The sequence below is a fragment of the Megalops cyprinoides genome, chromosome 1 (assembly GCF_013368585.1).
Source record: "Megalops cyprinoides isolate fMegCyp1 chromosome 1, fMegCyp1.pri, whole genome shotgun sequence".
NCBI lineage: Eukaryota > Metazoa > Chordata > Actinopteri > Elopiformes > Megalopidae > Megalops > Megalops cyprinoides.
In genome coordinates this window covers 21,786,231-21,853,836 of record NC_050583.1, presented here as the reverse complement: position 1 = coordinate 21,853,836, position 67,606 = coordinate 21,786,231, and the positions used below count along the sequence as shown (strand labels likewise).

The 67,606-nt window shown below is 41.4% G+C and overlaps 2 protein-coding genes across 3 annotated transcripts; one reads left to right on the top strand and one right to left on the bottom strand.

The window, feature by feature from the left end:
• Positions 1 to 19,262: 19,262 nt before the first annotated feature.
• c1qtnf1 (C1q and TNF related 1) lies at positions 19,263 to 29,468 on the bottom strand. The gene is made up of 4 exons (XM_036534537.1): positions 29,291 to 29,468; positions 21,979 to 22,175; positions 21,632 to 21,750; positions 19,263 to 20,542 (listed from the first exon to the last, which is right to left on the bottom strand). The coding sequence occupies exons 2-4, from the start codon at positions 22,170 to 22,172 to the stop codon at positions 19,992 to 19,994; spliced, it is 864 nt and encodes a 287-aa protein (XP_036390430.1). The 5' UTR covers positions 22,173 to 22,175; positions 29,291 to 29,468; the 3' UTR covers positions 19,263 to 19,991.
• A 9,078-nt stretch (positions 29,469 to 38,546) lies between these two features.
• On the top strand, positions 38,547 to 67,338 carry csnk1db (casein kinase 1, delta b). 2 transcript variants are annotated; one of them, XM_036522748.1, is made up of 10 exons: positions 38,547 to 39,033; positions 53,294 to 53,404; positions 56,220 to 56,368; positions 56,631 to 56,859; positions 57,085 to 57,255; positions 57,341 to 57,489; positions 57,571 to 57,739; positions 60,870 to 60,982; positions 62,551 to 62,618; positions 65,106 to 67,338. In XM_036522748.1, exons 1-9 carry the CDS (start codon positions 38,958 to 38,960, stop codon positions 62,581 to 62,583), a joined length of 1,200 nt encoding a protein of 399 aa, XP_036378641.1. In that variant the 5' UTR covers positions 38,547 to 38,957; the 3' UTR covers positions 62,584 to 62,618; positions 65,106 to 67,338. The 2 variants fall into 2 exon arrangements, with proteins under 2 accessions (XP_036378641.1, XP_036378632.1); XM_036522739.1 differs by lacking the exon at positions 62,551 to 62,618.
• The last annotated feature ends 268 nt before the right edge of the window (positions 67,339 to 67,606 follow it).

The following is a 67,606-nucleotide window of genomic DNA, read 5'->3' as shown; positions in this document are numbered from 1 at the left end:
CTGTCCCTTCTATGGGAGGTGGACTGGGGGGGGGGATGTGTTGAGCTGCATTACAGCTCTGGGAAAAAGTTACTAATTAATAATATAATTACTAAATAAACAGTGATTAAATGCATTAAAATGTCATAATTATCTAAAAAAATGTCATCCTGCATTGAGTTTCTTCTGTATGGGGGTTAAGAGAGCTGTTTAAATAAACATAGATAATGTTTACAATATGTATAGAATCTTCCAGCATATGCGTTACCAATTGGTATAACCAGTTATACTTAGAAGAATTTCGTTTTGAGCCTTCATTGTAATGGTTGAAGTCAGAGAACTCTCAGAAAAAGTCAAGCTAATTTCAGGGTCATTGACCTCCACAAGTTGTTTGATGACTATAAAAAATTCACAAGAAGGGGAAGTTGCCAATATCCACTGTAGTGTCCATTACCTTGAGGTTCAAGGCCACCCCAACGTTCACCACCCTGCCAGTAAGATAATGCTAGAAATTTCTACCACAACATCTTATGAGAAACATGGTTCAAGAGGCGAATTTAAACCAGCAGCTGGAGATTCTTCCTTTCTTCAAGATAGTTAGCATCATTGGGATACAATGTTCTAGAACATTCTTCTGAACATAAATCACAAAACAAAGTGGTACAAACATGCCAGGCAGTGTATCAAGAACGCTTGGAACTGTGTGGTCAGGTGAAAGTAAACTGAATGTAACAGACATGCATATGAGCAGTAGGTTTGACAGGGAAAAGGTGAGTCTCACACTGCGAGGAATGGCATTCCCTCTGTGAAATATTGAGGCAGATCTGTTCTGCTTTCAGGCTGATTTGAATCTTCTAGTGCTTTGCGCCCTTGTTAAAAATCTAGGGAGAGATGGAGTCAAATGTGTACCAGGGCAGCTTTTCTAAAAAAGCACAGTGATCCAAAGCACACATCCAAGTCTACAAAGGTATGGTAAAGTGAATGCCAAATCAATGTTTTGGACTGGTGGTTGCGAAATCTCCAGACCTCAGGACGATAGAACATTTGTAGTTTGAATTCATGAAAGTAGCTGTTATGTGAAAACAAAAAAGAGGGAGGGGGTGGATAGGCACTGCCCGGAGGAGAGGTTATGAAACGAATATGAACTAGATTAAAAGACATCAGGCAGCATAAAAAAGAAGCACCAATTGCAAGGGTGTGAATAAATCTGATCACCATGTTACCAACATTTAATTAGCTGTAAAATAATATATATGTATTTTTTTTATTTTATGTATACATGCCTGTTTGTGCCAATAGTATTAAGAGAAATTAGTGTCATGTATTGTAGAATATCATTATAGGAGAAATAGTTTATTAATTAAGGCACCGGATTAACACTGGGGCGTATTTATAATTTTACTCCCGTGACACACTTTTTTTTCCTTCAACACTCCGGGTGTCCTTTTCTAGTGTTATTAATAACTTAAGTAAAGTCTTTTGCTTTACATTTCTTCTTTCACATCGCTTATTTAAGATCTCTGGAGAGTCTCTATGTGACTGTATGACTGTATTCTCTTCACTGAATTCCATGTGCTGTAATGACGTTCAGCCATTAACTGTTCCAACAGTGCACATGGGGCCTCTGGGAATGGAAATCGGGCCCGTATTTATGATTTCCATGAAGGGTGCAGGCTTATGAATTTTTCAGATAACTCATCCCTTTCAAAGAGAAGTAGATAAAACTGGGTATATTTTACAAGACTACATGGAGAGAAAGAACGTGTGTGTGTGTGCATGCGTGTGGTGTAAGTGACTGCACACGAGATCAAATACGTTTCCTCTCACGTAATAAACATAGGTATTTCCTTACAGTATGTATGATTCCACCTGCTGCCTGGGTGTGGTTGGTATGATACCAGACACTCTGTGAGGCAATTGATCAGTTTTACCTGGTCTAATTCACTGATTCTCAATCCTGCTCCTGGGGGCCCTCTGCTCCGCACGTTTTCCATCTTTCCCTGCTCTACCTACCTGACTGAACTCATCAGTGGCACTTTTGATTAGCTGAGCACACCTGATTTAATCAAGAGCATGCACACTAATTTCAATCAGGTGGATAGATACAGGCAAAGATAGATACAAGATATGCAGGACAGTGGGCCTCCAGGAGTAGGATTGAGAAACACTGGTCTAATTAATCCCAGCCTTTCAGGCCAACACATAAACCCAAGCATTTCAGTCTCATTTCACACAGAATGCACGCAAACCCAGCTCTTAAATGACGGTCAAACAACACGCCTAAAACACTGTAAGAGTGTTGTGATTCCCCATCTGGGGCTGAATCAGTTTAAGGCACACAACTGAGAGCTGCAGGCAAGTCTGCCATCATGTGGATGTTCTTGTGCATTACAGTGAAGAGACAAATATCCAGCCAGGGTTAGTGAGCATGGCTCCTGTGCACAATGTTAATAATAATAATAATTTTTAAAAGCCGTAAAATGGTTGTATTATTTTTAGTAATGGCAAGACTTTAAACTGTGGGACAGGGGACAGTGCACTCAAACCCCAGAGCTGACCCCTCTGGCTGACTGAGGCCATCCCAGTTACAGCACACAGGGGCTATGGGGCAGTTTCCACTTGACAGCACACATTATAGAAGGTTCTCAAACGCACCTGGAGCCAGGTTAAGTAAACCTGTCAGGATCGGAGGAGGTCTACACTATACTACAACCTTAAAAAAAGCTTTGGTTATAAAGGTGTCAGCCAGGAGTAATTTAACCAACTTATAACATCAAAAGAGATCTGATCTTCTTGCAAGTCACCCTCTAGGCTGGGCGAACACTTAACCACAATCAGTCAGATTGCATGACCTGGGTGAGGTTGAGAGACTGGGCCTTGAGACCTTACTAGAGCTGTGTCTCTGTGCTTCAGTAGGGTAAGGCTGTGAACAGTGGATAAGTGAGTGTGGCAGGCTGAGGTTACCAGGAGAGGCCCAAGGATCCCGCTGATGAGCATGCATTGGATTGATGAGTGTATGTAAGATGCTCTATTGAAGGGGGATGGATGACACTTGACACGCTCTCGAAAACAGACGTGAACAAACAGGGGGAACTTCAAGGACTGCCGTGCAGCGGGTAAGATACTTGACTGAGCACAAATTGTCTTCATTCCCCTGAAAAATGCCTGTCTTGCCATTCTGAATAACTGAGTATAACACAGGCTTTGGGGAGTAGGGGGTGGGGCGGGGTGGCATTAAAGGTAAAATGTCCTTTGTTTCCACACCTATGCTCATTGAACATTTTTCAGCCATTGTTGAGAAGCATTTGAGAAGGAGCAGCTCTTTTGTGGTGTGATTGTGGTGTTGTGGATCTGCGGGCTGAGACAGGACTCTGAAACACAAGTCTGAAAACAGACATGGGGTTTGAGCAGGTTGTGAAGCCAGGTGTCTGGGGGCAGGAGTAGGGGGAGGAGGTTAGAAGTGGTAGGAGTCCTGTGTGAGAACTCCTTCCTGCTGGGCCGGGCGACAGAACGTGTTTAAAAGAGCAGAAGCCCTCATGCTGTTGTGGGGCGGAAGCGCTCCGACACCACTGCACTGATCAGCGGGAGCCAGCATCTCCGACCTGACATCTGGGGGGGGGGCGGGGGGCAAGTCACAAACAGCAAAACACAATAACAAACACGAACAAACCCAGCACACACCCTTCCCATGCCGGTCTCCCCTCAGCTCAGCCAGGCAAACCTCTCGCAGACTTCCAGAGCGCTTTCACGGTCTGAATTATTTAAAGTGTGTGACAGCTGTGCGCAGTCCCACGGGGTCACAGAATGGAGTCAGTCCCAGTGAAAGGGCTGAGGCTTTACAGAAAAAAAGGGGGCTGGTCAGCCGAGACTCTTCAGCTCAGCATCACGTGCCTATATTCTCTACAGTCCATCCATATTATTTTCTGCGTGCACGGCCACTGCACAGACTTGCAATGTCTCTACACTCCTGTCACATCCCTAGCCTCCCTGGTCTTACCTCACATTCCTGCCACTCCACCACTCTCAGGGAAAGCTAAACACACACGCACAAACACAACACTTTCATGCCTCTGTTCCAGAGCATCAGTACTGGGTGGAGCTGTGGACAGGGACGATGTACAATGACATCACCACATGACCTCACGGGCAGCACTCACGTAATTAGTGTTCATTTAAGCAGAGAGTCTTTCCAGCAGGCTACATCTTCCCAGAAGCATTTATATTATATGTATGCATGTTATATATATAAATTAAGATATTTCAGGCCACAGGCACATAAGGAGGAAATCCCATGACAGAGAAAAACAGATATCAAATTTAACAGTGGTAACTGTCTAAACCTTTACCTGTCTAAACAGGGTAATACAGTATATGGTCGACATATTGTAAGGTAAAATTGTAGGGTAAATGCGGCCAACGTTATAATCTATTAAATCATCTGTGAAATGATTCAGATGATTTTATTATTAAATTATCAAACATCTTAATTCTTTTGCAGAATATGACTTCTCCTTACAAATATTTGGTTATTGAACCAAGAAACTTAAGAATAAATTCTGCCTAGTAAGAATCTTTTGTTCTTGCTCCACTGTGCAAATGTGCAGTTCTATTGAGGAAAAAGCCTTATTGAACTGCTTCAGACTGGATATACTGTTATACTGTTCACCTGTGCAGCGCTGGCCTAACCTAGAGCCAACTGGAGTAATTAACTGAACTATACAATTGCATAAATTCAAAGTAATCATTTTGTCATTCCTTTAATATCATATTTATATTAAATTAAACAGTAATTGGATATGAAATGTGGTTTCCTTACATTACTATTTTATTCGATAAATTACTTTTATTGAATATATCACTTGCTATGATATCCATCTTTTATCAGAATATTATTTGTTTTTGGTTGTTTTGCATGTTAAAATGCATTTAAGATATTTCTGCTGTTAAGGGCTCTGTGTTAATAGGTAAATAAAACTGACCCCTGCTTTTGAAATTATATTTTGGTCTATATGGATTCTGCTAATACAAAGAGATATTTTAATGTTGTATGTTGCAGCAAAGCATTGTGTTGTTCAATAAATGACAAAGTACATATGTCTGACCTGCCCTATAATGGGGTTTATTTTAACATGAAGTTCTTGGGTATACCTTGAAAAGCAGACTTTTTCAATTTGCTTTTCCAATTGGACATGCTGGAGATAAATGGAGGCAATTTTAATTAAATAGCATTAGTGGTTGGCCTACAAGGTCAGCTTGTATCTTCAAATACATGTTGACCCGGCAATTCTTGAACAGCCTTGTTCAATGGTACATAGTAATGAACTAGGCCTGATCCTGCCAAGACCAGTCATTTTAACCTGTGCAATTCTGACTTTCCATGAATGTTCATCCTGTAGATGTTTACATTGAATGGCCTTGTGTGGTTGTGTGCGTGTGTGTGCATATGTGTGTGTGTGTGTGTAATCAACAGCCATTAGATGGTCTTTGCACTTACTTTCCCTCTCCAGGAGAAAGACAGCTGGTTAATGTACAGGAGATCTGGGAGCAGCCTCCATATCCTGATGATGGGGCAAGATGTTCATTAGCGGTGCTCTCGCCTTGATTTTTCACATATGATAGCAACGACCCCATATATCTTACTTAATTTTTGAAAAAGCTGCTTGCATGTATGTGCTTCTCTATTGTGAAACATTCATATTAGCAGCAACTCAATTGCCCATGAAGTGGGTATGCATTATGTCAACATAGTGAGGATGCAATTAAAATATCAAGAACTGATGTGGATCCTTTGGGTGGAGGTCATTGACAAACTTTTTATTGGAGGAATTTAGGCCAATTTAGCAACAATCTTGCATGAATGAGAATGTGCACTGGCATCTGCAAGTACTACAGAACTCTAGGGGACAGGTTCAGTTGTGAATATCGGGGGATCCTACAGGCTTTATCCTTTGTGGTTGTGCTTCTATGAGAAAATATGCTGATGGCTTTGTGGCGAGGGTCAATTTATTCAATATTCAATAACAGTGATGTTATTCAAACTGAAAAAAAAGGAATTTTAAAAAGTACTTCAGGTAATAAAGCAAAGTAAACATAGTGGAAAAGGGGGGAGAGCATCTGAAACAATGATATCTGGCTGAGTGATTCAGTCAATATGAAGTCAATTCGCTGGAGCTGCTGATGCTGTTTCCAGCCATTTTACTCAACTTTTTATTCTGCTTTGCTTTGGGGTTTCGGCGCAACTTCTGTTGATTACTTTGAGATGCTAATCCATTTTTATGTCTTATTTATAACTATGTTCAGACTTCGCATGCTGGTAAAAGCTTTTTAAATCATATTACATATCTTTATCAACAAAAAAGAAAAAAACTACTTGTGTCATTTCTTTATTTTTATATGTGATATTTGCAACTCATTCTTTCTAGTGGCTAAGTGGCAGAAGTCCAGGGCCTGTGCCGAAAATAAGATTTGAAACGCTGAGTGCGTGCCAAGGCCTGCTGCACTTACATCAGCTCTCTACAGCCACTGCTGTTGGTTCCACTCAGCGTCCGATTTCACCCACTGCAAGTCCCAGTCTGGGTGTGTTGTTCTTGATATGCCGTGTTAAGGTTGGCTTCGGCTCAGAGAAAATAAATCCAAAAACACTGGACGTAAACAGAAAAAAAGCACTGGGTGGTCTCTCTCCTTAAAGAAAGGGGGAGAAAGGCTCTGTCAGGGCTTTGACACAAGCAGCTGTCACAGAGGTCATCGGTGGGATTGCCACGCCAAGGGTGGACCCGCCTGTCATCGGTCAAAGGGGTCCCTCTTGTCAAAGAGTAAACACCCCAATATATGGCCATGGACAAGATCTGTTTTGTTTGAGCTGGCCCTGTGAGAGCGCTTGCAGTCGTGTTACTGTGGGAGAGCTAACAAAGGTCCTTCCACGCACGGAGGAAACATGAAACGCTGTGAAAAATTGATTTTCACACACACACACAGAAATCAGAGTATTGATGGATTTCAAGTGAAGTATTCATCTAGCTGCATGCTAGTCCTGTGAGAGAGCAATTTAAATTGTTACAAACTGGAGTTTCTATTAATTCATACCGCAAAAAAATATAGATATAATGCCTTGTTGCTGTGCGGTAAACTGCCTCAATCGAAAAGAGTATAATAAAGGACTTGGCTTTTACACTGTACCTGGTGGATCATATGTCTTCCAAAGAAATAAAAGAAGATTGTGGCTGTGTGCAATCACTTGAGCTAACTGAAATATAATTCCCTCTCTGCACTGTAAGCTGTGAAATCATGGTGAAAATAACAAAGGATTTATCTTCCATAATTTGCAGCTTAGATACATCACTTACAACAAAATAAAACATGCTTTTGACCAGCTAGATAGCAACACCGGATGAATCTAGCTGACTTGACATGATCACGCCATACCACATACTGCCACACTAATATACCACAGCACCACACTGTGGTGCAACATACTGCCACAATGCTGTACCACAGCATTGTCATGCTATACCACAACATCAATATCCTATACCACAGTAACACACTGCTACATAACAGCACAACCCAGCAATACCACAGCACTACATTGCCCTGCACAAGTCTGAGCATTTGTTCTGTCAAATAATTCAAGCACATGTTCATTCTAGCCCCTAGGTGAACACATTGCCTCCTACTAGATAGGACTGATCTACCAATCCGGTAGATAAGACCAATCTACTGTTTATCCCGGCCAAGCTCTCTCCTCTTCAAGAGCTCAAAGTTACTGTTGACGGCACCACAGTAACTTTCTCTACATCTGTGAAGTGCCTGGGTGTCACCCTCGACAACAGCCTGGACTTCAATGACTACAACTATCAACTATCAACGACTTCAATGACTGTCTCACAGACAACACGCTCCTTTTGATTCCTTCTCTTCAACATCAGGAGGATTCGACCCTTTTCTGACCACCTTCTCCACCCAGCTGCTTGTCCAGGCCACCGTGCTCTCCCGACTGGACTATTGCAATGCCCTCTTTGCAGGCCTCCCAGCCTGCACCATTCAGCCACCGCAGCTCATCCAAAACGCAGCTGCTTGGCCGATCTACAACTATCTCCGAAAGTTCTCCCGCATCACCCCTTTACTGAGAACCCTCCACTGGTTCCCGGTCATAGTCAGGATCCACTTCAAAACCCTGACCCTCACCTTTTCTGCTGCAAAAAAGACCACCCCAACCTACCTCCAGGACCTCATCCAACCCTATACACCCACTCGACAGCTAGAATGAACTCCCCACCCCCCTGAGAACAACTCCTTCACTCCAACCTTTCAGACATGGGCTGAAGACACACTTCTTCAGACTCTAGCTGTACTGACACCCTTGCCATTTGACTTTGTAAATCTAAGACTCTTGGCTCATACTTGTAGCACTATCTCTTACGTTGTATTTTCAGCACATTTTTGCCTAAGCAGAATAGCAGCACTTTATTGTCCCAGTGACTGTATTTGCTATATGTAACCTTAGATCAGATTAGTTGTGTCTCGCTACGCTGACCTTGTGCTCAGCTTCAGCACCATCTGCATTGTATGACCTGTACACATTTTGCCCTTGTGCCTGTTGTTTGCCTACTATATGCACTTTGGTACGTCGCTTTGGATAAAAGTGTCTACTAAATGAATAAATGTAAATGTACTCACATGGGACACATTCAGCTAAAGAAGCCATCACAGTGATATATATTCTTGGTAATCTCACACCCTGTGTGTGTTCAGCAGTTGCACAGTCATGGTATCTGGTCACACATGGCCTCACACACAGGCTATTCACAACATTCCAGATCACTCCCAATGTCTACGCCAAAGCAAAGCGTGACCAACCCGACAGGTAAGACTCCTTCTCACACCAGGATCACTCTACACAACTCTCATCCACATCTGTTAGCTCTGTCCACCAATCACAGTCTTCCATCAGTTGCTGCAGTCAGCTCAGGCCTGAGACAATGGCCCAGCTTCCAGGGAGTGGTAACCATATTGTGAAAGTAAATGAAGATGTCGATGCACTCCCTCCAAGTAATAGAAGACACTTGAAGATAGTTGGTAATTGTCAATATACACCCAGTAAGTGAAGATGGGCATTCATATTTGCTTTTTTTTGTAGGTCAAGCTGAAGGCATATTTAGAGTGACACTGTGTGCCAGCTGCAGTGGGTGAAAGATGTGAAGCATGTCCCGTGAAGCATGGCAACATGCTGACTCTGCGTGGCCTCCAGCACACAGAAAGCCCTCTCCTCTGTGTGTGTCCGCTCATCATGTCATCATGTCATGACTCACCACTGTCCTGGCGCAGACCAATCAGTTGAAACAGGGTGCCAAGAGGCAAGGGATATAGCGGCCACATTGAAAAGGTAGGTTTTGCTCTGTTGCCATGACAACAGCCTACCCAGGGTCTTCAGGCTGAAGCTAATTGCTGCACTGGTGTCCAGGTCATACAGTTTGACTGTATGACAAAGAAAAGACAAACTGACATTATTTTTTTATTTGTTTGTTTTTCAAGAAACAAGAGTTGGATACATAGCATCTCCAGCATGAACTTGGAGATGACTGTGACTGTACAGCTTCTGGTATTTCACTGTGAGGTGAAGGGGCAGTGTAGGGTGTGGTTGGAGCACTGTGCTATTCACCTTAGCGTTGTGTGCTTCAGTTTCAGGTGAGCAAGGCAACAGAGCCAGATAACTTAGAGTACAGAGTGCTGAATGTGTAAAATTTTCTGAGTCATTGAAAATTGTTGAGTAGGGAAATAATATATGCCATGTAGTACAGAAGAAATGCATGTTTGTGCAAAAAAAAAAAAAAAATCTTTTTGAACTGTATAATAAACATTGCACATGACAAAGATAAGTGTTCATAAATCATTCATTTGTTCTTTCATCTGGTTAAACCTAATTGTTACCTATCACTAAACTCACCTCTCACCCTTGACCTAACACCAAAACCAACCCTAGTGCTTTTAGACAAGTATGCACATGCACAGAAGTTAAAAAGTGTTTCCTTGCAGTTATACAGTACTTGTATTTAATATACTATGTATTTAGAGTACCTCTTTCCCATTGATTGTAACGTGGGACATAGTATTTATGCATATTTGATGTGTTGATGACGGTAATGTAATGCAGGGCCATATTGTTCCTGATAAAATTACGTAGCCTACAAAAACAGTGCAACAATTACATAACCATTATATATATAATATAATATAATATAATATAATATAATATAATATAATATAATATTTTACAAATAAAATTGGGAAATACTTCACATTCACATTCACACACAAAAAAAATATTTGTCGGCGTCATATCCCATGAAAGCACGGGGGGGCGACAAAGGATCTCTGTCGTTGAGCCTTACTATTTGTGAAAATACCACTGTAGGACGAAAACGAACGCCAAATTTGTTGAACCGGTAATAAATGTGCGTGTAATAGAATTAAATGCATTCGAGTGTGTACTAAACCAGCCAGGTGTTGTCAGGATGAATAACGTTTTGGGCCAGTAACTTGCCATTATGTTAACAATCTACTATGTACTAAAAGGAGATTGTTTTGAAATCTTGATTTGCTATCTCCAAGATGCTTGTGGTCTCAGTGATTTTATAGACAGAAATTTGCTTCCCTCTCAGTAGCTATTTAACTATTTAAAAGTTATAAAGCCGTTGCTTTACGCATTCATTTCTGTGCGTCTTAAATCCGTGTTCTGATCTTTCCTGTCCGCGTGTCTTACATTTAAATAGAAAAAGGCTTTGAAAGTGATAGTGAAACGTTAAAGTGAGTGTGCCCCGTTTGGTTGTGCGTATGGTGTTATTATTACTGGATTTTTTTCCACTTGTTGCAGAGTTCATTTGATCGCCACAAGGAATGGCTGACAGTATTGCAGTTTCAGATATACATACCGCGAAGAGGCCTTGGGGGATCCTAAATGTCAGCAGCTGAACTCTCTTCACTTCGTGCTTCTTAAAGTTCTTTGGCGTTTTCTTTTAGGCTCCTTAACATGTTGGCGTATATGAGCTTTTAAACGAAAACAGTAACCTATTACACAAGTTGGCGTGAAATGTAACTGTAAAGTCTGAAATCTGTAATCCAAAATTAAATCATACGTCAACAGTTTCCTAAATTATGATACAATAAATGCGACAATGCGGGTAATCGCAGGTTAAGGAATCTTAACAGCCATGCGTAAAATGCCTTTTTTGTAAAATAATTAAATAAAAAAAAGTTATTACAAAGCTAAAAATCAATTAAACTTGAATTGAGGAGACAGGAATGTTGACATGAGAGAAAAATGCAGACCAATTGAATTAAAAACTTCAGTAAACTTGAAGACAGGCACCAACATGGAAAGAGAAGTGTCAGCCACGAAGAATACCAGTTTTCCAATCCAACAAGAGTAGAAAAATTGAGTAATCTTAAGTAGCATTGAGGTCAGGAAGACTAAGGGGGAAATTTGTCCTCAATGTTTAGTTTGCCTGTGAAAGTATGTCATGTTGCATCCTAACACTGACAGCATAATTGCCTTATATAACTGAACATTGTCATAAAAGAATTTCCATGCAATATCAAAGTATAAAAGAAACACTAGTAACTGAGTAGTGGTAGTCATTTATTCAAAGGTTTCATAATTACCTGTCAATTGTGACAGACATGCTCCTGAGTTTATGCGCCTGCAGACCACAAAAGTAAAATGGTCATTACAGTGAACAAAACTAACTGTGGAGAGGCCTGTAGAACACTTATTTTGTGTGTTGTTACAGCCTGCTTTCCACCCGACCCCCTAATTCTCCTACATGTGTGTTAGTTGCTAAGATTGTGTTAAGCACTTGTGTATTTAAACATAATTTTCATGAATACACTGTAATAAGATACCCAGACTACCTGTACTTATCACTGAGATGATAATTAGTAGCTAGTTTGCTGTTAAATTGTATATTGTATCTAGCTTTTAAAGAACAATTGAACGAAATAGCTTTCATCAACTTTGCCAAATGTACAGCTAAATAGATGAGACAGTAGCTTGCTAACACATACCCAGATGTCAAGCCAAGTGGCTGAAAACATAAGGCAAATTGAGCCATAATGTTATATAATACTGCACCTACAAAGATATGAAGCTAGCTACTTTAGTTCTTGTCTAATTAGCATTTTTTATTCTGACGGTGCTAAAGCTGGTTTGCTATCTGAAATTGCATGAACAAGCATGTTTTTTTTTTGTTGAATTTAACTGAAGTGACCTTTTATTCAGTATTTTCTAGAAACTATTAGAGTGGTGAATGAAATACCTTCATAGTACCATACAAATACAAGCCCTGGGGATGCAGTGGGCTTGCAGGAGGCACACGTTTGAAAATTAATGCTTGTGTGGTTGTCTAGGGTTAGGTCATCATTTATTACCTGTTCAGAATTCCACTAATATTAAGGGACGGGGAGAGTTTTATGAGTACATAAAAAAGAGATTGAAAACAGGTCCATCACACACAAATTTGAGAATTGCATAGTGGTGTCAAGTTACAGAAACACAGCTTCAGATTTATAGGGGGACATAGGATTTAATGCCTGGGTAGAAAATCTTAACTTTAAGTAAGCCTGACAGGTAACAAAAGTGTTGTCAGATTTTGCATGTCGATTGACCCTTTATTCACAGCAATGAGGAAAAGCCCGCTGTGCCCACCTAGGACAGTTCTGTGGTGTACAGGTTTTGCCAGGGCAGTGGCAGAAGATCATGGGTGGGCTTTGTCCAGTTGCCAGACAACCAAAATGTTTGTTTCTTTAACCATTGTGCTATCAGATGAACCATACCACCGCATGCAAGGGCAAAAGTTGGAGTAAATTTGGCTTTGGCACAAATTCCACACTGCTGTCACCATCCAGCTTTTTCTCTATCTGCCACCATCCTCTCATTAAAAACAATGACTCATGTATGTTCACTCCGTCTTCCTCACAGATAGGAGCGCAGCTTTAGCAGAGGAGAGAGCACACTCTGGATTCAGTTCCAGTTCCTCTTGACTAAGAAGAATGAAATTCAAAACTGAGAGTAGAGAATGCTGCAGATAAAATGTCCTTTCAAGCATGCCTGTCACATAGACAAAAAGCCCCATTTAGAGGTCCAGGCCTTGCAATGTCACTGGACTGTGGCATAGGAGACCACAATGTGTTTCCCAGCTTCAGTAGGTTAGCACTCAACTTCTCCACCCTAGCTCACTTATATACAGAATCGAAGAGGAGACAACTTCTTCAAGGAGAAAAAAACCAAGTGAAAAGGCTGCCAAATTTGGAGCTTTTAAGAGTAAAGCCAATGGTTTTTGGAAAGGGGTGCAGTGAAAGCCAATTTGAAAGGGAAAAGGAAATAAGCTGTGTTAATGAGAGAGGACATAAAAGCCATTAGGCCAGGGGAAATTGCGTGGAAAAGGTGAGTAGGTATTGGCTCCTGAAGGTAGGGGATTGGTTTATGACCCTGAAGTACATGGTAGAGATCACAATCTGTAAACGATGCAGTAAATGTAGGAAGGGTCAAACATGAGTCACTTGAATTATCAGGTGAAGTTGTAGGAGAAGGAAAATGAATGTTCAGAAATATGTTCGATGTTTAATGAAGTAAAAATGCACTGAATTGTGATATGTTTTTTAACAGAGGGTTCTGCTCTTTTTTTGACTACTTAAATGTAGAGAAGTCTGCAAGGTTACTAGTGATGTACAATGTCTGTCATATGTCTATGAGCTCCTGACGTATGCTTGTAAAGGTGTGAACGACTCTATGTATTGGTGATTGTATTTGCAATCAGCAAATCACTGATTGGTCCTCTGCTTCGAACAGGCATGGTTTATTTAAATGAATACTATGGTTTGGATTAATAAATGAACCTGATCTGTAGCTGAGTAAGAGGAGTGAGGTGTCAGACCTAAAAGATATACACCCCCACAATACCACTAATCATTTTGACCCTAACAATGACAATCAAATAAAATTTCAAGATGGCACAAAAGGTTCTCACTTCTGTTCCAGTCTCCATTCCAGTCTGGAGTAAGGAATGTCTCAACATGCTTGCCAAGCATTACAGCCAATGGGGGAATGCAGAAGCCTTGTTAATTCAGTAATCATTTGTCATCGTCAAAGAAATGGAAAATATATTTGAAAAACAATGAGACCCCTGCCAAACTCCAATTCAGAATTTAACCAAAATCTTGTAATTGTATCTGTTTTACTATAGTAGAAATCCATACTGAAGAGCCATTATTTTTTACCTATCAATAACACAAGATAACTTGAAAATTTTTGCTTCTATAACCAGCTCTATGGCAATCGAACTCTCTTTAAATCCCAGAATTCATTTTACTTTTGAACAGAGGGAAGTAATAAAGACTACCTCATTGTGCAGGGTGGAGACTAGAAGCAGAGAGGATCCATTTACCTGTCATGTCTAGATAGATAGATAGATAGATAGATAGAGTACTTTATTTATCCCTAAGGGGAAATTCCACTGTTACAGTAGCAATTCACAAAATGACAAAAGACACACATAACTTACAGAAACACACACAATGAGGTAGATAATTAAAATTAAAAAGACAGAACACAGAATTACTATATATATATATATATATATATATATACAAAAAACTACTAAACTAAATAAAAATAAATAGGATAAAAACAGAATGTGCAAAATTAGAAGTAAATGTAAAATGTGCATTGTGCAATTGCCACTCAGTGGAAGAGTCTCCTCTCCTGGCACAGAGGGGAGTCATTGTAGATGGCTATTGCGGTGGGCAGGAATGACCTCCTGTAACGGTCCTTATTGCAGTGGAGCTGAAGGAGCCTCCGACTGAAGACACTCTGTTGTCTGGCCAGTAGGCTGTGTAGGGGGTGTGTATTGTTGTCTATTATGTTGAGTAACTTGTGCAACAACCTTTCTCTCCTCAACCAACTCCAGGGGCTCCAGAGCAGTCCCCAGCACAGAGCCCGCCTTCTTTATCAGTTTGTTAAGTTTCTTAGAGTCACCGGCTCTGATGCTGCTGCCCCAACAGATGGCTGCAAAGAAAATTGCACTTGCCACAACGGACTGGTAGAAGATATGCAACATCTTGCTGCACACATTGAAGGACCTGAGCTTCCTCAAGAAGTAGAGTCTGCTCTGTCCCTTCCTGTAGACAGCCTCATGTTACATTTCCAGTCCAATCTGTTGTCCAGGTGAACACCCAGGTATCTGCAGCCCTCCACCACTTCCACCTCTTCTCCCAGGATGGAAATAGTGTTCAGCCTAGACCTGGTCCTCCTGGTCTAACAGGAAAGTGGAAACTGTAACGTACCTATGTGAGAGTGAGCAACACTCAAGATAAAAGAAAGATAAAAAGAAAAAGTCTTCTGTCTAGAGATAGCTTTGGGAACTTTATTTGGATACCCATCAAGTTGTAAGGTAAGGACCAACTTTTCTAACAGTGCAGTCTAACAGTGCAGTGCATTGCTTTAAGTATAAATGGGAATACATTTTAATTTTAGAAGGTAAAAATCAGGGTCAGACAAACTATGAACTTGACAAACAGGTTAGTTTGTTAACATAAGTATGTAGGCCTAGATTGCTAGTTAGGTTCTAATTCCTGTTGAAATTTGTGCAAAATAAAATCAGATCAGATTAACACCTTAGGTTATGTACTGTTCCATGTGCCAATGATGGATGGCAATGACAATTGCTCTTGTGAGCAGTTACGCAGTAGGCAAGGATTTTGTGTTTTTTGCTGATTCTTGTTTCTGTGCAGAGTTTCATGAGCCATAAGACTTGCAGCCACTAATAAACAGCATACATTTGGTAATGTAACTTCCAACAAGATAACTGCTGTTTCTTATAAAATGTTTCCTGTAAACTTCATTAAAGCAGCAGATACAACAGGAAGAGCAGTCTAAAAGTAAAGGTGCCAAGCCAAAAATACATGCTGGACAGAAGTGGAAGATGGGCAGTTTATGTAGCTTTACTTTTTACATTTGCAGATGCTTACCACTATATACATAAAAAGCAAGACACATATAAGGAAACAGTCAGGTAGTTTTATAGAAACAGTTGATTATGTTATGTTCAGTGCTTTATAATCTTATAGGGTAGAATTGCTGACAAGTAGGCAGCCCCAGGCAGCTCTGAAATCATTGCCAAGTACTGAGGTCATGACATGATGTAATTCCCCAATTTCAAAAATAACATGGTGTGTCAACTCCGATTCAACCAATTCTGAATTAGTCCACTTATAACATGTGCACCAGGCTTTTGCCTGCATGGTCAAGTACTCTGTACCATTATGAAAAATATTTCTGGTAGGTTTACCAGAACTTTGTCTTTAGTACTTTCTTCTGAGTAGCAAATTTCAGCAAGTATTATGTTCATACTGAGGATGCACTGAATCCAGAATTAACTTTTTAACTGAACACCACAGTATTTTATGGGGATTCAAATTCAACCACTGACATTTGGGCAGTTGGGTTGCAAAGGTTAATGTGAGCCCCATTGGTGGTTATATTGTTTGTTGTTTGCACAAAAGAATTATTTTTCTCAGAAAAAAAAAAGGAAAATAAAAAATGTGGCAATAGTTCAAGGTAAATTAACACATGCAATGCAGTCTTATCTCACAGTGAAAAGGATGTAAAACAGCGCACAACTTTGCCATTGGTATATAGGTTTTAATGTCGTGGAATACAATTATTCTTCTGCCTGGAAAAGGCCGACTACAGTTATTGGAAGCTGTTGTGGTGATTTCATTAACCCCATGACGTAAACTCCACAGACCTCCCAGAAATAGAAAGGAAATGCAGTTCAAACTTCAAAAACTGGGCTTCATACAGCCTTAGCACTAAAGTGCCTCATTCAGCTGTTGACAGAACGAATATGCAACCCGTCATATGTGACGTATGGACAAGTATGTTTTATATTAGGGAAACTTGACATTGGATTGATGATTAATACAATTACAGACAGACAGTTTTATTTGTGACTCTAAGCCTGATAACTGAGTCATTTTAGGACAGTCATTTTGCCCAGAATGTCATTGAATTCCATTTTATTTGACAGTAATGAAATCAGTTTCCATAGGATTAGTATTAATGATAAAAAGATATTAAATGCAATAATATATATGAATATGAATAAAGTAATGGAATGATACTGCCACACAATGAAGTGTAAAGATGAGCGAATTTAGTCATAATTCAGGTTTTATGTAACATTAATTTTGTGCCATGAGGAAATACCCCAGCTGTCTGTGACTTCTCATTTTTTAAGAGCTGAAATGTGTGTGGATTTGAATAGCTAATCTTCTCTTTAATCAACCCTTAAGCATTATGTTGCCAGTTAAACATGCAAAGTGATATTGCATGATATTTATTCTCTGACTTGATACCTGCTGAAAAAACGGGAAGGTCTTTGTAAGCTTAATGTCTTAGACTGCTAACACAGTGGTTTTTCTCGCTTGCATCAGCCATGAGCTCACATACGTGGCCATCCAGTCAAGTTTCCATTAGGGAAACCTGGCCTGGTTTTTTGGAAGTTCTGTGAGTGTAGGGAGGCATAATATTTGCTGTCTCTGAGAGCCCAGGCCACAGGGCTGGGATGAAACCTTGCCTTGGAGCCCCTCCAGTCCAGTTCATTCCTCTGTGTCCTTTGTGCTTGGCAGGTACACAGCTGCATAATAAGCCAATGGAAACAGACACACCCAACATGAAGATTTGACAATTTATTGTTGTTTTCTAATATGCACTTACACAATATGCTCTGGTAACATATGAAATGATTTCAAACAGTTTTTAAAAAATCTTCTCAAAGTGACTGACCAGCAGAAAATAATGATGTCAGATGTAGTATAAGATTTTTTTTTTTTTAAATTACAGCTGTTGACAATAAAAATGTTTCTGAACATGCCGCTCCGGCATTCCACAAAGGCAGATCTGTAGCCTATTTGGTCAGCAGTTAGTTTTGGAAAGGAATAACCTGATTGGCTTTGATAAACTCACATAAACATCTTCACTGGGAAGGAGGGACCCAGAGCTGACTTTTACAATGCCACGTAGTAGAACGGAAGGAGCACAGTCCCTCCAGGCTGACCTTTCTGAGGCTTTTCTTTGACTCTGATTTTTCTTTCATTCTTTGCTCATGTGCAAATCGTTATCTTCATTCCTTCCCATAAGACTTTTACATCTCACTATTGCTTGTGCACCTTTTTCTGTTATTTCACTGGTGATATGGTAAACTCTTCATTAATGTAAAGTGAAGCAATTTCTTAAACTCTATGAGGATACTCTGTTATAGTCTGTTGTTTTCTACTTGAAGAAACATTTAAATTCAATTATTGATCTAATACTGCATAACTAAATATTGAATATCTAAGGTCATATTGTTTTGTAGCACCACATGTATCAATAATCATGATTTATACAAGTTTATATACCCTTGCAATATCCTTTGATTTTTTTATTTGTATTGTAAGCACCAAACAGTTTCAGAAATGGCAAGTTTTGGATTCAAATAATATTTAAACAAAGTCTCTTGAGGCCATTGGACTTATTTCTGAAACTTGGCTCCAGTTACACTATATAATGAAAATTATTCCAGTCATAATGAACCTCTGAGCCAGCATGGATGGAGCTTCACGCTGCTGTCCTTTCAACCATTAAAGCTCTACTGCTTGTGAAACATGAACCCTAATCTCAGTGGAGTTCTGAATAGAAATGGATTAACTAATTCAACTTGATAAACATCACAGACCACAGACCAAGTTTGGAATGAAGGGAACTTCCTGAGCATTATCGTCATCAAAAGATGCTGAAATACTGATAAAGCTGTTGTACGCATGGTGTCATGCTGAACAATTTGGCCTTTAACTGCACAAAGTATGGGTCATATATAAACATGCTGGTTATTTGATAGTTTTGTTTTTGTAGTGTATGAGACTACTGTATTATACTGTAATCTGCCCTGCAGCATTCCTATTATGCAAAATAAAATCATTTTGTTATGATTATTAGTTTTAACGTCTTTTGCATTGTTTGTTTTTCCATGTTCTATTTTGGATTTTCAAATGTCCTTAAGTGCAATGCAGTTATGGAAATGTTCTCAAATTTGAAAACACTCTCACAATCTCTCAAAGTGGTTTTCCTCTCAGTTCTTTTGACTTCAGAACATGAAGGTCAATTTGGTCTGCAAGATTCATATTTACATAAATAAAAATATAAATAGTTTTATAAAGAGTTGTTCAATGGTATGAAAATAGAATATATAATTTTATTGCTCACAGTGGGTGTTTACTACAAATATTATCATATACTGCCAGAATCAATCTTCAGGTGTGCATCGTGGGTCAAGGGTTACTTCAGTATTGTAAGAATGTGTTATTGGCAAGAAACTTATCTGTTCACCTCCCTCATTTTCAGGAAATCGCTTTTAAACATTATCATTAATTTAAGGTGAATATTTTGAAGACATTGCTCTTTGACACAAAAAGCCCATGTCTTATTCAAAGGCCTAGAACATGCTAGCTTAATGTTACTCTTCCTTTTATGAAGCTACCTGAATCTGTTTTTTCCACCAAATAAATTGCAGTTATTAAACAAATGCACCTCAAAATGCATTGCGAAAAATGTAGGAACAAAGTGGACATTCACAGAAATATTTTAGTATCACTTTTTCTTATGTTGCGCCCTCTGGGAATAGTGCACTGTAAAGGATTCAGTGGCACTGACTTTAAAGAGCCTTATGGCATGTAGAAGCTGACAGACTGATTGATTGAAGTTGGTACTGTAACACATTGCACTTTTATGTTCATTCTTCACCCACTTTTGTTGTGTTTGTCTCAAAACGCTTTGAAAACCACCTGCCGCAATATACTTTATACAGATTACGCAATATGCAGTTGTTATAAAACCACACTCAAGGATAAGGAAAAATAAGAAAGAGCTGAAATAAAAAGAGTGGAGTGACCGGCCTCACTCGTGCCCCCCAGTGCAGGTGCTACCCCTCACTCTTGGCTTTGATCAGGTAGCCGCTGAAGGTGATGTAGGTGTCAAAGTCATCGCTGAAGACAGCGTTCTCCCTCTCGCCCTTGAAGAGGCGCACCCACACCTCGTCGTTCTGCTCCAGGTCCAGCATGAAGCTCTGGCTCTGCATGATGCTGCGGTCGCTGGGTTGCGCGTACAGGATGGCCATCTCCTGCTCGTTCCGCATGATGTGCAGGTATGTCTCCTTCTGGTTCCACGTGTGCACGTTTAGGCTGAAGAAGTAGATCCCTGGCACGTAGCAGTAGAACTTGCCGCTGAACATGTTGAAGTGGTTGTAGAGGTTGACGAACACGGTATCGAAGATGAGCGTCTGGTAGTAGTCGTTGCTGTGCAGGGCCTTCTTGCGGCCCACCGAGAAGGCAGAGTAGTAGGTCTTGCAGGGGTCACCTGGGACCCCTATGTTGCCCTTGCTGCCCTTGAGTCCGTGTGGGCCTCGCGGCCCTGTCTGTCCTGTCTTCCCTGATTTGCCATAGGGTCCTCGTTGTCCGTGGTCCCCCTTCTCACCTGTAGAAATACACAGACATCAGTCCAGGGGCTATAGTGCCATTATTTCAAAATGAATAACTGCGGTATGGCGATATTTTGTCAGCATACCTTGAAGGAAGTATTTGTTAAGAAAAGTGATGTGGACTTAATGACAGACCACAAACTGATCACAAACAGCACATAAGCTGTTGTTTTTGTTCCATTTTCCATATGATTTAACTATCATTACCATGTAATGAATTCACTCCACCTGGGCCTCTCCCAGATGGAATGGGATTGTGTCATTTATGGTTGTGTCAGTGCTTCCTCCCCACCCAGAAGCACTTTGATTAGTTAGTTTTTTTATTATTATTATTTATAAAATTTACATATTAAATCAAGCAAATAGCCTTAGACGCCCAGTTCAAAATTACTTTAGATGGACCTCCAGCAAAATTTAGTCACATAACCCATTGTCCAATTGTAATTATAGTCATTAAAAGTGTCCTTGATATAAAAAAAAAACTTTGGGCAAGCCAGTGACAGTGAGGCTTTGACATTCACTCAGCTATGAGAAGTATGCTCAGTGTTTGGTTAATGGTAGGGTGTGGTCTCAGGCCACTTACCAAATGCAGTTGTCCCCCTTTCTTTGTGGAGAGTCATCCGCTAACCTCAGAAGCCGCTAATGGCCTGTCCAGTTCCTGCCAAGTTAATTTCCTCTGCTTTCACATTGGGTGCTATATATAATACTGGGATGGCTAAAGTGAGGGCTTTATAAGCCATTCTTATATATTCATCCTGTCAGGAGTGTCAGTAGTCTTCAGAAATCTGCTGCTCCTCTGGAAAGGCCCTTTCGGTTTTTTTGCTTAGCAGATGCCCTTTTCTGGGGTGACCTACATATCTCACATATTCCATAGTATTTATACAGCTGTATATTTTCTGGAGCAACTTAGGTTAAATTTTTTTTTTACCTAAAGGTACAATGGCTGTGCCCCATTTTGAATGCAACATTCTGTCAACAGTTTCATTCCACTTAACCACTGCGCCTGTGTTGAAATATATTGCCTGTATCCTTGCTGTGTTCGATTTCACATCAGTGCCGTTGATTCAAAGTACATGGCTGCCTACCTTTCAGGATGGTGATGTTTATGTGGGGTACCACCTGGTATTGTGGGGAGGGATAGGGATACCTGGGAGGTTCTTCCTCTGGATCACAGCAACGATGACATTCTGATCTTTTCGCCCCACTACACACAGAGAACACAGTGAATTTCATTCAGTTACAGTAATGTGAATTATGCAGGACCTTTCTCATTTGTCACATCTCTCATAAAGACAATATTGGTCGATAGCCACAAAATGTATAAATAAAATTCTTGTACAAATTAAAACCAGTGAATAGTGCTTGGTGTTTCAGAAAATGATAGAAACTGCTTTGGTAAGTGAATAGTTATAGCCTGCGGGGAATATATCACCTGGTCTCTCTGTGGTACTCTTGAGAGTAGTCTCCGGTGTAATCACTGGGGTGGTGATCTGCTCTGGGGTCAGACCTCTCCGGGTCTCTGTCTGAGAAGGGGGTCCTGTAGGGCTCACACACAGTGCCCATGCAGAGGAGCACCAACACAGCCAAGCAGAGAGCAGGACCAGGGAGCTTGTGTGTCTGCATCATGTGCTGGAAGGGGAAACACCCACTGGTCAGACAAGAGCCGCACATTATGGAGGACTTCACCAGAAAAGCTCAAAGTGTTGTGCAGAAAAGCAGGGTAAGTGTGGGTTTTATGCAGTGGTGATCACAGAATATATAAAGAATGAAAATAAGATATCTTCTCTGTGTCTCTCTGCAAATGTCTGCCACATTGTTTTGTGCAAATACATGTTGTGATCTGTTGTGTACAACCTCATTATAACACGGTGTTGTTTCCTTGTCCAAAAGCATCCAACTTTGCGGAGGAAAACTAATTTTTACCAGGGTTTTTTTACTGGTGTATAGATGCATATGTGGCTTGGATGGACTTAAAAAAGTGCATTGTATGTTTTTTGTTCTTTTTCAGACTGTTTACTGCTCCCCATTTGAACAACAGCATACTTAAACTCCAGCGCTGCTCCAGCCAAATCCCAGCGGGCACTGCGGCACAGGCCTCCAAACACACAGCTCTTTTTAGACATTATGCTTCAGGAAAGGGGCGGGAATTGGCAAGGAAGACTGTCATCAGTCCGTTATCCTTAACAAGCATGCAAAGAATTTCTCTGCAGCTCCAGCTTGTGTAGCTTTGACTGAAACACACGTGAGGAGGACTGACCCAGGATCAGCTGTTACGGGGCGAGTAAGTTGATAAGGTCAGGTGGGTCGTGTTGTCTGTCTGAGCACACACTTGTTCCAGTTGTTTGGCGCTGGAAAGATGAGATCAGTGTTTTGTTTGAGACATCGTGGTGCCTGAGCGCAACTAGTGCCCTCTCACTGTGCTATTATAATACTAAACTGATCATGGGCTCGTCTTCTCTGCCTACTGCACAAGTATTGCTCAATCATAATGTGAGAGCAAATGTGGACTGAACAAATATGTGCGTAGTTGATTACTTCTCTTTGGTCTTAGTTCACTGCTCTGGTCTTTGAGGTCACTGCTACTTAATTGGTAGTAAGCAGAGTAACAATTAATCACATGTCACCTTTCCATTTTGATGTCGGCATGGTGGAAGCTACTTCAAAGTGGAGCTAAGCAGTTGCAGAATTGTTTTTGGAAAGCCATAAAGCCTGTGTTTGTCATGGTATTGAAGTTGACTGCAATTAGAATGAATTGCTATAAGGACTGGAATTCTGATTGCCCAAACAAAGGCACCAGGCATTGCAACAGTTCTGTGAAGCAGTGGCTATAATTTATTGTCAGTGGCTCAGGCCCTCTAAAGAGGCAGAGTAATTATTTGTACTGGCTCAAGTGGTTGATGGATTGGCAGTCAAATATGGCAAAAGATGAGAAACAAGAATTCAGAACATGGACAAACAACATTTTTACTGTCTGTGCAAACATGCAAACATGCAAACATACTGGGTCATGGATATGTTCCACTTGGAAACATGAGATTTAGATGCACTTTATATCTGTGTGTGGGTATGGGTGTTTGAATAAGAATCTAACAACAGCAAAATCAAATAAATATTTCCGGATAGAAGATGATTAAACATTATTTGAGATTTATTAATAAAATTATGCTTTAGAATGTGTGTAAGGGTTTTGTTGATGGATTTAGTTGAAGGTGATACTTCATTAAAAAGATTTATAAAAGTATGAAGTGAAACTCTGGAGGAATGTATTTTTGGAATATCAGCATAAATATCACATACTTAAACTATATATCACTTGCTTTCGCATACTTCGTTGTTTTTGGAAAAAGAATATGCCTTGTACACTGCAGAATATAAAAATTAAATTATGTGCATTTAACAGGAAACAATAAAAAATCATGATATATATAATAACATACATATTTAGCATATATTCTGACATGCATTTCTAGTTCATTTCTTGCTTTTAAATGTTAAACTAGTGATCTTTTATGGGTTTTCATTTTTCATTCTGTGACTAATTTCTTTTTGTTGTTGCTGACCCGATGCCCTTATCTGCCTTATCTTATGTCTTATATGTATTTTATATATTCCCTTTTTATAAAGCTGGATATTTTCAGAAACCACTGTAGTTAACAGTAGTGGCCTACCCTGGCTGTTTTGCTTTGTTTTGATGGATGTGACTGATTGTTGTGCAATCAGAGAGCGATATTTTCTCACATGAGATGATGAACCTGACGTTCGTTCTGCGCTCATTCATTTCCTCGGCTCACAGGTGAAATGAGGACACTGACTTCACAATCACGGTGATCTCAGCCTCTGCCTTTCCGAAGAGTAGACCCTATATACCACAAATCTAATTCCCTCCTATGAAATTGTGGAGGTTTCATATATCAGATAAAAACGAGAAGAATCCTCTGATGATCGGTGGGAGCTAAGCATTGTGCGGAAGGTGCCTTCATCTAAGCTGTTTAGCTGCAGCCAAGTTTCACTGATTGTCTAATCTCTACCTGTGCTGATTTCATAGGTACCCTTAAAGTCCTATCCTCCATCTTCACGTTACTTCATCATCATTTTATATTCCCTAGTTGTATGAGGAACATGACACTTCTAATGCAGGGCAGGAGGTTCAATCTCTTGCTGATTTGTGTTGAATTTATGGGTATAGTTTTGGTTGTGAATGGGGGAAGCTGTCCCATTTGCTCATATATAGACTCCTTGGCTGAGGGGCTCTCTGGGCCTAAAAGGGCAGCAAAGTAGCTGCAGCCTGAGAACAATGTCTGTTCAGTTCTTGTTTTTTTTTCATTATTTAATAGAATTTGCTGTTTCATATAAATAGCCTAAATACTTTGTAGCTATCAGATCTGTAATTAAGAGGGAAAAAAGAATGAATTTTGTAACTTTGTGTTGTTGCTGTGCAGTGAGGGGCTACTGACATCACATACATATTGAAACCATTTGTGATTATTAGATAAATAAGATTTCTGCACTGAATGTTCTCTGTTTATCAAAATAAGTTGACACTCATCATTATAAACACAAGACTGGAAAACAGTTATTAAGCCTGTTCCTTATTTCTCAACATTTCAAACAATGCAGTTTCATCAGAAATATGAAAACACTGAAACATTGGTCATTGGGTTGTCAACGTTAGTTATAAAACATTGCAGAAAGCAAGCATTTCCATGGAAATTTACAGTGGGAGACTTTACTCGGTGAACTCCTTCACACTGGAGGATTGTGCAGAACATTTGGATTAAAGTGTCGGTCAGTCCAGATGCAGTGTGTGGTTGAGGTAAACCATATCTGATATTTCTGCCAGAGAATGCCAACCTGACACAGGCTGGGGTTCTGTTCACCCATTGGTTATTGCCCTGCTGAGCAGAGGGATGTCGTCTTGTTCACCTATCTGGCATCATCATTTAGTCTGAGCCTGTGAGTGAAAGCGTGGCATAAAATAAAGCTGCAGTCAGAAGAACAGTTGCTGGGTTGATGGTCACAGAATGGACCTGGTCTCTGCTCACACACTGCCTTCCTTATATGGAGTGCGTCATTCTTATTTGATAATAGAATTACCCTAGGTTGTATCTTACATTTGGAAAGATGATATGCCCTGGCAAGTTCAAAGCTTTTCAAGGGCAGCTTTGGGACCACAATAATCCTTGACTAATCTTTTTGATGTGCTGTCTGAAGTGTCATCTGACCTCCCCCCACCAACTCTTTATTTCACAGATGAACTATCCACTGTTGCATTCACTAATCCTCTGTGCAAAGGAAGTCAGTGGAAACAGTTTGAATTAAAACATAAACGCTCAGATCTTACATGGTCCACCGGATAAGTTTAGTCTGTGACTCCAATAGATCTAGCTGAGATGGTATCTGTGAAACAGCAGGTTCCTCTGCGAGCATGTTTAGTTTTTTCTTTTCTTCTCCCAAACTGAGGGTCGTAAAGTTTGAATGGTTGTAACATGTGTGTCACTGTAATGATTCAGATCCATTTAAGGTGAAGTGAAGTGTGTTCCGCAGCATATTCGCATGTGACACCATTGCTTTTCCTCATCCTGCTCCGGCTCAGGCCTGCAGGTTTGTTTACAGTGCTCTCATCTTTGGGTCACGGCGGTGGACAGAAGGCTGCTGCTCTGCCTTTAAAGTAAACGTCTTATATAACCGTAGTATGTTATTACTCCTTCATTCTCCAGAGATCCCTGCACTGGGAATCATCAACATCAAACTGTTATTCAGAGAACATCTGAAACCTCCCACACCATAGAGCGTGTCCTGAGATCTGAAACCAAGGACAAAAAGTTCAGCGTTTGCTATCTGTGTGTTTCGCTGCAAAGAGCGTTAGGAACCAAACTGTTCTTGGAAAAATGCCAGATCATATTGTTAACCTGGATTTTCTTATGCGTTCTTTAAATATTTTCCTTCCACAGTTTTCTTACAAATCAGACCAAATGCCACACATTGACAAAACCGCAGAACCACAGTTTGCTGAAACTTCATTATCAATCAACGTTTTGTTGTTAATGCACCATTTGTACTCAGCGTGTGTGTTTTGACTTGTCCAAGGTCTGGTCTGTGCATATGTATGACGGGGAGTGAGGAGGGAATGAAATCCTCAGGCTTTCAGTTAGAGGGGGATGTTTTGAGGTCATGAAAAGGCAATGAGTGGGCTCTGAGTGAATACAAGTCCACCATATCTTTGTGGATGTGTTTTGGGGGGAAATCCTGGGTTAAGCCTCTCTCTAAAGCTCTGCCAGGTGCAGTTCAAGTGGAGGAGTCATAAATCTCTGCGGGCTCACTGCTGAGTTCACAGCCACATTATCCAGCTCAGGCTCTAGCTGTGGCCCTTTTGTTTAGCTCTGGATGGCCCTATCCACAAGAAACACTTACATGATATAACATTCTGTAGAGTTTGCTGTTATTGTAATCTTCTTTAGTCCTTCAAATCTGTTTCCCCGTACTTCAGACTATAGTTTTGATTCAAAGCAGTCTTTGAAACATCCATACATTATATCTACTCCCTTTAAAAAAGCTCGCCAACCCCTCACAACAGGATGTTGTGTGATATAATAGGTCCAGAAGCTCCTGCCAGAGTGGCGTGTGAGGGGCGGAGCGCGAATCCTCGGGTGGCTAAGCACCAGCATGGAGACGGCTCCACTGGCCTCCTCCCAGGCCACTGTGTAAGACAAAAACTGTCCCCACCTGGCGCCCATCCTGACCCCATTGCAGCAGGAGAGGAAGAGAGCACAACACATACAAACAACCAGTGGCACTTGTGGTTGGAGGAGTAAATAAGAGAGAGTCTGTTTAGAGCGAGGTGGCCAAAATGTCAGTTTCTAGAGCTTCAGCAAGTGACATGCAGAGACTCCAGTCAATGCCCTACTCTAAAAGAGGACTTGCACACGCAAGCACAGTGACATAACAACCTGAAGGAGCTGCGCTATAATGTGTTGTGTGTGCACAACAGTTGCAGTTGTTTACAGTGGTTTATCAGACTTAACTTTCAACAGACTGAGCTTGTACCGGCCTGCTCTTCTTTTGTCCCCATGTTACTTTCACTCGGAAGGTCCTGTGATACTCTGTTACCACTTCAAGCTGCGGCTGCTCTTACATTATTGGAATTTTTAAAGTATTAAGCCGCACACATGCTCATTATTCGGCAGAAAATTTGAGGCATTCTGGGGCATAACCCTCAGCATGATTTCTTTTTTTAGATATACTACATTTCACACATTGTTACTGAAAGCAGTCAATCATTAGACAGAGGTATGCCGTTGGGGAATCATTGAAAATGTGATTTCATCTGGGAACAGAAGCTGTTTTCAGTGCAGTTCTGAGACAATAACATGGCAGGAGAGCCACATCGGAGCCCTGGGAGATGTAACCGAGCAAGCTGGAACAAAGCACTAGTTCGGGCACTACTTCAAAAACACAGTGTACTGTGGAGGCATGATCAAGCCGTAAGTGCACAGAGGCTAATGCGATGATTTGTTTTTGCAAAGACAGCCATTTTTCCTCTTATTCCAGGCACATGAAACTGAATGGTGGAAATGAAGTAATTTCAGTTGGGCTTTGTGATGGCATGCCTAAAGAATTCTTGTCCTAGATTTTTCTGCTCTGGTTTGTATGAAGGGTGAAGCATTTACTCTTGTCAAAGTAGGATTATTTTTTTCTGAACTTTTTTCTTTCATTTTTTTTTAAATTTTTTGATGTCACTGTTGTTTTTATTTTAAGATGTAGACTGCTTTCTTGTCCAGTTTCTGACAGACTGAACTCTATTGCAGGTGGCATTTGGATACTGACTCCACTCTGTTGCAACTGTAAAACTGTCCCAGTTCCCAGAAAAAAAAAAAACATTAGCAAAGCGTAACTGAGTGAGCGTGCACTACTAAGTGCTATTCAGCATAACAGGTGAAATGCTTCACTCTCTTACTGCACTGTCAGGGTCAATGACCACATGGATGGAACCGGTTTCCAGGATGTTATTTTGCTTATTGAGGAAAAGGAAATGGAATTGTTTCATTTTGAGAGGACTGATGTGTACTCAGATCAGCTGGAAGTAAACTGGCAGAGCCAAAAAAAAAAATAGAAAAGTGACCCAAATGTTACCGTGATTTCATAACATAACATTTTACATTTACATTTATTTATTTAGCAGACGCTTTTATCCAAAGCAACGTACAAAAGTGTATGTCTCTCCATAACATAATGGAGCTATCAGGTCGACACAGTTTTTATGTTGTCTTTTGTGGATTTGGTTGACCTGAAATAAATGTAAGGTATTATGTGTTTACTTCACTTGTATGTGCAAGTACTGGCACAACTTAAAAAGAACAAAAGTGTGCCTATGCATGATATAATTCTGCAATTAGTTTCAGACTCTATAACTTGTGAAAGGTGTATAGCATATGCCAAACATTGAATCCAGACCAAGCTGTCATCAGAAGATTTGTAAAAGTGATAACTCTCCACAGAGGGATGTACAGTATTAATAGTATGCAAGCTGCGAACCATTTGTCACACTAGAGAACAATCTCTGTTAGCAGCCTTTGTTAAGATGTAATCTGCATGACAGCCCTCAGTTGACGATGATAATTGCTATCACTCTAGTGCATACCAATAGCTGGCATACACTTTTATGCTAGATATTTTGATTTCCACACATAATATCCTACAACCAATATGAAGATGCAGAGTGTGTCACAGCAAGTATAGAGTCCTACCTGTTTGTGTTAGGAATCCCACCCTACAGGTCTGGAAACAGTCCCGCCTGGTGCTGGTTAGCGTTGAGGATGCTGGTGTCAGTCAGCCCAGACTGAATTCCCTTTGCAGTGTGTGTCTGTCAGCCTCGCTGGAGCATCTCCCTGCGACTTTCCCAAACACGGCACGCAGCCGGCAGCCCAGGACCTCAGGACAAATGAAGAGAGGAGGAAGGGAGGGAGGGAGGGAGAGGGAGAGAGGGAGGAGCACAGGCACAGCTGAAAGGGAGGGATGAACGATAAATAAAACAAGGGCAAGAGCAAAAGGACGGGAAAGGAGCAGGAGCTAAAGAAAGAGGGAATGGACAGGGGAGGGGAAGAGAGCAACACAAGGAGAGAGAGCAAAATGAAGAACAGTGGCACTCCTCTCCCTGATCTTACATACACCCAAGCCCAGCTGTTCACAGGATGAGGGAAGCCAAGACCCAATTTTACTATTTTGTCACAAGAGTACATTAGCCATTCCAATATATCAATCCGAAACAGTGCATTTTTAGGGGGCTTAAAGTAGGGAGCCTAAACAGTATATAGAAATATTTCCAGGACTGGCATTTGAGAAAGATCTGTTTTGGTCTGATCTGGAGCACACCTTTGCATAGTCTTATACAACCATTGTTGGACAATCTTTATGGACAACCTCCTACTGAGTACACAGATTGGTTAGACAGAATTGTGAGGGTCAGTTTTATGCTCATAAACAAACATATCTCGTGCAGATAACATGCAATTATCAAAGAACACTGACATCTTTTAATATCCAAAAATGTTTTTATCATTAATGAATCTGTTGTATTTTTCCCTCAAATTGTTTATTAATCTTTTTAATATCACATAAACTGACACATTTGTTAATGTTAAACTTTTGGTGAAAGCCATAGCCAAAAGTTGTAATATTGTCATAAATATTGTTATAGATACTGTTATATTGCCGATGCCAAATAACGTCTGCTCAGAGAACCTTGAATTCCTTAGACTGAGTCATCTGTGGAATTGCATTACAAAATGTTTTTTCAATTGAAACCAGCAGCTCATAAAATGATTTGAGGTTTTCGTCAGAGGAGGAAAAAAAAACAAACAGAATTAAATTAAAAAAAAAACTTCCTGAAACATCTGGTCACTACAGTAATCTACTCCAGATTGTCCATTTGTTTGTCTAATTTAGAATGGTATTTTGAAGACCTGTTTAACCTTGTAATTTAGGATTACATGCAGAAGGTTAACAAGTAGATTTGGGTAGGAAGAGGATATTGATGTTGTTGTTGCCATTGAATTACCATTGAATGTTTTTTTAATTGTAATGATACGGAGAGGCGGAAACCTCCTGCCCTTATCTTAGCCTCACTTCCTTCATGATCAGCAGTCTCTGTTAAGGAGACACTACCAGGTCTACATGCTCACTTGTTTGAGGATAGAAGTAATTGTTTAAAGTTCGCAAGGAACAAAGCATACCGGGAACATTTCTTGGTTGCTTTGGAGATTGTGGAACACATTTTACTCTGGATTGTCCCTGCTGGGCAGTAATAGTCTTTTTTTTATCTCCTTTCAGTAGACAAATTGAGCGTTCTTTCACACGTCTATCAGAGAATGAGCACGCCTTATTAGGTCAGTATCATCCTTGTTATCAATGATCGTTGTGTTACAGTGAGATTCTCGAGGGGCTAATCTTTCTAACAGCTGGCAGCTTCCTAGGAAAGGGATTGTGTGAGAACGTTTCCCACGTGCATACGCACATAGTGGAGTGTGAAAAACGTTCTGATCCTGAGCTTCGGCGTGTTCATCCCTCTTTCATTTCTATTCCCTGTTGTTCCAATGAGTGTTTGTTTTCCCCTCTCTGGAGAGGCAAATCCAGTAGATCCTGTGGCTTGCTGGGGCCTGGGAGCCTAATAGGGGTTAGTCAGGCTTACTGCAAGTGTTTGGGCTCAGGGGCCGTAAGGAAAGGATGTTGCCAAGGAAATATCTTCGAGAGATTGAGAGTATTCAGGGTCACGGCTTCCGTTTGAAGGCATTTCCCAGCTGCTTCAGCATAGTTCTAATGCTCTTGTGTAAACAAACATTACTTCACCATTTAAAAAAAGAAGCTCATGATAAATAAGCAGGACATGCAGAATATTAAGTAGCGGAATATTAGGTACTAGGGTTTCATTATTTGAGTGCTGAAATTAATTGCTAATCTGCTGTTCATTTTCATGCATTTGTAAAAACATATAATTGACTATTTAATCAGTGGCACTGTACCAAAGTGAATATCTCCAAGACAATTCTACAGTATTCTACTCTACCAGCCAAACAGTTAGCTCTGCAAGACCACCCAACAATTTTTGAGTGGTTATACTGTGTGCTTCTACAAGACCATAAAGGACCATGGTGATACCCTCCCTCACAGAGAACATTTTTTTGGTAACCCAATGTTGCATGTTCTTTCTCATCAACATACAGAGAATCTGTCTATTTCTCACCACCTACTCTACCAAGTTCCTGTCTAATGCTACGTCACTGGGACTGTTGGATCTCACTGTTCGCAGGCCTTCCAGCCTTAACAATCAGATGACTTCAACTCTTTAAAAATGCTGCTTCTCAAGTCATCAACTTCCCAAAATATGCCCATGTATCATCTTTTCTTGACACCCTCTACTGACTTCCAGCTGCAGCTTACTAAAAATTTAAAAATTTAAGCCAGCCAAGCCAAGAGTACAGCTCTCTCTCACCTTCAATCCATCATCAGATCTTAGACCCTTCGACAAACTCTTTGCTTGGCACTTCCTCCTCTCTTATGTATGCACACTCCACACTTCCTTTTTGTCTCTCCAGCCCCCTGATGGTGGAACAATCTCCCTGCAACCATCAGTATTACAGTATCACAGTCCTCTGATGCTGACTAAACACACCTATAGACTTCAGGTTGGTTCCCAGGGAAATGTTACAGATTCAGCACCCAGCATCTGATCACTCCATACCTTCAGAGAAATCTGATACAGTGTAAATTTGGTCTTACAAATTCACTGTTAGGCACTAGGAGTACAACAGTGTCCAAGATAATGTTTCTCTAACTGTCGTTTAGCACTAAGTTAAAACTGTGATATAAGGTTGTTACACCCTTAGATCATTATTAGACTCAATATACATTTACATATGTATGATGTCAGCATATGGTTCTTACCGACAACTGTTCAAGCACTACAGTATAAGTAAGCAACTGACTATATGAAAAGCCTGTTGTATGCTTGCTATTTAGTAGTGTCAAAGTTCATTTGCTGTGTCACTAGCTGCTCTATACTGGCCCTTTTGTTGTTATTTTTGTTTTGCAAAACAAATTGAGATATGTATTTAATATGTCTTGCATTATGGCCCTCTAGTAATGATAATAATTTAATCATAATTTTTTTTATTTCTGGTGGCACTGCAGAAATCATGACATTAATTTGTAAATCTGTGTTTTTGCTGAGTACAAAGAACTCTTTTCAAACACTTAAACTGGATATGTTTTATGAAATATATCAAGCATGTATATGCATGGTATAGATTCAAAACCTTGTCTTACAAGCCTACTACTTTATCCACCTCCTCTAGGTGAATGCAAGCCTGATTTACTACTACCATGTTTTTTTTAAGAGTTTTTCTGCAGACAGCTCTCTGATCCCCTAAAGACTCAAAGAACCATGTGAAAATGAAATGTATTGGAAGCTTTCAATGATCAGTATATGCATGGTGGTGATATTGTTATTCACTGTTTCATTGTATTTGATTTTGATGCCGTTCCATTCCCTGCTCAAATTCACAACAGTACTATTACAAGTCAGCCACTAGATGTCCTCCTGTACTTAGTTTTCTCGAAAGTGACATCAGGAGGAAATTATTTTGTTCATTGTTTTCTTTGTCTCTCTCTCTCTCTCTCTCTCTCTCACACACACACACACACACACTCTTTCTCTCTCACAGTCTTTCTCTCTATCTCTTTCTCCCTATCTTTCTGTCTTTCTCTGAGAATGATTGTCTGACTTAGCATTTATATTTGTAAAACTCTATATCAGTCATTACCACAACATTTCTTGTATCAGAGCAGGGGATCTGTTATTTAAGTGCTGAGCATGACTAAATGAATCTCAGAGAACATGGCTTGATACATGAAAGGATAGTCCAAGCCCTTGAAGCATGTATAAATGAACTATTTTGAATTCGTATCATGGGACCCTTGGAGAGACCAAGCGAGTGAGCATTGGCCAAATTAAATGTGGTCTTCAAAAGAAGCTCCCTGTGGATTCAATTTTAAACTCAGTTAGCCATCTGCACAAGGCACCGTGTGCATTCTTCTAGTTACATTGCTTGGCTACAGCCAACGTCAAGCCTTTTTGTGCTTTACATTTATTGACCTGATGCAGCACATATAAGTACAAAACATGCACATGCTGTCTTGTAAGGTTCTCTAAAACAGGCATGACTCTTAACCAACATAACATGAATATGTTAGATGAGACAAGGGTCCATGTTAACCCGCTGTGTGCAGTCTTAAACAGTCTGCACCTGGTTTAAATTCATAAATGGCTGTGTTTCTTTAGTTAAGAAACAATCTGTTGGTGGTGTATAAATGGTTAAATAGTTTTGGCAGGTTGCACAGGCAGAAAAGCCAGGGGGATTAGATCAGGTCACTTGATGCTGTGGGAGCTGTGTTATGTGGGAACCCTGTTGGCATAAAGCTTTCATCCTTTAGATATACTGCAAATTTGGCAGACATTGCTCACCCCTACGCTCTTTCAGTTCCTATAGCCAACACAGCTGGATGTTTGATGTTGTTTACCACACACTGCCACATTCTGAGAATTCCCTCCCTCCATCCTGTTTCCATACAGCCTGAACCCTTTCACGGCTCAAGATACAAGTTCTTTCTTCCTCTGTGATCACCTTTTTGGGTTGCACTTGTTGATTCCATCCTTATTGTCTTTCTAGCACTGTGACATGCCAACTACCATTTTTTTCTATAACTGAAATGCTGATTTTTAGCTATAATATTAAACAACATAAGGAATGTTTGTTGAATTTTGGGATTACAGTCATGGGAATTAATAGTAATCCACCCTCATAGAAAAATGTCATTGTTTAGACAGCATGATTAAAAAGATGCTTGTGAATATGTTCATGTGTGCTATTAATGCCTTAGCTTTGGTATTTATAGTTTTACAGAACCTGTTATCATCCCTGTCCCAAGCCATATATCATTCTGACTTGTCTTGGTCTTAAGCTCATAAAGACAGACACCTTATAACCTGCTGTTGTTAATTCCTCCATCTGCATGAAACTGAGGCAGCACATTTCGGTCTTCATTTCCTGTTGCGTAATGTAATTATGCAACACAATACGTCTGCGTTTGCAATGATAAACAGGAAACCTAAACACACTATTGGGAATAGTAATGGAAATATTACCCCTATGTTTGGTGATCGTTTTTGTTTTGATTCTGTATTTACAAGTGTAGAATTCTGATAAACATTCATTTAAATTTCAGATGTAAACTAAATTTATGTTAGACAGACATGTGTGTCTAGGTTTCTGAGTTAATTCAGAGGAGAACCAAAACACGAGCACAGCTGTCTTGTGAATAAATGTTTCAGGAAAATTTTTATCAAACTCTGCATGGAAGCTGTGAACAAGTAAAAGGGTAGCCACCTGATTAAAAATTAGACAAGTGTTGACAGATGTTGGACAATTCCATTATTCAGAAATGTACTGTTAAGATGCTCAAAACTTTTCAACACGTTACGCAAGGCTCTGTAGTCAGAGGGCGCAGACATTTCCTGTCCAGCGCATTGCCTTACACGTGAGCCTCGCATTATGCAATCTATACAACAGTGCTGCCATGTGACCGGCTTTTGTACAGCCACAGCCATTGGTTTCTTTCTGCCCAATCACAACTGCCCCTAGATCGCATCACGCTGAGGATGCATGCCTCAGCCAACCTACAGTCATATGGTCCTGATGCTTAAGTTGTTTTGATTGAAATTCTCTCAATGAAATAATAGTCTTAAGTAACGCCTTTACAAGAATTAATATTACTTTCAGGCAGCAAATTACGTGGCTCCCCTAAGCCTAGGCAATGAGGTGATATGAAATGAAAGATGGTTATCCAATGGGCATAACATTATTAAAAGCGTATATTTAAAAAAAGTGTTTGTTTTGCATATCACATGACTCGTAATTTAACACCTTTACTTCCGTTAATGTTTCTTTTACATTTAAAAAGGTATTACATGTTTTAATTTAATATAGCAAACTGTTTTACAGTTGTGTCAATCATTAATGTACACTTACTGTGAATCAGATCCATAAAATGTAGGTGGGATTATACATTAATTTAAATTGTATTTTAATATTCCCATCTCTTCAAAATAAACGTGCACAATCTCATTATTAAAATGCTATGAAATATCCAGATCATGTTTTGAATGAACCCAAACCATTTATAGTGCACATTCAGCACATATCAGTATCACTGTTTCTAACTTTTTACTTTACATCTCTCATAACCTTTCAACCTTGTATGTTCTATCATTAATCAGATCCAAAACATGGACAAATAAAACTTGAAGGACATTTTTTATTAACTAAAATTGGTGACCAAAACAGCATCTGTTCTGAAAATGGTAACATATATTTAGGATAAATGAACAAATAGTTCTGTTTTTCATCATCTCCTTTGCTGATTGCTCCTGTCAACCCTTCCAAAACCAGAAATCAGTAGCGTAGTTTCATTGAAGTAAAAACAAAAAAAAAAACACAACACATCAAAGTGGAAGTTAAAGAAAAATGCTGCATGGCTTGAATGAATAGTGATGAACTGTAGGTGTCTAACATCACCAAAACACACTTCATTGGTCAGAGTGGTTAAGATACAGCTATACAATTACTCCGTCAGCTTGTTGGCACTATAAGAATTAGTTGTTGAATATTCTTATAGCATTCTGACCAGACTACAGAGCCATGTTCAGCTGAGAGCACAACACAATGGGCATAGAGGATCTTCCTCAGTCAAAGAGATATTGGATTTTCATTTGGCTTCCCAATCAGAGAGTTCCATATTCAAAAACTTTAGGGGGGAGGTCATGATTTGTTTATTAATTTGAATTTCTGTAAATAAAACGAGAAAGAATATATCTCAGTGAAATGAATCAACATAAATCCTCAAGTGTGCTTTTCTTTCAAAAGGCCAAACCAAGATTGTCACTGTCATTGGCCAATATGGCCATTATGTATGTATCCTTGTTATAAGTCATATTATATGAGCAGCATTATGGTGCTACTCCTACAGTTATGGCTGCAATGGCACTACTCTTGTCATGTTGTTTGAGACTACCTGGTTGGCAGTTTGAATGATTTCCCTGCCCTAAAAACGTGGGTCTGACAGAGGACTGAGTCATGATGGTCATACAGGCAATTATCTGCACCAAATGCCATCCCTGGCAAGCCACTACTTGCCTATTGCGCACAGAGAGCATTGGAAGAATGTTGAGCAACAAGGTGGAGCTGGAAATTACCCAGAGACACTTTCCACAAGAAAATGGAAGTGCTGAATTGGTTTTGTTTCTGCTGCTGCTGTTATTCAAGACGTGTTGGCGCAATTGCTAAGACACTAAACTCTAAAACTGGATCTGAACAGAATCCGTAGGATTGTAAACAGCTGTACAATTCGTAATAGGGATCAGTGTTCTAAACTTGTTTAAACCCCTGTTTATGGTTTAAATGGTCATTGTTCTACAAGAGGCAGTATTGCACCCCTGATATGAGCTTTAAAATGACAACAAATTGCAGAAAGGACAATAAAAGCATTTGTCAGGATTTTTTGATTATTTCCTTACATTCAAATAAAATGTAACCAGCGAAAGTGTTAAATACAGAATACTGATGTTGAGGAGAACATTTAGTAAAACCTCCAAGGGGAGAGCTAGCCATTTATAGCACAAGTGTTATACTTCACACAGCCAGACATTTGCAAATTATTTGGCCATCCCAGAAGAGTCCCTTTGGATAGCGAGAGGCCATCAACTGACCTATTTCTCCAGGATAGTTCAGTGTGTGATTGGTCTGCAGATAGACTACAGAGACTCAAACAACATATGACAGGCAACAAGAGGAGCTACATAGCTTACATTTTATCCATTCTTACAGATGACTATTTACTAAAGCAAATACCTACTTAAGGTGACAACAGCCTAAGAGTAACAACGTAACTTAAAGATATGCATATGGACGATGTGTCTTTATGATGTTGTTTGTTTATTACTAGTTTTATTCTGCATGCTCCACTTTCAATCTGTCTTCATATGTATTTGGTTCAAAACAGGACAAACACAGGCTCTGCTTATGTAATGTGTCTGACACATCTGTGTCAGCTTCTCATTTCTTTCAAGGGTTCTCAGAATTGGGCCAACATGCAGTCTCAAACATGCCTTTGAGGCAAGTCTAACTCTACTTTATGACAGCATACTGACACAGGCAATTGACGCTGTTGATCAATTATTGTATGTATATTTATCAGATTATTCTGAATGATTGTGCCTTTGTCATATCCTTGTCGATGATCCCTTCATATAGAATTTTCCTTACTTGGTACGTATGAAGCCCTTCATTTTTCATGGAAAAAAGCAAAATTCAGATCAGAGGTTATAATTCTTATTGTGTGATGAAACTGAAGAAACATACATACAATTTGGCTGCAGACAGAGAAGAAATAAAACAAGTAACTAAATGCTTACTGCATGTGAACTGAAAACCAGCAATGCTGAGGAGACCATTGCTAGTATGGCTATACTTGTCAAGTGGGTAGTTCTTATAAATAAGTTTGCATACAAGTTTTATTAATTTATTAGGTGAAATGTATGTTGTATTTTGAAGCAAGCATCGATTTTTACTTATAATCCAGACATACTCACTAGGTACTGTTCAATACGTTCAATTATCTGTTTTTAACGTATATGTCATGAATAAACTCGGTTCGCCTTAAACGTATGCCCTCTCAGTAGGAAATTTTTGAACAATGTGAGTCAATTGTACAAAATTATCGTGAGTCAACTGAACAAAAAATATCAGACAAATTAACCAACGTCAGGGCAGCTTTAGCTTGTTTTCATTCGACACACTGTCACGGCCCTGCCCAAGTCCCGCCCCACTTTAACGTGACCTGCTGTTGCTAGGGGAAATGATGTCACCTTAGTTTCTTATGCTATTACTCAGAGAGGGGAGCAATCTAATGAGTCTCGGGCGGCTGCGAAAGACTGGCATAGCTAGTAAAATCCGCTTCCATCGTCTGCGACACTAAAGGGAATGCGATCTAAAATCACAAGAACATAATCTACACATTTCAAGGTTCCAGATAAGGCCGATATTGTGGTATTCTGAAAATAGGGGAGCTAGAAAAGGAATGGTGAAAATTGGATTGGAATAAGAGGACCAATATACCCGGGAGTAGGGGGAGTGTGTAGACAAGGGGATAGGTAGCTATCGGGGTTTCGCTAGGTGGTTACAAGAGGCGAAGCCACCGGACTCCGATTAAAAAAAAAAAATACAGTTCAAAATTTAGCTGAATAACTCAACAATAGACACACAGCTGTTTTAGTCAGCTAGCTAGCAAAGTAACGTTAAAACCATGGAACTGAGAGTGGGAAACCGATACAGACTGGGCAGAAAAATTGGAAGCGGATCTTTTGGAGATATATATTTGGGTAAGTAAACTAAACTGAATAGGGTTGTTCACCTGAATGAGTTACTGGATGATAAATACCTTAGCTAGCTAGGTAACCAGGTGAGTGAAATTTGTGTTGTCACGGTTAGGTAGTGGCTGGTAGCTAGCGCAAGTTAACGTTAGATCAAATCCGTTTCCGTCTACGAGCTAGCTGGCTTGTTGAAGTGGTTTGACGCACAACTAGGTAACTATTTTGAAGCTGTTTCGAAGTTATGTCCGTATTTGTTTACCTAGGTAGTTGTAACCCTTTACTTCCGTAATTTTAACACGTTAGCGCAGCTAACTTATGTTATCCCTCAGAGCTGGCTGACTGACATGGCTTAGCTAGCTAGCTAGCTAGTTAGTTATACGTGCAGTGAAGTGATGTGTATATGTAATCGTCCTGTCTTTGTATTCCATGAACAGTAATGATGTTAACGGTAGCTATTCTTCAGTTGAGGTAGCTTGTTTACTTTTTAGTTGTCGCTATCTACGTTAGCAGCAGTAGTTGTACTGTAGGTCCTAGGTGGCCAGCAATAGATAGTAAGTGACATCGGTGCTGACCTGAATATAACTCCCTTATCTAGTTAAGTTTAGCTAAATTAACTGGCACTGGCCAACTGGTAAGCTTGCACAGCTCCTGGTAGCTAATGTTAGCTAGTTGTTTAATGTTGACAAAAACCGAAACTGATACTCAAGTTAGTCGTTAGTACTCGTTAGTATTTTGGTCGAGATGACGTTAAACCACCTTATTTAGCTGATTGTAACTTACACATATGCTTGGTAATCAGCAAACTACCAGTCAACGAACCACGGCTTTGCAAGCTTCTGCAAGTTCAGCTCTGTAGCCGATAAAACTGTGTTAGCTAGTCAAAATGTACTGGGTATTGTTGCGTAACGTAGCTAGCGTCTTTCGTTCACTGTTTGCCCAAACACTGGTGTTTAGCTAAGCAGCTAGCTAACTTTGCACTTTCAGGAAACGAGCGTATTGTGCTTGGAGAACACACTTTGAAAAAGTTTCATCGATCAGACAGCGTAAGTTTAGTCTAGAGTTCGGGGCTCACTAGACTTTGGACTGAGTATTAGAAAACTTGTTTGGTAGCTGCTCTACAGCTGTCAAAGGGCGTGAGTTGTGTGATCGTGGTAAACAAGAAATGCGGTATCTAGGTAGCTAGCACAAGCACCTTTTTGTGCTTCTTCCTGATGTTGATTTGGCAGCTGTGCTTGTGTTTGGGAGGGGTGTCACAAAGTTGCTGTGCCATGCTGGTTTGCGCTCTTCCTTTGCACCTGAAAGTATCTAAAAGCTACCTGCAACTGGTACGTTGCCAAACCATTGTGTGACCCATTGCAAGTATATTTGGGACTTGCTGCACAAGATCTGTTCAGTTTCCAAGGTAAGGCCCAAAGAAGAAAGCGTTCCACTGGGACGGTCTCCCTTTCTTTGCCATGGAAGTGTGCAAGCTGTGTCACGTTATTTGGCATACGCATATTTGCCTGAACACGAGGACTGAGTCTGAGAGTGAGTTTTTTCATATCCGAAGTTCGTGATTCAGCTTGGCTTTAAAGGATTGAGGGTGGAAACTTAAATACTGGCGTCATAGTCCATATAGTTACAGGTAGAGCCCGGTAAAGTGCGTCAGCCAGCTGGCAGTTTTAATCTGATTGCTCACGGGGCCAGATAGGTTGTACTTAGTTTATTTTGGTTAACCAACGACTATTGCACTGTGGTGGTGGTGAAAATGAGCAACCAGATCCACATCATGGTTGAAGGCTGTGCTTTTCTAAATCAGACCTGTGGATCCCTTTCTTATTTATCTGAAATGCAGACAGGTAAATAGTCTTATCAATGACAGTGTAGTGTACAGGACTCCTGCATGATTTGTTTTCTGGATAACATTAGCTGCTTTTCCACTCAAACTGAGTCAGGTGCTAGAACCAAAAACCAAAGCTTTCATGATTCTGTTTTTTTTTTTCTTATGTTTCCTTCAGCAGGGCAGCTGCCACCCATAGTCAGCTAGTTGGGTATATTCTAGACGTATCAGATTGCTTTAGCAAGATGACATACAATCTACTGATACAGAAAGCAGCAGCAGTTACCAGACAAACACATGCATTTAAGATGCAAACAGTAGGATTTACAGTGTTTATCTGGCATCTGCCCTGAGATTGGCAAGCTTTAATGTATGTTCATAGCCAGCTAGAATCATGAAATAACAGTTCACTAGAAACTTCGCCCTAGCTATTCCATGGACTGCCGTCTGTCTAGCCCCCCCTGCCAGTGTGAACTGAGGTAATCCATTTTGCTGTTCTGGTTAAACTCAGCAGCAGCTGGCATTCACTGCTTTTGCCAGATATGACACAAGGACTTGTTCATCGCTTTGGCAAGCAGAGAGACGTTGAACACTGGTGGCAGGGGCTGGGCAATCCTGGCATATATAACAATTCAGCAGTCATTATGAAGATTCTGGGTGCGGTCCAATTAGGAGATAAAACAAAATACTCAAATGTAAAGCATCATTAGAGCAGAAATTTCTCCCAAAATGGCTAGTGGCATACTTTTCTAACTCTAATACCCTTCACTTGATAGGACAGCTCCACCCATAGCCTTGGGTCTTGTTTGCTAGCGCTAACTTCAGTGATGGACTGATGTGGCATAGTGTCATGGTTCGTATTCAGCTCTACAGAAAGCATAATGGAAAGGCCAGTGGTATTAAAGGTTCACAGTTCCACCTGGTTCCAGTTAATAGAATGGGAAAGCCCTGATTTAGGGCTTAATTATTGAGTATTTGTGATGCATGTGATGGAGAAGTCAATAGCCCGCAGACACCGCACTGCATTGCCAGATTTCCGTGAATTCTAGAGCTGAATCTAATGGCTTTTCACCAGTCTGAAAGCTGCTATGCATTTTAGGATGAAACTTACAAGAGGGTGTCTCCGGTATTGTAATTGCTACATTTATTAGGAATCTTCAGATTGTCCTATAGTTAAATAAATTCAGCTAACAATGAAGGGGGAGCAATTTAACATTTCTAAGGATCTCATGAAATATCCAGTTTTCTAAACAGCTAGAGCTAGGCCAATGTAACCAAGTTATTAATCCACCCATATGATGGCAGAATTGGTGTTTAGTTTGCATTGTAGAACTGAATAAGAACTGAATTGTAGTTTGTAACTGCTGTGGAATTACACTTATCCTAATGTTCCATTAGTGCTTTTTTTGTGAAAATTCCGATGGGCATAGGGTAAAGGCTGAGGTATTTGTGGATGGTTATTTATATGGCTTTGCCACTGATCTCAGTATAGACTGGTGTGCACTCACCAATGCCTAAATCAGTAGTGTCCTACTTGTCAGAGTTCTTTAGGTGCGTTCCCAGTGCTTACACATTTGTCACAGTCTATGGGGTACCCACTGCTAGGGGCACTGAATTGGTCTTTTGTTCCAGAATGGATTTATTGAAAAGGGACAAAGAGTATTTCAGAATATTAACAATCTGAAACTCCTATTTGATAATTTAGCCTGTCTAGTTGGCTAATTAATGTTAATAAAAAAAGCAAAAATATTAACAGGTTACAACTTGTCACACCATGTCTTAGTTGGTACTATGTTAATAGTCGTATTTGAGTTCACACAGCCAACCACTGCCTTGATACTGGTCTGTTTTTCTTGGTTGTCATAAGAATAAGGAAAAGCCCTGCCTGAAATATTTTTTTAACTAATCAGATTATTAGAACCAACAAAAATTATTGTGCGTCATCTTTTTTTAATAATGAATGTTTTGTAGGTGTAACAAATAGTTTGCTGATTGTCTTAAGTTCACTTGTTTATATCAAAGTGTACATCAACGATAAAGGAGGAAGAGATCCAGACATAACGAGTACTACCAGCTGGGGATATAGCTGCAGTCACAGCCTAATTATCTACATTTTTATTGGAATCTCTGTGTGTCCAAGCGTGTTTTGCAATTGCAGTATACTTTGGCTTAGTGCAGAATAATATCAGGTCATGTGGCTACAGTCACATGCAGGTGTCTTGTCAGTTTGGAAAGTAGGACGAAATGGACCATATAGATATTCAGTCAAAGCCTGACCTGCAGCAGCAGTGGGGATACATGGCTTGCCTGGCTGTTGTCTGTCAAGCATTTATCCCATCCCAGTAGCCTTTTTCCTTCTACAGTGTGGTTGTTAGTATTGGCATTTTGATTCAGCCAAACAGTAATTTGTACAAAGAGGCAGATTGTCCCTAAATATTGACAAGGAGGTTGAAGATGAAAGTTGAAAAAGAATGTAACAGCCTATTTGTGAATTTAAAATTTAAATGACTGTTCCATGTGTGATTCAAAATCTCTCTCCCTCAATAAGCAGCAAGTGCTGTAGTTTGTTGGTGTCATTGTATGAAGATAAGAAAGACCTAGATGCTTTTAGGTAATCTGTGGTAGCATCAAAAAGCATCTGCTTCTCGCTCTCTTGTGGTAGTACTCTACGCACTTTAAAGAGCTACTCTCTTTGATGGAATATCTCACCAGGAAATACATGTGTTTGTGTCACTGACATTGCCTTCACACAGCATGCTACACTGCAAAAAGTGTGCTTGCATTCCCAGGGGGAAAAGTGGAAGAAAGTGACAACTTGGTGAGAAGTAAACAATTTCATATTTATTTAGTTACATTAAGAATTCTTCTACGATGTGTGTTATGTAGGTCTTTAAAATAGGCATAGTAAAAACCTGGCGATTTTTATTTACAGTCTTTAGGCTGTAGAGTGTCAGTTGGAAATTTCAGAGATCAAGTGTGATATTACAAACTGTATTTTGGCACTTCTGTTTTCATCCAAACTGAAGTTATGATGTAACAGTTGTGCGTAACACCAAACCCCTAAAATTTACATTATAGTTCCACAGTCCAGCTATGGTTGCGGTCTGTATGTAGTTGACCTAAGAGTATTTGGAAATTCCAAGAATCAATGAGAACATTGTGTTCCTCCATAGTGTCAGTCTCAAGTTTCCAGCTTGGCAGTAGTCTCTTGCAGTCGGCAGTTGGTGTAGAAGGCTAAGGCTTTTGTTTTTGAGAATGACATCAGTGTGCTCACTACAGGCTGTTTTTTGTATAATGAACAGTCTCTGTTAGATAATCTGGTGGAGCACAGATGTTCCCATGTTTCTCCTGACCCCTTGGTCTGTTAGTCCGGGCCAGTCCCTGTGTGTTTTTGTGTATCTGGTAGGAGATCTCAATTAGCGAGCATACTGTTTAGATCTTGGTAACAGTATGTAGACATTTCAGGAGAAACACAGCTGAAATTAACTGAAATTGAAACAAAATGGTGGACTGAATAGAGTCTGCCCTAGGAACCGAGGGAACCAGGAGCCTCAGAAAAGAACATGTGGCTTTGATCAGTGTAGACCCCGGTCCCCCAGTCCCAGCTGCAGCTCCATAGGCTCTCCAGGTGCTGAGAGATTGGAGCTGTTACATAAGCTGTAAGTAGTTGGATACGGTTGTATCAGTACACCAGCTGAATCACCAGAGTTGCATAACTGTGTTTAATCGCTCTTGTAGTATGCTGCTTTATAGTTACCAGGACATGTTGTGACGTGACTCGGTTTTGAAAGCGATACAGTAGGTTGGTAAGGGTAAGTGATGGCGGGGTCCATGAGGTGTTCGGGTGAGTACTGCGCAGGTGTGCGCTGACCTGCCTACAAATGCCTACTCTGTACCTGGCACTGCCTGTCTGTAGAGGGCTGCGTGACTGCATGAAGGCTCTCTATACACTGACTGAGCCTCCACAGCGAACATCATTCTCATATAATGTTCCAGTATTTCCACTCCATCCTCCTCCACAGTGGTGGGGGGGGTTCCCTGTGCCAGTTCGGCTGTCTATACAGAGGAGAAGCTGCAGGTTTCTGATTACTCATGCCCACTTCAGACCCAGAGAGCACTGATTCACATGCAGCGGAGCAGCCCCCACTCTTTTTGTTGCTGAGCACCGCTCATATGTTTATGTAACACTTTGCCCCGAAAAGGTTTGTGTGTAAATTTAATATTCAGTGTGTTTCTAAAGAAGGTTAATGGTGGTATTAACTCTTTTGACTGGTGAACCATTAAGGACAGTCTTATTGAAACAATGTAAAATATAAAATGAATGGTTAATTGTTTGAAAACTGCATACAGGTCAGTGATGCTTAGGTTTGCCAATATTCCATCTTCCTTTTACAGCATCCATGTAGAAACGACGTAACGAACAGTTGATTTTCTCGAGTGCAAATTGCAGCAAAAACAAAACTGCTACAACTTTGATGGGTGCAACAGTATTCTGTACATTCAAGGATGTTAGTAATCAGCAGGTCAGTTTAATGTTTCACAAATTGAGTACATTTGGGAGAGCAGGGATGTATTTTTAAGGGTGGTATTATTAATTAACCTGAAGGGTTCGCTTTATCCTTTTAGATGTTCTAATTTTGATACAACCACTATTATGGATTTTGTTTTAAAAAAAATACTTCATAAGGCTGTGTTCAGGCACTGTGCTGAAATATATATTTCCTATATTTTATAGGTGTCAGTCTCTGTTCTTTCCGTTTTAGGTAGGTATGGCGGAAGTGCAGCAGTATGAAACGGGTGGTTTATTAAAGTAGTGGAGTAGTCTGCCAATCCAACCAGCTCTTAGATGCGTTTGAGGATGGCATGGCTCCTGCTTACCGTTTGGGTTCTGCAGAGCTCCCTTGATGTAGTTCCATCCTGCTTGCTGGGTAGTTTTCTAGGTAGGTGTCCAGACCTTCTGAGTCGTGATCCAATCTAGACTAGCTTGCTAGCTGCATAACATCAAGTGATCATGCAGGCAGTCTGCCATGTTGCAACCCTGAAGGTAGAAAGCAGAGGACTGCAGTTTGCAGTTTCTTCATGGTATATTGTATGTCGTAGTGTGTCATACAAGACTCAACATTAGGTTACGTTATTATGACCATCGGCTACCTATAACATGTAAAAACACCAACTCCTACGGGCAAGTAATGTTACGTTCGCAACATGGTAGCTAAAATAAGTTCCAGTTGCGCTGGCACCAACGTTACTCAAAGATATAGCTATCGTTACACAAAAACTCTATTTAATCTCGTTATAGTTAACTGTATATCACTGCAACAAAGTGCATTATTCAGACATTTTCAGTGTAACTGGGAAACTGGGCAAGCTACTCATCATAGAAATGGATCATAAGATTGTGGTGTTTTTGCAACTTCAGCGTAGAGGATTGTGATGTTTATGGAAACTTCGGCAATATCTGCTGCCTTACCGTCGAAACACAGCTCCGCTCGCTCACCAGAGCTGCTCCAGTCTGCAAATGCTTTCCCCTGTGCCCGTCTGTGGCACAGTAGCCTTCAGTGTTGATAGGCTATTACTTGTGACGTGTAACGAATCAGATAGTGCTGTGAGCGGGACATTGCTTGAGACCACGGAGTGGTGACTACAGACAGAGAGAGGTGGCTACATCAGATCCAAAGTAGCGCTTTTTAAAATAAATTTATTTTATCCGCAATCGGATCAAAAAAATTATGTTTCCGATAATCGTGAAGCTGAAGCTGAATATCGGATCCGATAATCGACCAGGCCAATAATCGGTCGATCCTGAAATAACATACAGTGTTGGGAAGGGTGTTTACCTGACTACGGCTAATTGTTGTAAAGTAGAAATGGTTTTTGTGCGTAAAATAGTTTGTGCTAGTCCTGTGTGTTACATAAGATATTAATTTGGCATGCTAAACCTATGTATTTGAATGTATCCTGTTGAGTAAAACCCTATGGAGTCAAGGGAACAGTCGTGTTTGTCTGGTGGGTAAACAAGTCCTTTCACAGTGGAATCCTGCATTTTTACAGACTGCTAGTCATGCATGCCAATGATAGGATTTGTGTATTTGCCATAGCGTTTACATTTCTTCCTCTTGTGATCTGGAAGGCATGGGTGTTTGTTTTGGCTTTGTGCTGTTAAACTGACACACACGGAACTGTGCCTCTAAAACCAGGAACATACTGTTCCCCTTATGTCATTTCTTCAGAGTTTCTGTACTTCTGAAATGTGGATTTTTAGATCGAAGCTATGTAATTGTAGATAGTCACGTTAGAAGTGTTGATGGCATTATGGAAGGCATGCTGTCCTTACTTTAATTCATAAACGTATTCACTTGAGCAAACACTGCAGTTGCGTATCGCTCTATGGAAAATAGCCCCAGAGGAACAGAGGGAGGAGGGCCAGATTCACACCAGCTGCCTCCAAGGTGTGTGGTGGGGGTTTGCGTCTGCGCGTATTGAACATATTAGGCAGTGCATGTTTGTGAAATGTGGACACGCGCGCGCGCACACACACACACACACACACACACACAAATGCCCTGGCCTGTCTCCATTTACAGTGTTGTGTGGCTGGTTAAGGCGTGTCTTTGTTGGCCCACTGTTCTGGATGTGCGCAGGGGCCAGGACTGGATTCCATTGTTGCTTACAGTGCTGTCAGGCAGAATGAGTCTAGGCCTGCACGCTATCTCTGTACGGGAAGAGAACATTCTCTGTCAGATCAAATTCCTATCAAGATGTCGGGAAGCACTGTAAAGCCTCTTGTAAACGAGGTTTCATCCTCGCAAACCTGAAGCGATTTGTTTAACTGAGTTACTGTGAGTTGTGAGTACAACTTAGAGTAAATTCTGTTAAATAATTCAGTCCGTCTCCACATGGCAGGTGTGTTTGGTTTCTGAGACCTGCACCTCATTGTTTCATTGTGTATGTCAGTTATTAATCGATTTGCTTGGTTCAGAAATCCAGGGACCAGTAGGTGGTTTTGAAAGTGCTGGAACATCTCAGTAGGAGCTGAATATTTAGTCCAGTCATGTTCCATCAGATCTTTAAGGTCTGTGGGCTTTTGTTAGGCTGTTGAAAAGCCTCTGGAGTAGGAGGTGCTGAGACGGACCGGTCAGTGCTCTGTGAAAGCTTTCTCCCCTGTCTCTCGCCCTCTTTAACAATGGGCTCCAGCTGAACTGAGATGGAAATGGGCTGGTTTGCTCCCTGGTCAGCCATAAATCCCTGGTGCCTGTGACACCTCTGTCCTCTGTGCTGGAGCTGTGTGGGTCTCCCAGCGTCCTTCACATTGCGAACGGAAAAAACTCGGACGGCACAGTGATGCAGTACATCTGGCAGGTATACAGTGGGGCGTGTATTCTTTGGTAAATTATCATCCAAAGGTCAGTTTTTTTTTTAGGATAGTGGTTAGCTGGTAATCAATTATTAGTACACAACTGAGTAATACTCCTGTATGCTTGCTGCTTGCCTCCCTCTATGAATATGTGGACATAAGAGCATCTTGAAATCGTTTTTTATTTTGAAATTTATCCATGGCGATTTCTCCATTTTGGAATTTGGATTTTTTGTTCTCATTAAGCATTCACGAAACAACACATGAGCTCTGTTGCAGTTGCACAAGGGTAAATGACCTTAAAGGCACATTGGGGAGCACCCTGTGACTGACTGCTGAACCCGATGGGGGATGTAATGGGGGATGGGCAGCTGGAGCTGTGCCATAAATGGAGCTCTGAGGCCCACTGAAGCTCGCAGCTCATTTCCAGCCAGTCACAAACCCAGCGAGCAGAGTATGCAAATGCCTCGCCGCCATTTCCATTTCCAAACAACATGGGCTCTCAGATTGATTTGGACAAAAAATGCTTTCATGGTGTATGTGCTGTATTGATTCTTAGCTTGCCATGTTAGTAGCTGCTTCTGCCACTTTCTGAATGTTCTTGGAACATTGAACGTGTTTTCAGTTTTTATTGAAGTGTTGGGGGGAAAAAAAAAGATTAGGAATGTATTTTAATTGGAAAAATTGTAGCGATTAATTGTAGTGGTTATGGTAATTTTCTTCCCCTTCCTTAGTGCTTTAATGTCCAGCAGGCTCGATAGATCAAAAGCCGCTCAGTGTTAGCAATGTTGTTTGAAAGGGGCATCTCGCTTCTCACTGTCTAACTATACACCTGGCTGCCTGAAGCCTTGTTCACATTAAAGGTTATCACAAGTAACTACAAGACTGAAGCCTCCTGCATACACTGCTCCCCTCACTAGACATGTTTTTCATTTAGTAATGAGGATGTCAAAGCTCAGTGAGTGGCATGCATGAGCGATGCTCAGCTCATTAAAATGACCCTTTTGAAGAGCTTTCTCAGATTGTGCTGTGATCTTTTCCTCAGATTGGGTTTAGATCAAATTCTCCAGTGTGGAAATAAGCAGGTGGCCTCACGGGTAAAAATTATACTTTCCAAGCTGAACCTGTAACTATATGACCATACCTGTCCATCGCTGCTTCCCATTTATCTGAGCTTGTGCATTTGGCCACTGTTTGTATGTACAGCATCTTCACAGTTGTTTTTGCTCAAAGGAGGCTTTTGTGTATAAGTCTCCATAAGGCCCATTGTTCTGTTTGTTGCAGGAAAGCCCGCCACCGAAGCCTCGCACAATGGCGGTACTAAAGGTTCGTGTGTGACTTTCTGTGGTGTGTGGAATCATTTACTAAGCCTGTCAAGTTCCTCCTCAAGGAGGAGTCACCTGATCACCCCCCCACCCCCCCCCCCAGTAACGCTTCTAATCACTCAAACTGTGCATGTCCAGCAGTCACTATGCTTTTCACTTAAACAACAAAACCTTATGTGAATGCGTTTCCCTAGGCTTTGCCTGCCCTCAGAGTCACCCTCTCAAGGCGTTCTAGTCCTGTCCTCAAAGAGTGTGCTGTTTAGACCATGCAGAGCACCCTGGGGGCTTAGGCATGTTGCAGCAGTCCTGTCCTCTCTGCTGTTTGCGACACACTACTGGTGCTGTCTTCATTGCCTCACGTAGGCACCATCTTGTTAAACATGATTTGCATGAGTGCTGTTAACGTCACTCTCCACATTGCCTAAGGTAAATAAGCTATTGCTCAGTTTCGTCAGAAGTTCAGTTGGTAATTGAAGTCCTGATCTGGTTAAATTTTTCACTACCACCACTCTTTGGACCTCAGCTTGTACCATTTCATTACAACATGTTATGCATAGCTTTTCATTTTGACCCCCCTCCCCCAAATTTAAAGCACAGCCAGGTAAGTCCAACAGCATTCCCCATTGCACTGTGGCCCAGTGCGCAGGTGTTTAAATTAGCCTTCCCCTTTTCTCGCATAGCTTGCATGCCAGTGTTCAGTTTCTGCAGTGACATTCACTGTCTGCATCTTCCCCATGATATGTTTGTGTGGTCCGTTGCAGTCAGAGGCTTTGAAAGGGGTTGTACTTTTACTTCTGGAAGACACCACTGACTCAAGAACCTGAGATGGCAGTGATTTATGAAGTCTTTTTTTCCCCTCCTGGTTTACACATCTCCACACGATGGGCTTCAGTTACATTTTGTCCTCTTTCTCTATATCTGTATATATCTGTTTGTGTGTGTATAATATATGCATGTATACAAGCATATTATGTGCAGCTGCAGTCGAGCAGGTTTCTAGCTGTACACTTAGACCTGGGGAGAGTGTATTGGCTCAAGATAGTAGTTATTTGAATCAGGTGGCTGAGGCTGTAAAGACAGGCTTGCAACTGCTCTGCCTCTCTAAGACTGGGGTGAAGTAGCCCTGCTGTACATTATAATAAAAATTGCAATTATCTCATTATGTTGGTTTTCATGCACTGCTGAAACTCCCATAGAAAAGTAAATCGCCATCTGTCATGCTTTGCTAGTTCAGTCCAATGGATGGAAAATAAGAAAGCTGTTTGTCTCTCTGTACTGCAGTCAGAATTTGTACCCCCTCCTTCTCCAGTAGAAATGCTTTGTCTACATTTGCCTTTTCTCTTGATGCCTGCTGTTAGTAGCAAGTTGATGGTAATGTTGTTAATGATATTAGCAGGTTGATGTTAATGTTAGTAGCAAGTTGAAGGAAATTGGCACTTGGAAATCGGTCTTGTGGTCTTACAGGGTCACAATTTCTGGACCATTTTTGAAATCTGATTAGGTGTGATATGAAGAGAGTATATAGTCTGCATTTCAACAATTACATTCTGCTAAACATGCGCATAAGCCTTCCATATGAGGGTCCGACATAGGTATCTAATGAGATTGTAATCCTTCTAGAGGTAATCCTATTCCTTTTTTATGTTCTACTTTAGGATATTCACTTAAATGGCACAGAAGAAAGGTTTCCGTTAATCCAGTAATGACTTTTGATTTGGATCAGACGTTTAAGACACATGAAAGCTTCTAAAGCCTTGTTGCTTTGAACTCCAGATTTCCCTTGTCAACGGCGTTATTGGCTTGCTGTTAAAGATGATGGTCGGGTCTTCCGGGAGCGTGTCAGGGTAGCGGGGCCGTGGCAGGGAGGGCTGCCGCCTGTCAGGGGACGTGGAGGCCAGACAGCGATGAGGAGGGGGTAATGCTGAGGAACACGGTGCAGAGCCTGCCGGCATGTGCCCCGGGGCTGGTGTGTATTCAAGTGGACACGGTCCGCTGTTCCGAGGCCGCTTGCCGCAGAGACAGGCACCACAGTAGGGGGGAGGGGGAATGGCTCTTGCCAACTGCTTTTCGGCTGTCTGCTCGCATTATGGCCTCTGTAATTTTTATTTACATCTTTGATGTAATTATTTTGCACAGTTTCAAATCGTTTGACTTAAAATCCTGACGCTGACAGGATTTTAATGGGCTTTCTTTGTTCCCGAATGTAGGTCACCCAGTGGGTGAAGCGCTGTTGTTGCATCGGTGGGCGAAGAGCAGTTCCCACTTAAACTGCAGCCAAGCCAGAGAAACCCCACAATCTTAGTTTAAATGGTGTTATCATCCATTATTTAACTTAGAAATGTAGCAAGGAAAGAAAAGGCTTAATCATGCTAGTGCTGTCTATGTGGCAGAACTGAGTGTGCCAGAGTGGCTTATTGTAAAGCTTGTTTAGACATGACAAAGCCCTCATTGAGTGGATTAATATGATGACACTGAGTGAGTAACACTATTTGAAGCGCTTCAGTGCTGATTTACACAGAAATATTCTCAGTATTGATTATTAATCAGATTTCTAGTGGCGCACTAAGAGATTTTCAGGGCTGATACCATAGCGTTATGTAAGGCTAATCGTGTGTGCTTATACTGTGCCAGGATGTTTTGCGTCCTATGAAACGACTGACATTTACTTTTCCCGGTAGCTGCTCATGCACATTTCTAATAACTCAATGGCCTGGGTGAGGGGAGAAAACAATAAATGTAAGAAAGATATTGTGAAGCATGACATCTAAGTTTTTAGTTGCAAGACACTTAAATAAAAAGATTAATCTGTGCCATCTTCATATTTTTTTATGTTCAGCCATTTTATTAAAGTAGGTCTGTTGGCATAGTGTAAGCAAACTTACTTGAAACACGAGCAAAATTACATGTCAAGCGTAACAAACGAGTAATATCTACAAATTAACCTGCTGTACCTCAGTAAGTTCATCAGTCAGTTTCTTCAGACCCAGTTGAGTCATTTTGTGGCTCATTTTACTTTTGAAAAAAGAAATTGCTCATTGAGCTAATTCGAGTACCTCCATTTTCCAGAGTTTCAATATGTGAAACGCACCACAAATTACTTTGGCCCTACAGGAGAGATACTCACCTACTGCCTGTTACTTTTGTTGAAGAGTCATCTAGGAGTTAGTGAATGTGTCTGGATATATTGAAGTCTGCTGACTGAGAAGTTGGTTCAGTGAGAGTGGCTGAGTATGCAGTGCACTATAGTCCATTATATTTTCTTTTCATTTGCCCTTGCCCCCAATTTTGGAAATTCTATTATTCACATTAAGCTATTGCTGAGCATTTTCTTCACTCATATTTCTTGACACCTAGAAGGGTGATGCAGCCATTGTTGATTTGTTTAGATCAAGTGCAGTGGTTCATAGCAGATTGAGGACCAGTAGTTGGATACTTCTAGTGTCATTTTGAAAATAATCCCTACAACTGACATGGTCTCCTAACTAGCCAGCTCCATCTTTAATTATAGTTTAGAGTACATGTTGTATGCTTTAATTTTGTGACACAGCTTCACCATATGTTCAGTACCTTATGTTGTAGCCACATTTGAGTCGCACTAAAATCATAAAATCATCAGTCTGTAATATGGCAAATTAAAATGCCATAGTTGGACACATTGGTACACCTGTGCTTTTTCTTGATGAGTTTCTGTGCTGTTGGACTAGTTGGCCTTCTCAGTTGGTTTGTCTCCCAGGTGATGTCTAACCTTCTCCGCTCCCTCCTTGTCTCTAGGTACTGACATTTCCGTGGGGGAGGAAGTGGCCATCAAGCTGGAATGTGTGAAAACGAAACATCCACAGCTCCACATAGAGAGCAAGATCTACAAGATGATGCAGGGGGGAGGTGAGTTGTACAATGTGGACCGCTCATCCATCCTCAAAGTCCTCACTCTATCAAAAGAGTACCAGTTTAATGCTGAATTTTGAAACGATTTTATGGGTTTCAATTGCCTAAAGTATAGTCTTGTTTTTTGCTTGCATGCCATAATGCATAGCAACAATTTGGATGTTCTGTTTGATTCAAGGTAATACCATCATTCCATGCATTGAAGAATGTTATATGCTAGGGTATTACTTCAGTAAATGGTGCTGTACTCTAACCAGAGAGATCTGTTTATTTAGTGATATAGATTAGTTTAGGTTACAACAGCTTACAGTGACCTTGTAATATGCTAGCGACTAATGCTTGTAAAATGTATGTCAGTTTTGTCATTATAGGTTTATAAGTAGCATGTCTTGCTGGCTAACTTGTAATAGCCACACAAATGACAACAGGATTACTGACAGGATCAGGCTTTTGACTGTGTTGCAACATCGATGCAGTGCAGATGGTGAGAGCCTGCATTGCCTCATCTGTGTTGTGACTGCTGCACGGCTTTTACTTCCGCTGGAAGGAGGTGACAGTGGTGTGTATGTAGCCACAAATAACAGCTGATAACAGCTGTGTAGTATACAACTGCAGAAGTTATATACAAAAACAAGCTGAGAGGCTAGTTAATAACCATCAGTGGCATTTTATTTGGGCCTGTTTCTTAAAGACAGCTAAGACAAACAAGGTCAATCTCCAAAGCTGATCTGTAACCACAGCTGTGATGTTAGAGAGCTCAAGGTTTTGCTGCTTATCTGGGGCAGGAGCAGCAAAAACGATGTTGGTCTTGTTGCTTCTGTGTTTTATGAATGCATTTGACAGCAAAAACCAAGCTGGAAGACAGGACACATGCATTAGTGGCCTTGTTAGCACAACAGTCATGCTCATCTGAAATGGATAAATTCTGTTCTTGTACATACTGGTAAAGTCATAGCTCTACCCGTGCATGTGCATGTTAATAAACACCCTTTGTCTCCAGAGCTGTTTTCTGAAAATTAAATCAAAACCATGAATTTGTGAAAACATGCTTATTTTTTTCAAGCATTACATTATAATAGTCAGCGTTTGTGTATTATTCGATTATTTGATAAGACTGAGGGTAGCTTCTTAACGGGAGAGCATAGAATGTGTTACATTATGAAAAAATGTACCTTCCAGGCAATTATGTGCTTTTATATGCACTGCATGACAGATAACACAGCTTAGTTAACAAATTGTCAAATTGCAGTATAAATCAGAACTCCTTTTCTCAATATTATTCAGAAGGTACATGTATTAAAGGTTTTCTCTTAAAATGTGTACTCGACAGCTCTTTGTCAGATAAATAGTTCAGATTGTTTTAATCTTGTTGAAGTCAGTCTGTTTTGTGGCCTCATTGTGTCCACGTCCAGTTGGGACATGGAAAACTGTCGGCAGAAATGTTGGCTCAGGTGCCTGGAACCCTGAAACATTTGTCTGCTGGGTGCTCCATTTGGCCACAGCCACAGGTCTGCACTGAGCATGCTCCTTCCCTGTGTCTGAGCCCCAGCTTGTGCTAGCATGTTCACAGAGGCCCAGGGCTAGAGGCTAGGCCTGCCAGATCTAGATATTCTGTACTCATCCAGGCTGTATTTGTATAAATACTTGTAGTCTGCCTCAGTCATCACGTTGAGATTTATATTGGATGCGTGGCGGCACATTTAGCAACTCTATTTTCTGTCAAGCTGGCATATTCACTGATGTGTACCAGGCTGTCCTCCCCTCCCCCCTCCCCCCCTTCCCCAGGGTGCACGCACAGCTTAGCAGGCAGTGAGGCCCTTGTCCTCAGTATGAAATGAGACCAAAGTCTTTTCATGTGGGTGACAAGCCCTGCCAAATATTCATTTGTAGAAGTGTTTTAAATGGAGCAGAAGTGGCCGTTTCCCTCAGCTCTCCACCAAGTGCAAGGATAATGGCCACGTCCACATTTGGTAGTGCTGGTGAGCAGAAAGGTTCGTTGAAGCACAGGAGGTTGACCCAGAGTGGGGGAGGAGCTTGCTGTGGGGATAAATTTTGCCCCTGTGCTTGCGCACAGAAATAGCTGACCTGGACAATGTGCTGTGCAAAGCACTGCTGTAGAAGGCATTACCTGGGCTGTGGGAGAGCAGCCCAGCACTGAGTGCTGTCAGCAGCTGCTGAGAGACCCACTGGGCTAGAGGAGCTGTGATTAACTCTCCGTGTGTGTCCTGTATACCTAAAACGTGCCGCAAAGCATGTAACACATGTACCAATTATGTCCACAGTTTAACCTTAAACTCAGTTTTTATAACCATGACAGAGCAGATGCGCAGTCCACAATAGGGTTACGGGAGCCACATGTAAGCTTAGTTCAAGAGTAGATCTTTTGTATATGCAGCTGCAACCTCTATAGAAACGGATAAGATCATCTTTATTTAAATGTGTAGCTCTTTGAAAGGTCCTGTATCACTTCGCTCTGCTACTGCATTCAAGGTCTTGTCAGCCATGCTTTATTGCTGGCATTAGTGCAGTCTTTCATAGATGTGGACCAGCGCTGAGAGTGATCGTTAATATAAGCTAACCTGGCCGTTTTATTACACATCCATCTGAAGGAAAGAAGCCCTCCCCCATTTTGTTCTTACATTGCTCAGTAGGTCACCTTCAACCTCTTATGTCTGCTCCATCACCACTGGGTGGAGCACTTTACCTTACTTCCTCTGGTTTGAATCGACAGTAAATGTACTTCCTCATGTGATGAAAATGGTTGGTGGTATAATATGTTGCTTTGGTGTATCTTTTTTTTTCTGCTTTCTAGTTGGCATTCCAACAATCAAATGGTGTGGTGCTGAAGGGGACTACAATGTGATGGTGATGGAGCTCCTGGGGCCGAGTCTGGAGGACCTCTTCAACTTCTGCTCCCGCAAGTTCAGCCTGAAGACGGTCTTACTGCTGGCAGACCAGATGGTAAGGCTGGTGACTTGGGTGCCTGCTGTCGTAACATTCTTTATTGGACTGTAGCAGAGGGGCACAGAAATTATCTGCAGTATCCTTCTACAGACCATGATGTGTTCTCCAAATGGTTGTTTTTAATATGATGCAGCCTTTTAAATTGGGAGCACAAAGGTTTTTCAAAATGACTGCCTTACACTCTGCTTCGTGCATGTTAGTTTGAGGTCCGGTGTGAGTTTGACGCAGTGACACAGCGATTTGACTCTGTTCGTTACAGATCAGCCGGATCGAGTACATCCACTCCAAGAATTTCATCCACAGAGATGTGAAACCAGACAACTTCCTGATGGGGCTTGGAAAGAAGGGCAACCTTGTTTACATCATCGACTTTGGCTTGGCTAAGAAATACAGAGATGCTCGCACACACCAGCACATCCCCTACCGCGAGAACAAGAACCTGACCGGCACAGCACGCTATGCCTCCATCAACACACACCTGGGCATTGGTGCGTAGCAAGCATGCTCTCTGACCAAACTGCTAGTCTGACTTTCGCTGTTCTGACATGGCCAGGGCATAGGAAGACTTTTGTGAGAGATTTTAACAGAATACTTATTTGTAATGTTCAGTGTCATGTAACAAGTTGTATGATCTTGCTGTTGGCAGTGTACCCTTCCAGCTACGTACCCTGTGTGAAATTGTGCCTGTATTTTGACTGCCCCCCCCCTCACAGAGCAATCCCGTCGTGATGACCTGGAGTCTCTGGGCTATGTGCTGATGTACTTCAACCTGGGCTCACTCCCCTGGCAAGGTCTCAAGGCTGCCACCAAGAGGCAGAAATACGAGCGAATCAGTGAGAAGAAAATGTCCACTCCCATCGAGGTCCTTTGCAAGGGATACCCATGTATGTAACTCCAGGCGTGAGTTTAAATGGTTTTGTTTCTTCATGCTGGAAAAGGAGGTTTACCTTCTCATCTCCCTTTCCTCAGCTGAGTTTGCCACATACCTCAACTTCTGCCGTTCCCTGCGCTTCGACGACAAGCCCGACTACTCCTACCTGAGACAGCTGTTCAGGAACCTTTTCCACAGGCAGGGCTTCTCCTACGACTACGTGTTCGACTGGAACATGCTGAAGTTTGTAAGTATGGCCTGTGTGTTGAGCGATGGCTGCCTGGTGAGGGGATGCTGATGTTCTGATGAGCCTCACCTGTGTGTGCAGGGTGCCAACCGAGCAGCGGAGGACGCAGAACGCGAGAGGAGGGACAGGGAGGAGAGACTTCGCCACAGCAGGAACCCAGGGGCCAGGGGAATCCCCTCCGCCTCAGGCCGACCCAGAGGAACCCAGGACGGCGCTCCCCCCACACCTCTCACCCCGACCTCTCACACAGGTGAGTCCTGCTCCCAGTACAGTGGATACACATAGATTTGAATATGTACTGTAAAATGTAGGTACCCCTCCCCCCTTTTATTGGGTATGCTTGTTTAAAAAACAAAGAATTGGTTTCACAATGAAGAAGACTTCCATTGTGTTATACAGATTTGACATGGTGTAATAACAGAGGGCTACCTTCCACTTGTTTGGTAATTGTCTGCTCAGTACAAATACAAGTGACTGTCCTGAAACATTTGAGCAATTTTAATGAATGTATTTTTTAAACCAAAATAGTTGTCTCTCTCTACCTGTTTACTTCCATTCTCCACAATGCTCTACAAAGCTGCCCCACGCCCCCCCCCCTTTTCCCTCAAAATAATATTCAGACCAGGGGTGGCTTCTGTAGTTTGATGCACCTTGCTGTCTTCCTCCAGAGCTACAATGATGTATTGACTATTTCTGCAGCGTCAGTAGTCCACACATGAGCTAATGCCTCACAAGAAAGAAAATGCGCTTGAATACACAGCCTTTCATGGTATATCTGGTGTATTTACAGGAGCCATAAGCAAATATTATGCAGGAGAGATTGTTAGTGCGGGTGAATCAGAAAATAGCAAGTCTGCTCAAAATTCACAGCCATGAACAAGTGAGAATGCGTGGTTGTGCTCTAAGTGAGATAATGTCTGCAGAAGAAGAATGCCCCTCTCTCAGTAAATGGCACGTACTACAACATTTGCTGAAAAGATAATGCCTGGAACACGTGTTGATTCATGGCTGATCGTTAGAATAAGATATTTTAGTGCCACACATTGACCCCAAAGTACTTCATATGTTTCATCATAGCAGTCTATCAGCAAATGCAGCCTAATCAAATGACGGCTGGAGGACAGATGTCTTATCAGTCATCATATGTAACCTTATGGAAGAAAGACCGTTACTGATTTCATCAGTGTATTTCTCGGAGTATGGGACTCCACTCTTTGTGTTCTTTTTAAATCCGCTGTTTATATTTGTTGCAGCCCTGAGCTGTACACGTAACCACTGCTGAATAAAAGGAAACATAGGAACCCACTTCACTGCTGAAGCATGATACTGTAAGTGCTGCAGTACAGTACAGAGTGCGGATAGTATATCTGCCTCCCCTTAAGCCCCCAAAGGTCTCTTGGTGTGGTGCTACTTTTCAGAGAGGGGAGGTGGAGCATATTCGGGATATGATAGCTTTCAAGTTGTTGTGAAACCACAAAATGATTCCAAATAACCCTGTATTCGTCGATTAATAGATGTTTGTATGGGTAGTTTGGTGAAATACAGCAAGTTCAGTGTGTCAGAGTAATTGGAGGAATCTGTTCAGAGCAGGTCAAAGCCGCCTCTACCAGAGGTGCATGTGACACCTACATAGGAAAGAAATGGCAGCCTTAACAGAGCACACTGATAACAAAATTTAAGGTCTTCGTCCGATACAGTCACTCGAAAGGTCCCATTTTGGTAGGCACTTCAGAGAGCATTTATCAGTGACATGATACTTTCCTTTCCCACACTGCATCCTCTTTCTCTGCAGCTGTTAAGTTCCACAAGAGTCATATGTGCCACGGCCGTATCACATGACTTCAAGCCTTGTGGTGGAAAATTTGGTGTGCTGGTCTTTGAAGCCCGAGACCCCAACAGATGCACAAATCTCTTACCCTGAAACATATATGCAACAAGACATGTATGTTTGACTACAGACAACCACTACTGTGTTTTAATGGCCAAGGAACAAAACCAGCCACCATTTTCAAAGAGTGACCTTCAAATCCACTGTGATCTCATCTCTGTGGGGTGATTCATGAGGATTTTATTACGGTTCACATTAACCTCAGATTCTAATGTAATTAATAAGGAAGGAGTTGTCACTGAAGGCCTCTCTCACTAGCTTTCCTCATGGATATGTTGTAGGAAGTGTGCATCACCATCCAAGTCCAAACCCTCATAACTTTGACAGTCAAATTTACGAAAGGAGGTGCAGCACTATTAATGTAGGTTTATGGCAGTGGGTAGGAGGATGACAACCAATTTACTGAGTAAATATGTGTACTTATCAAGGAATGTGTATTAAGTTGATTGCTAATTGTTGAGAAAAACAACTCAGTTGTCAAACTAAAGAAACATCCTTTTTTGGCACTTGGTTTATACACATTTCATCAAACAGCTTAGCACCTTATCTGGTTTGAATATGAAAATAAGCTGTTACGACATACAAAAGAGAAAGTTACCATGCAAATGCATGTACAAGATGCTTGGAATAGAGCTCTAAACTGAATGTTAAAGTCCTGCAGGCCAAAAGATTGCACAGGAAGCTGCTGCAGAAACGGAAACCTGTACAGCAAATCCTTATCATGGTATCTACATTTGGATATTACACATCAAATGAGTACAGTCGTGACATTGTTTTACATTACGCTGTCTGTGACAGTTTGTTTTTGCCGATTGTTATTCAGTGAGCACACAAAAATGATCTCATCCTTACACAAGGGGTTGCATGTAATAGTGTCCACATTGAATCATATCTAAAATGTTATTCAAAGGCAGGTTAATTACCTCATGGTAACGATTACAATGAGTTTACAGAACGGATATTCATAAGGTGTCGACACATGCAGCAGGCGCCTTGTGGCAACATTGGAGAATGACAGAAAAAGACATTTGCTAAGGACCAACTCGAACCAGCTCTCACTCTCACCTGACTGGCTGCAACAGCATGGATCATGGTTCCCTGTTCCTGTTAACTGCCGCTGGCTTCGTCACTGGGGCTGAAATAATGATTTTGCACACGCAGTTCTGCCCGAGAAAAGCAGGATGAATCAGGATTTCAGTGTTACTTCCTGATTCATGGTTGTAGTCACAACAGCGGGGAAAAGCCCCTAATGAAATCATGTTTGTTCTAGGTGAGCAGTCCCTGGGTGCTTTAAAAATAAATCCTTCACAGTGCTTTTCAAGGCCTTAACAGCACTTTTCATGCAGCTCACTCGGTAGTCCTGCAGACCGAGCCCTTGACCTATTTTTTGTATTCTTCACTTGCGACTTAAGAATTTCAATTTAAAATGAGACCTGATCCGATGTGGGCTGTCTGCTAATGAGTGCCTTTGCTTTGCTCTGCCTCGTTTCAGGAATGGAGCGCGAGAGGAAGGTCAGCATGAGATTGCACCGCGGAGCCCCTGTCAACATCTCCTCCTCTGACCTGACCGGGCGGCAGGACACCTCCCGCATGTCCACATCGCAGGTATGAGCTAGTCCTGCCCCGGGGTTCACAGGACGGTCCAGAACACCTCTCTCAGAGAAGAACAATTCATGGAATTAACAGACTGTATAATTGTCACACATCCAGGAGTCTCTGTATATTTTTGAAATGTGTTGGTAAGGGATGTGTTTACTGTAATAAACAAGCAAGAACAACCAAAGAGTTCTCTCCCCCAAAATTTGTTTGCATTCAAAGCTTTGGGTGTTTTTGTTGTTGTTTTTTTTTTTTTTTTTTTTTTTTTTTAAATCTTAGGTTGACCTACATCTGGTCCAGTCTTGTGTATGAAGAGTCCTAATTTTTGATTTGTGGTTTGTAACACCAAGTTCAGCAGCTGATTAAGCTGTCCCACAGGAGGTCTACAGACAGGTTAATTGTGGTGTATCTTAGTATGCTGGAGTGAATATGCTTCTGAATATTCTGTTGCGAGAATGGGTACAGAATGTTGGGATTGAAACTGGCTTCAGTCCTTTTTTCTCATTAGACCTGGGAATGTCAAGGGCTTAAAGTAATAAGCATTGCAGTCATGTTAAAGTAAAAGACAACCCTTTTAAACTGATTATCCTAATACAGTGTCCCTTTTTATAGGAACTGTCTAAGTCGTCTTATTAGACACTGTATACAGCTGAGAAAGCTAAGTATGTTAGTGTGTTTTAAAGACAGCCATGTTTTGCTGCTATTGATGTTCAGGTAGCAGCAGACCTGTCCTCCAAAGCCCAGTGTAGGCCTCAGTCAGGGGCAGCACGTCATGCTCTGCCTGTGGCTGCAATAGCGATCTGTGTGAGCTCAACATTGCCTGGAACTGTCAGGTGGAAATGGTCTTGTAGCTAAGCTGGCTGTTGGCATGTGGTGTTACAGTGGAAACAAGCTCCTGAGTGTGTGTGTGTGTGCGCGCACGCGAGTGTGTGTGGAGAGGGGCTCCAGCAAGGCCTCTCCCATAGGGTCAGAGCACACACTGTCCGCATTGACCATATTTGGTGTCTGGGATTAGCTGATTTAATGATGTAGGGCCAGCTTGTCTGCCGACATGATTTGGTAATCCAACCCTGGTATTAACGTCCAGAATTGTGCAAGTCACATGACTGAACTGCTTTGTTGGAGCATTGAATGTGTGCTTCCCGTGTTCAGTTTGAACGCCACTTTTTTGGCTGGAGAGGAATTAATCATTTCATTACTTCCTTCAGCCAGTATGAATGTCACTTTTTTGGCCATGCATGGAGAAATGTGTTATCATCTAATTTTTTTTAAAGCCCTTCCTAAAGTTTTTCTTTTTTTCAAGATTGGTTGTTTGGTGCCCCAGTTTCACCATAGCTTTCCTGGTGCTGTCAAAGTGGAGTTTTGCACATTCCTGCCTGTTGCGTTCTGACATCAAAAGGTTGGATTATAAAGTCATGGGGACTTGGCAGTGCTCTGGAAAAAAAAATAATAAAATAAAACCAGGTGACATTGGGGAAAGCATTTTTTTTCTCTTATGGAGCATTGTCTTAGCTATGCTTTCCACAGTGTGATTTGTTCCTCCTTCACAAATGGCTGTCTTTTCCCCCCCACCTCAGAATAGCATTCCCTTCGATCACCTCGGCAAGTAGCTGCACGCCACGTTCTTGTTTGAAGGCGGCACCGGGTGAGTCTCAGATGGGTCCCATCATTATAGACTGCATACACATGCCACCCCGCAGGCTGTAGCTCCCCCACCTGCGAATAGTGCACTTCGGTGTAGTGGCTATATTTTGACAACTAATAGTAATTTATACTAGCAATATAGAACTCCCTCTTGCGCTCCAGTATTTTCCAACCCAAACTGATGTTCCTGGACCATTGCCTTCGTGGAAATTTTGGCCAGTATTGGATTTACCGCGTAAGACACAACCAAGTTATTGCAGTTGAACGTAAGATATGCTAGTTTGGCTAAATCATTAAAAGCGTATGAATCGAATGTCCCAAACAAAATTTATCTCTTTGAATGGTATTAAGGAAACAGTGTGTCAGCATGCCTGTACATCACCCTTCTTCCCCTGATCACCTGTCTTTTAGGCTGTCCTGTGGCATGAGCCAGAGCACCTACACCCCCATTAAATTGAGTGGCTGAGTACTGAATGGCTGCTGTTAGATAGAAGTCTTCTAAATGCTCTTCAGCAGCTAGGGCTCTGGTGCTATTAGTTTCTCCCAGCAAGGTGCTTGTAGTGTAATGGTGACAGCCCCTCTGAGATTGCGATATGCTGGGCCCTCAGGCTGCACTGAAGAGCGCACTCTGGGGAAGCTCCAATACTAGCTTCTGCTTAAAAGGGAGGAGTCATCGTTTTCAGGTTGCCCACTCAGAGTTCAGCCATTACAGCCCCTGTCACCGACAGTATCTGCTCAACAGAGCCCAACAGCCTTATTTGCTTTTAAGTAGCTGTATCAAATGAGGAAGATGTCCTCGTTCGGGGGGGGAGCGAAGATCGATATTGGGTTAAGATGCATCAATAAATAAATTATTGATGCGTTCACCAGTGATTCAGTAGAAATTTCCCCAGAAGTACTTTAGGATTAGTACGCGTGGTTTATAGCTGGGGTTTTTCAGCTTCTGGGAAATGAATGCTTGTGCAGTAGCCGTGCTGTTTTGAGCTGTGTGGCGTGCCCTGCTGACTGCGTGCGTGCGTGCGTGCGTGCGTGCGTGCGTGCGTGCGCGCGCGCGTGTACACTCTCTCTCCCTGTCTGTGGTGCTGCATTAGCTCTCTGTTCCTTGGCTGCCTGCTTTGTGACAGCTCTGTCATCTGTGCTTGGGTTCTGCCTGGCGCCTGCCCGCTACACGGCATGCTGCTCACCGCAACTGTCGTCTGAAGCCAGTTCCCACAGTCACTCCCTGCCCACCATCAGAGGACCATCGTCAGCCACACTTCTGCCCAAATACTTCACCTGCTTGAATATTTGATATGGCTTGGCTAGTTCTGATTCTCTTTATTGTACTGCTCAGCTGGCGGTAAACATGCAAACTCTGAACTGTTCCAGGTGTTAACTGCTCCAGAGATACCATTGCATGTAGCTGTAGTTGATGCATGTCTAAAGGTATCCATGTAACATGCTTCATAAGGTGAACGAGAGGAGGCCTTTAAGCTCACTGAACAGTTTCTTTTCCCCTTTGAAGCATATCCCTCCTGAGAGGATGGTCACCTGACCCTGTCCATCCATGCCACAGTTTACCCTTCCTAACTGTGCAGAACCTCTGTCAAACCCTCCTTGCAGTAGCCCTTTTCTGAAATGGTGTTTAGTCAGAAAATTAGTCACAACTGTCTATTTTATATTAAAGGGAAGAGAACAGTAGAACCACCAGCAGATTTGTTGCAATCCTGATTGTTTGAAGTTGTATTTTCATCTGACAAAGTCAATACTTGAAGCACATTTTTACTTCACTGCTGTAACCTCTGCATACACTCTATTCCCGCCCAATTCCCCACCACGCCACCATACCTACCTCTGTACCCCAAGAACCCAGGCTGGATGGCTTTCTTAAGAGCAAATTATCAGTCTAGAGTGATCACACGTTCTTTTCTGTTTTGTTTACGCAGACTGCATTGACTCTGCTCAGTGCTTTACCTGCTAGGCAGAACAGGACTATGGTTTTCTGTAGGATCCCTTGGAGGACCCATAATTCCTACTGCTGACAATGTTTAGGGACAGTTTCTAATACCGACCCTTGCCTTTGTCCCTCTTGCCCCTCATTATTGTAGCACAGGGGCATTTTACACTGCCCACTTGAAGGTTATATATGGAACATAGTCAAGTAGAGTGTGGGCGCTATAGACTAAGCCACATATGTTAACGTGTGGAACCATAAAAGTTTAGTTGGAATTAGGCACTTCCATTAATGAGAGCATGTAGCCATCTCAGCCATTCTCTTGGGTTCTTAGGCAAATATATTACTGTATGAAAATGTTCATCAGCTCTTGTTTAAATAGGTAATTGTAGAGTTTCCTTGTGCAGTGAAAAGTAAAGATGTTTTGGTTGGCATTTGGATTGCAGGCAAACTTCTGTTGAAACACATCTGTTGTTATTTCTTGTTGAAAGTATGATGAAAGGGGAAGTAAAGTGTTTCCCTGTCTCTCCCCCCCACCCCTCCACTACCACACAGATCCTGTCTCGCGTGACCCCTAGTGGTCTGCACTCTGCTGTACCTCGATGAGACACCACCTCGCGCCATGGAGGCGGACAATGCATGGCTGATTGTCACTCGTGCTATTCCAACAACTTCACTTCCGCAACGACTGCAGTAAAACCAGTCCCAGACAGAACAAGTTCCTCTTTCGATTCAAAGGGACAGCTTTGAGGCCTTTTTGTTCTTGCACACAGACACACAATAGGACACACACACACACACACACACACACACACACACAAAGATGCACACACACACAAAGATGCACACACACACAAAGATGCACACACACACACAAAGATGCACTCTGAACAGGAAGAGGCTTCTGAGTCTTGAGTTGTTGCTGCCTTTGCCATGCCGGCACATCAAAAGGAGTGCGCCTGCGCCCCGCCGCTGTCTGCCACCACCACGGCCTTCCATGGACGCTTCACCACGCAGACCGGCCTCACCCTACCAACGACCACCGCCGTCTCCTCTCCTTCCCCTGCTGTATAGTGACACATCATCTCTCATGTCTCTTGGCTTTTCAGGTTTTTTTTTTTTTCTGTTTTTCAGTTCTCTTATCTGTTCAGCTAATCCCCTCAGGCCATGTTTGGATAGGTAGTGTGTTGGTGTCTTGCTTTTGTCTGAATTCGCAAAAGGAAAAAAAAACTGAAAAATAGTTGGAAAAATGTACAAAAATTCTACTTTCTCAATCAGCAGGGTTTTGCATTAGTTCAGATATTTCATTTTTTATTGCCATATTTATTTTTATTTTTTATTCTTTTATGACCCCTCGCAATTTCATTGCTGTTTAGAGTCGTATTTCTGCGCATGTTTTAGCCCTGGTCCTCACCACTGTTCAGTTAAGCTCTCTCAAGTCAGGAACAGATGGATGTAAAACTGTAAACCTTAACGGAGAAACTGACATTTAGAAAAAAAATATGTACAATATGGTTTTCTTAATGTTTCTTCCCTCAGCATATATTTGGGTTATTCTTTTGAGGGTTTTGTTTCCTGTTACACTGTCGAACGCCTAGTTCTCTTGACTGTTGCTGTACAATATATTGCATTCCTTTTTTATTTTAAAGCTGTGAAATACCTGTAATATAGAAATGTAAATGTTTTGGGTTTTGCTTTTTGGTGATTTTCGCTCGGGTCCCCAGACCTGCAGTCAGTAATGGGGCCGGGGAGCACAGGGCCTCGAGGCTGCCACGGCTTTAGTGCTCCTGCCTGCAGTCTACGTGCACTGCAGTCTCATATCACTTAAATGAAGTGAGTGCTTTTTGTCTGGAGCATTAAAGGCACGGGACCTTTGTTCCTCAAAGCCCAGCTCAGTAGAGAGATGGAGCACCTGTTGAGGTTGATTGTTTTTAATCGTTTGTGTAATCAGACTTTTTTTTTTTTGTTTTGCTTTTAAAATTTTAACTTGACTTTTGATCAGATTTATTGGGTTACAGGTTTTCATAATACCAAGGCTTTGGGTTCCTGCAAACTCTCATAGAACTACTGGTGCTACGTGTGCAGGCTTGCATGTTCTGTTGGCTAGGTCATACTTTGTGGGATAACTGAAAGAGAAGCTGCATAACTCCATATCAGTTTAAGTGTAATAGATGTGACTACTTCCAGCCACTTTTGTGGAGGAAGGGGGAATTCTGTAGTTGGGAAATGTGTATAGAATGTGTGATGGCAGTGTGCTATTTAACATGGGCATTGCCTGCCTTAGTAGTTGTTTGTATGTCGTCTGAAGGCATTGCTAATGTGAAATCAAGACACGGGAATTCACTCCATTGTTGTTCTGGTAAAAGTTCATATTCCAGCAGGTATTTTCAAACATGTTCCAGCACTGAGAATATCAAAGCAAGGGTGACTTTGATCTGTATTTTTTTTTTTCTTGGTCTGTTTTATTCAGTGATTGCAGATTTTTTTGGAGCAGTGTGTTATGAAATTTGATTCTTAAATGTATCTCAAATGGTACGTAATCAGTACAAAATCTCTGGCTTATTGAGGCAGTACGGTGCTTCTCTCTGTCCCGTTTCTACCTGAGCCTTTCTTGGGCCTTAGTGCTGGGCCCACCGAGTCTTGGTCTTCAGCCTCTGAGGCCCACCCCATTTTGCTCTCAGGTCACTTCTGTGACTAGTTATGCCCCACCTCCAGACATCCCACTCTGCTGTATCCTGTGTAATTATGGTAATCTAGACCTGTAAGAGTTTTCCTCATTTGTATTGCCACTGTATTTGTGTACTTTAAAATTGTGTAAATAAATTAAGTACTTCTACAGTTGTTTTTCATTTCTTTAACTGAAAGTAGAACCGAGATGGCAAGCAGCCATTCCATCCTGCAGCTTCATACTGCCTGCCATCCTGTTGTACTGGGTAAAGCTAAGTGAAGCTGGGCTCAGCTGGAAACCTCCCTGGAAAATAATATTTCCGTTGGTAGTGATGCTGGTTGGCCAGTAGATGGCAGTATTACCTCTGCATCAAACAGGAAGTGAATGG

Coding starts and splice junctions, on each gene's coding strand:
- c1qtnf1 (XM_036534537.1), bottom strand. CDS start 22,172: ATGATGCAGACACACAAGCTCCCTGGTCCTGCTCTCTGCTTGGCTGTG. Junction 21,751..21,978: donor GAGTACCACAGAGAGACCAG/GTGATATATTCC, acceptor CTCTGTGTGTAG/TGGGGCGAAAAGATCAGAAT. Junction 20,543..21,631: donor AAACATCACCATCCTGAAAG/GTAGGCAGCCAT, acceptor GTATTTCTACAG/GTGAGAAGGGGGACCACGGA.
- csnk1db (XM_036522739.1), top strand. CDS start 38,958: ATGGAACTGAGAGTGGGAAACCGATACAGACTGGGCAGAAAAATTGGA. Junction 53,405..56,219: donor CAAGATGATGCAGGGGGGAG/GTGAGTTGTACA, acceptor TCTGCTTTCTAG/TTGGCATTCCAACAATCAAA. Junction 56,369..56,630: donor TACTGCTGGCAGACCAGATG/GTAAGGCTGGTG, acceptor TGTTCGTTACAG/ATCAGCCGGATCGAGTACAT.